General features: G+C 38.3%; 3 pseudogenes; all 3 read left to right on the forward strand.

The window, feature by feature from the left end:
- Window positions 1–10,672: 10,672 nt before the first annotated feature.
- LOC122146238 lies at window positions 10,673–16,112 on the forward strand (annotated as a pseudogene).
- A 10,834-nt stretch (window positions 16,113–26,946) lies between these two features.
- On the forward strand, window positions 26,947–34,929 carry LOC122146196 (annotated as a pseudogene).
- A 34,462-nt stretch (window positions 34,930–69,391) lies between these two features.
- LOC122146239 lies at window positions 69,392–71,355 on the forward strand (annotated as a pseudogene).
- The last annotated feature ends 734 nt before the right edge of the window (window positions 71,356–72,089 follow it).

Consider the following 72,089-nt stretch of genomic DNA (forward strand, 5'->3'; position numbering starts at 1 on the left):
ATATTGAGATCTACATTTATACATTCAGATTTTACATTTATGATATTCAGACTGTACTTCTATATATTCAGATTGACATTATATACTCAGATTTACATTTCATAAATTCAGATTACATTTATATATTCAGATGTACTTCTATATATTCAGATTGACATTTATATACTCAGATTTACATTCATAAATTCAGATTTACATTTGATATATTCAGATTTACATTATATATTCAGATTTACTTCTATATATTCAGATTTACATAATTATTTCCGCGTTTTGTGCCTCATATAATACATTAAAGTATTTATAATAAAACATATTAAAGTAATATTTCACACACATTACTGTTTTATTTTTGATCAAATAAAGTCATCAATGGTGGGAGACTTCTTTCAGAAACAATTGACCAAAAAATCATACCCAAAACACAATTCTTGAATGGTTTATTAGGTATTAAAATTAGGTACTCATCAAAAGGACACAGGTCAAGTAAACATTTGCTCCTGTTAAGAGAAGAGAATGATAAGAGAGAAGTGATTGTTTGTGTGTGTGTAGCGTGTGTGTGTGTGTGCAAACTATGTGACTAGACCACAGGTCTATGGTCACCCCAAATGTTTGTTCGGTTTCTTTCTCATCTGCTTTTAGAGATTAAACAAACGCTCAGACAGGCCAAGATGAATTTTGACACTTGCGGCTGTTAATTATGATGACTGCACTCGGTTTGCTAGGGGTGTGTAATTAGCAGTTTGTTCGGTGAATGGAAAGGCCTGCATTTTTTCTGTCGTCTGAAATGTGCTGAATGCTCTGAATGAATGTTTGATGAATATGGATGACAAAGACCGATATCACATCCTTTTGTCTTCCCCTTTTTTTTCAAAGATTTTTTTAAAATTCTCTGTCTGAATCCGAAGCTCTTCACTGCAAAGAAGCTTGGCTAGCTGTATTTAGTTAGCTCATATCGAGATTTAGGAGTAAATGTGCAGCGAGATGTAATGTCTAGAGATCAAACACATCTCTAACAGAGGAAAGATGGACTGTCTGATATCTTCATGCTCCCAGAGGGACTAAGTATATGTAGACAAACAACAACAAAAAATATATCTTGCATGGTGTGTTCTGCCAATCAATATAATCTAGAAGACAGCACAATTATAAACACATATAGTGGTGGAGTGATATCCCTTAGAGTTAGGAGAGTAATCTACACCAACTATCTACACCAATAAGTTTTATGATTTGAGGATCAAAACAATAATTATAGCCAACAAACTTCAAATAGCCACATAGGCCTATACTGCAAAATACAGTTTTACTTTAAAAATATATATATAATATATATTATATATATATATGTGTGTTGTGTGTGTGTGTGTGTGTGAGGAGTGCTGTGTGTGTGTGTGTGTGGGTACAACTATCAGACTATAATACCTGTCATATTTAGTTTTGGTTTTCCGGCAGTGGAGGTAAATAACAAATGATGCTGCTCTTTTTTCCTGTCATTACCTTGACAAAGCAGTGTGTCTCTGTTTTGGTTGCGTTGCTGTGTGCTGAAAACGCTGTAGGACTGCTTGCGCTTTTTAGCATTTTGCTCATGTTCAGATGAGGACAAATAATTTTTTTTGTTTCTATATTACACAACTATTTTAAACCAAGTTAATATTTTTCATTTTTCAAGACTTTATAGATATATTTTACTATTATGTGATATTATTATTTAAATAGCATAAAATAAATCATTTGACAAAGTAAGGATCCATCATTTTGTGAGAAACTTCATCCTCTTAATACTGGTTAACCAGAAGTGGAAGTTGGACATTATGCCAAGTATGGTAACCCAATACTCGGAAATTGGTGCCTCTGCATTTTGAACCCAAATCCAAGTGCACAACAACAGCATGTTGATGATATTCTTTCTGTGAACACACCGTGAACACACAACCCGGCAGTAGTGGGCAGCTATATCCAGCAACTTCGCGGGAATGCAAACTGGGGGTTCAGGTGCCTTTGCTTCAATGGCGCACTTCAGCCATGGGTATTGAGAGTGGAAGAGAGTCACTGTTCATTAACTCACTCCCACAAACTCTGTGCCAGCACCGAGGAACTCAAACCTGCGACCTTCGGGTTACAAGTCCAAATCTCTAACCATTAGGCCACAGCTGCCCCCTGAAGTGGCATGTTTCTGAAGATTGATCCGGTCATCCCTAACGCATACTCTCAGAATATCCTCCACAATAAAGGCTGAATCTGTCACTTCCTGTAAGTATGTGTGAATGCCGAGGAGCTGCACAGCATTAATGAAATCCAGTGTTTGATTAGTGTCTACAAGAACTATTCCTCTCTCTATTGGCCTGTCTCTGAACTCCTCTCAAATGCGAGCAAGCCCAGGTATCCTCTCATCCTCTCCTCCCTTCTCTGGCCTACAAAGCACAGCAGAATTAAACACCTTTGATTAGTGCACATCACTTTGAGTTAAATATAGCTGATCCAACATGTGTGAGGTGATAAAGTTGACAAACATAACCTGAGTTCTTGTCATTCCAAGCTCTGAGCACAACAATAGTGAAGGATCTCCAGATCTGAGGCTTTTATTCCAATTCTATTCCTTATTTTAACATATTGGGTCTTTCTCTAAAAGCCCCCTCTGTGTTTATCTACTTATCGCTGATGATCAGTAAAAGGTATAAAAGACAGTAGGATTGTGAGTCGAGCAGACATTATAGCACACAACCACTAACAAGCTGTTAGTTGATAGAGTGATGAACCTTTGAGTGATTTGAACATAAAGCCTTTCACTTTAGAGTCCAACAAAAGTAAATCAGGCCAATTTGGAATATTTAAAAAGCAGAAATGTGAAAGTTTAGTATTGTCTAAACTAAGGTGTTAAATTAATTCTTCTGTTAACCTGTGAATTATTTTAGCAGTAAGCTGTTTGACTCATTTCTAGTCATTCTTTGGGTGACAGGGTTTATGGCCATTAAGTTGTCATTGGCAACAAAAATTCGTAAAATTAAAACATTTAAAATTTATATTAACAGGCGGTTATTGTATAGTTTTTGTGGTGATCCTCATTTATGCCACAAAAAAGACTGTCAATGTAAACTTGCACTTAACCCCTGAAACATCCCTTTAACCATTAAAGTACACCACCTTGACCAAGCTGGACAGACATGGATGTGAAGTCTATGTTCAGCGAAAGACCCTTTACCCACCTACACCACCCACCACTGACTCAGCCGGTTTTGGCACGGCAAGTTACTCATCCCTTCTGTTCAAAAAAAACGATGCAAATCACAGTATGACTCTCTGTGGCTTTTTTAGATGAAAGATCAGTCTGAGAGATGTGAAAGAAAGGATCAGTAAGGCATTTTCTCACACTCAATCATGCAGCACTTGAGTATCGTGAGTCCAGACACAACAGTTTTTCTTTAAAAGATTTCATGACCTCTTCTCAGTCGCTCAAATGAGGCCTTCAGATGTCAATCAAGTATAAATGTATTCTTAAACAAGGATCACAGTTCAAATCTTTTCTGTTGATTCTGTTCTTCAGATTTTGTCGTTATTTGAGATGCTAAGAAGAAAAGGAGATAAAATCTACTAGGGAATTGCAGGGAACAGCTCACGCACAGAACATCCAAAACAAAGCAGGGTATAGTGCAGTACAACCTGGAACTAAGCAATACCTTTCTTTCAAACCGTCTGTGAAATCGCCTCTATGTACTCGCTATAAGAGAGCAGGAGGGAGGAGGGGCCTGGATAGACTGGGGGCAGAAGACGTAGAGCAGCGACAGTCATAGGTCAAATGTGACAGAGTATAGGGTGTACAAAACACTTTGTAGCAGACAAATAGCCATGGACATTAACTTTAATTCAACACCCAAATATATAATGAATGTAATTAACTGAACAAACGTTTAAAAGAAAAAAAAATCGATAAATTGCCAGATTGTTTCCATTATATTTTAACTTTTTTATTACCAGTTGTTGATACTAGTTCCTGCAGGTGTGACAAGTGCAAAAATTTCATGCAGTCTTTAAATTAACATGAGGCCATAAAAAACTAAGAATGCATGGCATGAATAATTATAAAATGTGGTCCAGAATCGTTTTAGCTGTATATGTATTGGACTGACTGTCACTGGGCTACGTCTAAACTATGTTACTAGACAACGAACACTCTGTACACGAAATTAGTTCATAATGTCCACCCTTGTGCATTAAGAAGCTGTTTCCATTTACGCACAGGTGTGTAAATAGTATTATCTACATGAACTGTTAAATTTGCCCCAAAACACTTTGTAATTGCATTTGACACTTCCATGGTGAAGGAACGGTAAGACTGCGCACTTACGGGTGCCATCGAAACGGGTGTACCTGATGGTTTCTGTCGAGGGGCAGAAGGGTTCGGCTTGGTGCTATTGCCAGCAGACCCGCTCATCCAACAGGAATCCTGGGGCGGGAGTGCTTGTAGTCCCCCTCAAGCCTTCGGCGCCCATCAGCATGAGGGAAGGAGGACTCCTGCATCAGCCCCCGAACCCGGGTAAAGAATCGGGATGTTCCGGGCGCGCATCCTAGACCCTGCAGGAGACGACCCGGTCCGTTGTGGATACCGCGCGGCTCCACTTTGCGGTCAGCTCACAGTTTGAACCCCCATATCCTTTAACGAAAACTACTAAACAATCTGCCTTACATCTGTCACAAAGAGGGGAAATCTATCGCGTACAATAACTTTGTAAGTCAGGTTTTGCTTGGAGATCAGATGAACCGGTGCGTAACGGCAGCGCTGGAGACCGGGAGCTTGACTGGGTGAGGCGACTGCGCACATGAGCTGTTGTGTGGACTCTGGCACCACGATCCTTGCTCTCTACATCTATATAACTGGCTTGTCTTAGCCTATAACAGCAGATGCCACGTAACGTCGGTGAGCATGAGTCTGGTAAGGAGGCTAAAACCCTACTAGTTTTTCTTTTTAGTAAAGATTCTATCCAGAGTGAAATGATCCCAGAAACAAACCAAATTTGATTTTGTAAGAAAGTTAGATTTCACAAGAAAAATATTAGTGACTGTGGAAGGTACTTACTGTTTCATAATTTTAACATAAAAATAAGATTTTTTTTTTTATTTAAGGTTCAATTACTTGACATCATTTTCTTAATCTGAATCTAAGTTATTTAAAAAAATATATTAAAATAATTGTCGTTTTACACTGTTCCGTGTTGATAGTGCATTACATTTGTCAAGGTGGTGTACAGTAACTGTAATTTTTTTAAGGAAAATGATGGCATCTAGGTTGTGAAAGAATTATCACTCAGAACAAAAAATATTTTCATTTAAAAACATTAATTTTACAGAAATTACAAATATTAAATATATCATACCTTGGAAACCATGTTTCTAATATAATAAAGTGACTATAGTATGAGTCCAGGCAAGTTGTTAGTACATTTTGCAATTATTAAAAAAATAAAAAATTTTTTTGACAAATGTGATTTTGTTTAGAACAATAACGACACTTGTTCTAAGTAGATTCCTCCTTTTTTCATTTCGGACATCATATTTGTTATTGATCATTAAATCAAAAAAACAGTATATAATGTGTATGTGCAAGAGTGTTTTACAGCATCTGACTATTTCTTTTAAAATTAATTTTTGTACAAATCAATGTGTTTGTGGTCAATAAGAATGAAAATAATAAACACGGGGAAATATATTTACTGTTATTTGTTCTCCATCATGGTAGACCATAAATTCATCACAGTATCTCCATTGAAACAACTTATAACAAGACAAACAACTGTGATGTACTTATGTTTGTGAGGCAATAAAATAAAGTTTCACAACTCACCATTGAGGTAGTTCAAAGTAAAAAAAAAATAATAATAATAATAAAAGAAAGAAAATAAAAAGAAAGGAATAAAAAAATACACATGGCAAGTTACTGTATATCTAACCTTCTTACATAAACACATTTTTCTAAAACTTGGTATCTCACGCCAGCTACAGACTCAAGATTCCCAAAAATGATATTCCAAAGGACGGCACTTTCAGGCTTTAAAGATATTAGTAGGCCATGGCTGTTATGCAAAATACTTATGTCCATCTATTTCATACAGTTTACCAAAATTAAATCAGGATTGCTTGCCATGTCTTGCATTGCTATAAATATGTACGAAATAAATAAAAGTCAGAAAATTGCGACATCTGCCGGTAAGTCTGAATTCTGCATCCACACAGGAGATGCCAAACGACTGCTCAGTGCTCACTTTGACACTTTCACTCCCTTCCTGTTCACGCAAACTTGGAAGATAACCACACCGTTCAACACCGAAGGTTCTAAATAATATTATGGTTCTAAATAATAGGCTAATTTCTGTTTCTGTTTCTATAATTTGTTTTTGTTTTCAGTTCGGTGTCAAAGTCATCCGTGTCATTTATTATTCATCTGTAAAATAATAATAATAATAAAATAATTAACTGCAATTATATATAAATAATTCCATAATATTATTAACCAAAAGTTTTTTCAAAGACAGGTGGCCTACTGTATTTCAAATTTACGGTTTATCAGTGCTGCTGTGCAAAGGCAAAAGGTTTTGTTTTTGGTCGAAAATTAGTTATTGATATTTTGGGGACATATTGAAGACCTCCTTTATCATGTGGATAAGTATTCGTGAGTCAGTTTCTCATGGGCGTGTCTAGAACATTTTAAATTGTCTGGGTCACTAAGTGAAGCCCGTTTTTAAAAATTAATACCACTTCCATCTATTACTATCATAGACAGTAAAAGAAACGGACACAGCGACCCCATTGGAACTCAATTGAGACAAGTGAAGCCCGTTTTTAGCGATTTTTAGCACTTCCGTTTCTGACGCGCAGACTCAGACTAAGCTTGATTACGTCAGCAACCTGTCTGACAGATGTAAATCTTCTAGTAGCTGTGCGTGCAAACTGCCATCGTTAATCTTGCAGAGACGGCGAGCTTGAGCGGGGAGTTCTTTGGCGTGAGTGAGCAGGAGTAAGTATTCTGATTAATTATTTTGTATAGAATTTTAAAATGTAACGCCAGTACGCCATATCTCTTGACGTCTCCCCGATTGCCTGCGAGCTTCTCCTCCTGTCTGTACGGTAATTTCTCTACTGTGCGACAGAGAGTCGAGTGGTTATGACGCAATCGTTAGCCTATTTTTACAAAAACTGTTTCGCGTGGAAAAAATAATAGTACCAAGCCATGTTTCAGAGGTTACAAAAAAGTTGACGAATGGCATGGATAACGGTAGCAGCAGTAAGGAGCCCAAGATTACCTTCGATAACACTCCACACGATGGTGTGTTCAAAACATTTTCGCAAAGGTAAGTTACAATTACTCTCTGTAAATGTTATGTTGTGGGCAAATAACCACGTTTTTTGTTTGACTTCAACCAGACCATTAGATTTGACGTTAGGCCACTGTTAACTGTTAAGTAGCATGAAATGGCTAGAAGATGAGCTTAAGTTAGCAACCGATATAAAGTTGGTTCGACGTTGGACATTCGATGTTAGACAGATATTCAGCCGCCAAAAAAATAAATAGATTATTAATGGTTGCGTATAACTGTATAAAAACGGTCTTATTTGGAAAGTATCAGAACGTGCAACTGAACACAGATTGCAGTTCAGTTTTTTTCATCTGCCTCGATGTGTTGCAACGCATTAACGCTATATCAGTGATGAGCTAGTGCCTAGGCTAGTTAGGGGTCGTCTACAAAGTACATGGAAAACTGAAAAATGGTCAATGACTCCGGATTATTTTGCATAGTTAAATAAAAGGAGAAACTATGCCCAAGGATATTTGAAAAGTACACACAAAATATCTAACTCATAACGCTCATTGTTCCACTTAATCATTAATTAAAATAAAATATCTGTAAAAAAAAAAAAAAAAATAGCAATAATAGTTACTGTAGTAGCTATATTATTAGGCATAGAAGCCACTGAAGGCACACCTTTCCGGAAGAAGAAAAAAAAACTCCTAAATGCATTTGGCCTAATCAATTTCTTTCTTTCTTTCTTTCTTTCTTTCTTTCTTTCTTTCTTTCTTTCTTTCTTTCTTTCTTTCTTTCTCTTTTATAATTGTATATGGCAAAAGACATGGTATTTAAACAATTAAACAGATATATTTTTTATTTACAATTAATTTCAAAGGGTGTATCTTGTTACTAGAGTAACATTTTGATGCTGGTTTAGCCACAAAACTACAGAAGACATGTTATGTAATTATTTATTACAGCAATAAATTAAACTTAACTGAACAGAAAGTGTTCTAAGGGGGTAGATTTGAAGTCTCCTCTTCTTTTACTAGATGATGAATAGGGAATAATAGTTTTCTTAAATCCATTGCATGCATTGTTGTATGTATGTTTTAGGCAGCGGCTGTAGTGATATCTAAGTAATGATTGAGGGTCTGTCCTATGTCAGGAATGGAAAAGCAGGTGCATATTTATTCTCTGGAAGCCAGGCTTAATATGTTTTATAATTGATTTTATCATCCAATAATCAAATTAATCAAGATTTTTACAGTTTGATGTTTTGTTCCTGTTCAGTTTTAGCTGTATAAAACTTGTAAACGCAATTGTGCCTAGACACATGAAGGTCAATAATACACAATGTATCTATTAACACATGAATAGTACTCATTTGAACTGCATTCTTAGTTTTAGTTTAAAATGTAACATTAAATCATAAGCAGAAGTTGGTCAACTCTAATGTTCTCTGATAACATATGCTCTGTTCCAGTGACTGGCTATGACTTAAACTTGGAGGGAGACTACATCACCTGTGTTTTATCTGTGTGTGTTTACAGGGGTGGTTTAGGAGTATGATGGTCATGTGATCATACCAAAGGAAACTCAACAGAGAATCAACATCTGGCCAGATGAGAAGTAACCACACAAAATGTATGACTCATCTACAACCCTTCAAAGTTGTCCAAGAATGTGAATTTATTGTGACGAAAGACAAAACTCAAAAAGAAATGTTAAAAATATTAGTGAATGTATAAATATAAAGTATATATATATATATAGTATATAAAACAGCTATACAAACTATAATATATAGTGAAGAGTACCTTTATATGTGCAGTCTACTGTGGAAACGAAATGAATCAGAATAAGCAAGTAAAAATACGATGTTAATTTAAGATGGTAAAATGAGTTCATTAAATGTTACAGGTAAAAGAAGTATTCTAAGAGAGTTTACATTTTTTTTATTTGATTTATTCCGGAGTCACATTTCTTAATTGTGGCCATTTTTATTTCAATTGTAAAATGAAATGAAAATAGATTTAATGATCCTAAAGGTTGGACATAATGGAGCACGGTCGTTCTATGAGAGTTTTAAGTTATTTATGCGGAGTCAGGGCTGTATTATTGGCCATTTAGTTCAATTGTTAAACTAGGAAGGAACATAGATTGTGATCCTAAAGGTTGGACACCGCCATGTTTGCGGCTGCATAGCGGGGCCCCTAGAGAGGACAGTGTCTGTCCACGGAAACAGCTGTTACCAGAACCTCAATTCCTCCCAATTGTGCATACGGAAGGAGGGACTGTACAGTCCGTATTCTCTTGGATGTGGTGGAGGATTATCGGGATTGAAGAAGTAACATGTATCAGCAGAGGCAGTCGAGAGCCTATTTCATCCCCTCATCTGCCAGGAAACAACGCCTTCCAATGCTGATGTGCCCAAAAAACCTTCAAACCTCCACACGACACATCACCATCTGATATGTTCTCTATTTATTACCTCCGGTACAACCTCAAAAGAAAGGTAGGCATCGTTCTAAATCGCCGTAAAACACATTACATTAGCTGATTTTTCATCTGACGTTTCCTGCAAAGTACCGATCAGTACTGAAGAAAGCGCTGTTAAAGTGATACATTCAGTACAAAAAACATCGGTGGTCATGTATAAATGAAATATTTAATGGATTGTTTATGTAGCATTAATTGTTTTTACGAGTGATTATAGAAGTACCCCTACATTCGTCTAAACCTTCATATACCTCTTTTATTAAAATATTAATTTGATGTGTGTGCAAAACAGGATCGCGTTGTATTTTGACCTTTGTACTAATTGTTTTGTTACGTACGAATGCCAGTTTGTGGAACTGGAACAAGACGTTGAAACATTTGTTAAAAGGACACAGTTTATACTAAGATACACTGAATCCTCAGTGGTGGATTAAAGGCCTGTGTCATATTACCAATGGCTGCCTGTGTGTCAGGTGCTGTTACATTAGTTTGCATGAGAATAGCTGATGTCTCTCACAAAAGGCTGGTACCAATCAGTACAGAGATAGTTACACCATAATGATTGTAGTTGCATAGTATTCAGGGTAACTAAAAGAACAGCATCCTTTTAACTGTATCCAAATAGCACGGTAGTTTCCATGCATATCTGAAAAACTAAGGTATTACTATTGCTAATTATGGGAAGTCCCTATACAAATAACTGACTTCTAATCTAGATTAGTTTGTAGGCTCAAAAAAACGCTGTCCGTTAAAACAGGTTTAAGGCAGAAATGCTGACTCGCTGGTTGTGTAACTTTCTTCAATGGAATCTATTCATTTCTCAGGCGAGTAAGTACTAAAGCTACTATACAATTCACATGTAAACTCGTCGGTTTTGGGCAGGGTCCCGAATGTCTCAGAAGATCAAAGCGGGTTCTGTGGTCGAGATGCAAGGAGATGAGATGACAGAGTTATATGGGAGCTCATTAAAGAGAAGCTCATTTTCCCTTATCTGGAGCTCGACCTGCTAACCCAGGTGTAGATTCAATGTGGGTGAGATTAAGTATGTGTGTCCCATTCACGTCGGCAGGTGCACAATTCTCTCATGTTTTTCTGATTTCCCCTCTTGGAATACTCAGATTTCAGAAGCCCTTCTGTTAATCTGATTTAATGTCAATTTGTTCGCTGCCAATTATTGTTTTTTTACAAACATTTGACATGGTAAACCATAACTCTAAAGTTAATGCCATATTATCATTGTTTGCACTGTGAAATCATTGTAAGTTCTCATTTGTAACCTCCTTTTAAAATCGTTTTTATTTCTCTATATTATAAAATATTTCATATTTAAATAATACATAAATATTTTTTAATTTATTTATTTAGTTTTCAGTATTAGTTTTCCGTTATTTTGATATTTATTACTAATATGAACTTACTTCAGATTTATTTTAGAGTGACTAATATTACTAGTGATATTCATGCCACTGAGCAGTTTACCTGCCAAGTTTTTACAAATATGTTCCTATTTGTAATTCTCAAAGCCAAAGGCAAATGTTATCATCCCATAAGTTAGCACTTTTATTACCTAACATCATTTTCTGTGCTTGAAATTGTTATAAAATTGTCAGCATCTGTACTTTGACTGTATAGGTTATAGTTTGATCTGAGTGGCTTTTTTAACTATAAAGACCTGTTTTTTGTTAAAAATAAAGTGAAGTATTCAGCATCGTTCATGAACTTGACCAAGAGGTTTAAAGAATAGTTGCAAAGGTGAAATGTCAGTGGGTTATCGGTCTGATAAGAGTATTATCAGTATGTGAGCAAACAAGGTGTCGTCACTTAAGGGGGATCTCTTGACGCCTGTCCGTTCAGTCACTACCACTGAACTTTGGAACGTTCTTTTGAGCTTGTATCGTAAGATTGTTTGCGTATGTTTACCCTGTCATTTAGTTGTATTGTTGAATGCGGGTCTATGCATCACAGGTTTTTCTTAATGGATTGAACAAGTCAATGTCACCCCCCCTAAAAAATGTATGTTAAGTTGTTGGAAGTCCTGTAGCGCCACCAAACAGTTTTTTTCTGAATCATTACCAGGGATTGAAAGAAAGTGTGTGAAAGAGGTCACAACATACTCAACACATAGAGAGGACACGGAAAAACAAGAAAAGGGGGGTATGGAACATTCCTCACCCTCACATTAGTGCTGTATTGTAGCTCTGGGGATGCTCTCCTCTGAAGTGTGTAGGTTAAGTGTGACACACTCTTCTTTCACTGGTGGTAGAGTCTCTGAGAGGAGGTTTTTCATCAAGTTCAGTCACGCATACCGCAGAACAGATGAGGCCTTTCATTTGCTTTTAGCATCTCAGAGCACGAGTGAATTTAAATCAGTTTGGAAGACTATTTGATGGTGCATGGCCTGGTTCGAAGACTTGAAGGCTTGTTTTTTGGTAAACTGGAAATCATCTACTGAATGTTATTTATTAACACATAACCACACAGACTCTGCGCATAAGAATTAGCAGAAATTGCTTTTATGGGATATGTTTAATTTTATGTATTTTTTTTCTGCCACCCACATGTTTTATTTATGTTCTTGATTGTAATCTCATTTTAAAACTCATTTTTGAAACAGCTCGAGTACTCTCAGCACTATCTCACCTGAAACACCCCTACTGCTAGAGATGCATTAAATTGGGATCAAAGTGACATTAAAACTTCTACAATCGTTGCAAAGTTTTCTGTTACAAATATTGCTCATTTCAGGAAACTCTATTTATCAAACAATTCAGAAAAAACGTAAAAAGGTTTCTACTTTTTCTACTTAAGAATATTTAAGCAGCACAGTTGTTTTCAATATTGATAGTAATAAGAAATGTTTCTTGAGCACCAAATCAGCATATTAGAATGATTTCTGAAGGTTCATGTGACACTGAAGACTGGAGGAATGGCTGCTGAAATTTCAGTTTTGTCATCACAGGAATAAATTATATATATAATGTATATGTATATGTATATGTATATGTATATGTATGTGATCTATTTCGGTTCACTAGAACCGTGTGACTATTTTGTGCTACATTTACATGGCAGTAGATTCCCATGACCTCATTTAGGGCGTGCCATGGCACGCCATCTGACTGCCTGGTAGCGCAGTGTAATGTAGTTCCAACATCACCAATTTTAAGCCAATTTTTATACACTTTTTTTTTTTTAAGAAACTTTATTTTTGTGGAAATTGTTATAGTAAAGTATTTTGTACAGTACGCTATAAAATGCATATTCTCCATTTCCATTTAATTGACACATCAATAATAGAAAATTTTCTACATAATAGACCTTTTAACCAAAAGTTTTTGTCCACTAAAAGGTAATTGCAAAAATAACAAGAAATGCAACAATGATCATTAAGATGTCCAATAACATCATGGAAGAATTCTCAAGGTTTCTTTTTTTTGCTCTCTGTGTGGTAGCTATGACCTGGGAATGGAGAACCGCGATGCCACGGAATGGGACAAGGTGACTATTGAGGCAGCGGAGGCTGTGAGATCACTACAATGTTGGCATCAAGTGTGCCACCATCACTCCTGAACGAGAAAGCGCTTGGATGGAGTTCAAACTCAAGAAGATGTGTTCGCTCTCCTAACGTAACAATCCGGAACATCCTTGGAGGAACTGTGGTTCCGAGAGTCTATTATCTGCAAAAACATTCCCCGCTTGGTTCCCCAGGCTGGATCAAGCCTATAATTATCGGCAGGCCCGCACATGGAGCCCAGGTAGGGAGCTCTACTCCATGCACATATTATAATTATCTGCAATTAAATCTAATTGTGAATTTGTTCTGGGATTTTTTTTGGTGGATCTTTTGGTGTTTTATCAAAGTTCACCTCATTATTATGAACTAATCATCATTTAATATTGGTGAAATTCATGTTTCAGGTAAAAGGTCTCCGGAGATACTCTGTTCTTTTCGATTTTAAACAGTAACAAGGCTACAGATTTCGTTGTTCCTGTGCCCTGGAACGGTGGAAATGACATACACACCTAAATGGAGGAGAGCCCCTCAAGTTTGTTGTCCTGACTTTGAAGGTATCTACATTGATTTAAAATTTCCATTAGAAGTAGTAAGTCATCCGGGATCGCATTTTATTTTATGAATACTGTGAATTATTTTCACACATTGTTTTTCGCCTGCTTCATAGTAGGGAAGTCTGAGATTTTGAATACAGCCCTTCTGTACGTCAGAAATGTCTCTGTATGGTGATGTCATCATAGTGGACTGTCACCTGTTTGATCATTGAGCATGTTTGTCTTGTCAGTGTTAACAGTATGAGGCCCACATGGCACTGTCCCTGGGACGCAAATAGTGAACAGATGAAATAGATTGTTGTGCAAAAGATTTTGATATTTGACTTGAAATTATTGGAATATAGCCTAGTTGTTTCTAAATATAATTGGCACAAGCATATCTGCTTTTTAGACCAGGTTTTCCTTGACACTATGTGTGAATTATGTAATGTTTAGGTACTGGTGGAGTTGCTCTGGGGATGTACAACACAGACAACTCAGCATGGACTTTGCTCATAGCTCTTTCCAGATGGGGTTGAACAAAGGCTGGCCAATGTACCTCAGCACCAAGAACACCATCTTGAAGAAATATGATGGCCGTTTCAAAGATATATTCCAGGAAATCTATGACAAGTGAGTCCTCAGTGAAATGGTTGCTTATGAACTGTCATTGAATAAATTTCCCCCAGTAAATCGATCTAGTTTACAGTGTTTTTTCTGACACTGTGTGTGTTTGCAGAGAGTACAAGGCTCAGTACGAGGCCAAAGGCATCTGGTATGAGCATCGGCTGATTGATGACATGGTGGCTCAGGTTATGAAGTCTGAAGGTGGATTTATCTGGGCCTGCAAGAACTATTATAGACACCCAAAAACACACTCTATATCACAGTGAGAAAAAATACAAAAAAATAATAACTGATAATTTTATTATTATTATTATTATTAATATTATCACAAACCAACAAATGCCGAAAAAGTTACCAGATACCAGAATGTTCAGAATTGTTCACCATTGAACATTAAAAAAAAAAATGAATGTACACTACCGTTCAAATGTTTGGGTCAGTAAGATTATTCATTGATTTTTTTAATTAATGCTTTTGTCCAGTATATTTACGATTTACATTTATGCATTTAGCAGACGCTTTTTATCCAAAGCGACTTGCATTGCATTCAGGCTAACATTTGTTTATTTTTATTTTTTACCTTAGATATATTACATACATACATATTAAAATAGAAAACATTTGTTTTAAATTGTAATATTTGACTTTGTGTTTTAATCGAATAAATGCAGCCTTGGTGAGCATTAGATACTTTATTTTATTTTAAACATTAAATCGTCTTACTAACTCCAATCTTTTGTTAATTTTTTTTTTTTAAGAAACTGTTAAAATTTGTGCATGTGTTTGTGGTGGCTTGGTGTGAAGCTGCTTTAAAACCTATCATGCATTTGCGTAATGACATTAGGCAGTAAAGGTATTGTGGAAAGTATCATGAAAAGGAATTTATAGTAAGTAAGCTCTCTGTTCTCTGTCTCTAGGTTATGGGTCATTTGGTATGATGACCATGTGCTTGTGTGTCCTGATGGGCGTACAGTAGAAGCTGAGGCAGCCCATGGCACCAGTTTACACGGCATTATCGCATGCACCAGCAGGGCAAAGAGACTCCACCAACCCTATTGGTGAGGAAAACAATACTTACTTTACTTCCACTCTTAATAAAATCCACAGATTATGCACACGAAACAGTTTTCATGATCACTTTTGTCCCATCAGCCTCTATCTTTGCATGGACACAGGGCTGCTGCACCGGGCGGAGCTGGATAATGAACGCAGAGCTGCGGGTGTTTGCTGAGGCACTGGAGGCTGTTTGTGTCGAGACCATTGAAGCTGGTTTCATGACCAAGGACCCCCTGGCCATCTGCATCAATGGCATGTCTAAGTACGTCCATTATCTACTCTGGGACACTATTTATTTAATGGGGATCAGTGGAGATATTTGGTTTTGAGTGGTGTTGGACTGCATAAATTCAGTCTTAAATGCTTGATATGGCATAAAAAAAACACTGAAAACTTGATTTTAAAAAATGCTCATTTTAAAGGATAGCAAAAAGACTTTATTAGCCTCTGTAAAGATATTTTAGATTTTATATATCAGTTTCTCTTTATTTATTCCTTTGCAGTGTCAAACGCTCTGATTACCTCAACACTTTTGAGTTCTTGGACAAGCTGGCCGAGAATCTGAAGATGACAGTTATCAAGTCATCCCCCAAACTGTAAAGCTGCTGGGCGTTGACGGGTGGTGTTTAACACACACACACACTGACTGCTCAGCCCTCAACCCACGTCAAGCTCGCAGACTCTGTTGTTTTAGTCTCATTTCCTGTCTAACTGGGACCAAAGACAGATAAATAATGGACTCCACCACTACAACCATTTCGGGGGAGCAGTGCACTTTCAACTGGAAGATAAGAAGGTGTTGGAAGGAAATGGGAAGGAGCTACTGTAACCCTTCATTATGCTTTTTAAAAACAAATTAGAAGCATTTATACTAGGTACTTTGATCACTGTTTATACATTTTAACATTGCAATGTTTTTTAATTATTCAATTATATCCCCTGTAGTGCAAACTATTTGTGTATTTTTGTGCTACTGCTATCTCTCAGGGTGCTTGAACACCTGTTGCCTTACTGTCTGAGTGTGTAGTTGTCTTGTCTTCGGCATCCACTCTTGAAGCCGTCCCAGGAACAGTGAGATTACAGTAGGTTTTTTTAACAATGTAAATTCCTGCTTTCACACTGAATACTGGCGTTAGTTCACACCGGTAGCAACATCCTGTCCATTGTTCACTCAGTACCACTGTCACTACATTACAAAATAAATTCCGTATATGGGTCTGTTTATGTCAGTCTGTGTGCTTATGTGATTAGGTCTTGTGTAATTATGACATCAGAATAAATGAGACTTTTTAAGAAGATATCTTCGTGTTTTTGTCACTGTCTGATCATGTTTTTTTCTTTGTTGTTGTTGTTGTTTTTTTTTTTTTAAGAAATTAATACTTTTATATTTGGGGGGGATGTGTTGAATTGATTAAAAGTGACAGAAAAGACCATTATGTTCCAAAGATGTCTATTTTAAATCATGCTGTTCTTTTTGAACTTTCAAATTTTCAAAGAACCTTGAATAAACTATTACAATTTCCACAAAAAATATTAAACCAGACAACCTTTTGCAACAATTGATAACATCACAATCACCAAATCAGCATCACAAGTTTCCACAAATTATTAAGCAGCAGGATTGTTTACAACATTGATGGAAATCAACAATCACCAAATCAGCATTAGAGTGATTTTTAAAGGATCATGAAAATCCAGCTTTTACCATCACAGAAATTAAATACATTTTTAAATATGTTAAAAAAAGAACGCAGTTATTTATAGTATCTTTGATTTTTAACCAATCCCAAACTTTGTAATGGTATGTACATTTGGACTACAAAACTTTAGCGACTTCATATTGTGGGTGTTTGTTCTCCAACTGCTCGATGTAATCATAAAGAGGTTCCGACACACTTCATTCACTAGTGGCAGCACAGTGACTTCTAGACGGACAGCATTTTAAACGGAGCCTAAATGTTTTTTAAATCGAACAACAGGATTTGTTTTAATTAATTCGCTTTTAATAGTATTATAGTATTATTTTATTGTTTTATTTTTATTATTATTAAGGGGGGACACTGCAGGCAAAAACAGTGTTTTTTCATGCACGTGTCAATATTTAGATTTTGGGCTTTTTGGCTTTTCATAAAGTGTTTTTTCAGACTTATGGAAAGAAAACATCCAAAGACACTGTTAAGTGTTTCTTTTATAGCAACTTTATCTATTTGTGTCAATAGATTTCAGATTACAAAAAAAAAAACTATTTTTAAAGGCGCCGTTTTTCTCAAATGAGTTTTTTCTTCTCCAACTCTGAGCCATATATCCCCCACTTCAGTGGCACTTACACACACCAAACTTTACATATTTTATTCCTGTCTATATTTCTGAAGTTTTTGCAGAGGGATTTGTTCATATATAATTTTCTTGATTATATACCACATTTTATTCCCCAAAAATTGGTGAAAATATATTGTTTTCTAGCTGTTCAAAGTTTTTTCTGAATTATGGAGTGACAAAAAGAGATACCCAGAATTCCTTCTGTAAAATCATTTGACTCTAATGTGTCAAAAAAATTAACAAGATTTTTGAAAACTGACGTCATCCTGTGTTTCAGATTTTTGTAACTAGAAATGTATGCAAATTAGCGCATATTTCGTTAAATAATGCCTCATTTGCATATTTAAATATAACATTTTAGAAACCTTGTAATACAAAAAATGTTTGCAATTATCAATGTAATCAATCAACTTGTGGTAAGTAAGGTGATATTCGTATTAGTTAATTTTTTTTCCCTATTCACCTGCAGTGTCTCGCCTTAAACATTAAATGTTTTCATGTTTTATTGGGAGAGTTTTTGAAATAAGTGTTTGAAGGGAAAATAAAATTAATTTCAAACAAGAAAAACTGTAAAATGTGTTTCACTTCATGCACATGAACAGGATGTGACGTCCACCAAGCGACCGGGAAATTATTAGAGTAGGTCTGGGCAGCACCAAATAGTCTGAACACAGATTGCTACCAAGTGTTCTTTACTTTATTAGATATCTGTGACAATGGTTAACCCGAGAGAGAGAGAGAGAGAGAGAGAGGAGTGGCCAGGACTGTCACCCCCTTGTGGCGTGGTAATTGGATTCTCCCTGTGTGAATGGACACTCATTCACGAGCTTTGTTAGTGTAAAGATTACTTATTGTGCCTGCAGTAAGTAAAGCCCTTATGAATATGAAATAGAGGCTAGCGGTGATTCCGACGTTAATGACGTAAAACAAGCACAAGCTGAGGTCAACTGAAGCACCGTAAAGGCCACTGCTTATCAAAACCCCGCCCCCAAAAGATTTCATTGGGCGAATTCAACTACGCATCACCTGTCAAGAAAAGTCCAGACTCTGGAGTTCAATTCAGAAAAATCAAGAATGGATTCTTTGGGAGATTTTCAGAAGTTTTCATGATTTATATTTGGATAATTCCCATATTTTAAACATTTTAATTTCAAAGAATAACTGTATATTCATGTTCAAAATAATATTGCTAATATAGAGTTTTTTTATAGATTTTATTTTTTAATGTGGATTTAGCTTACTTAATTTTCTTCATACATTTTTGGCTATTTTGTAATATATTTTACATGTATTTATAATTGTTTCAAAGTATAACTCCTTCCAAAAAAATAATTGTAATAATGAAATTATATACAAAAATAATTTTGTTTTTTTACAACCGATGGGGACAATGTTGAAAACATTTTCTCACATGTCACAAAAACAGTACAACATCAAAAACTGCATTATTTGCAGGCACCAAGCACAGCAGCATTGTCTGACCCTTCAGAGCCTTAGACGTTGAAATTAAAAAGTCATATGATGCGATTTGCATTTTTCATTTCTTTTTTGTAGTGGTTACAAGCAACTCTTATGTGCATAAAGACAGATCTGTAAGTTGGCAAAGACTAAAGTCTCAAACCGCAAAGAGATTATTCTTTATATAAAAGTAAGACTGGTCCACTGACTCCCTAAAGTACCTCGTTAAAACACGCCTCCCACATGTCTACGCAATGATGTGGGAAGATTTGACATACGCCGCCCAAATGTTGCAAGCAAAGAAAGAAGGCTGTAACTTTTATTGCTCGAAGTAGTATTGTTGTTGCTGCCATGTTATGAAAGCTAAACTACTTTGTTTGCCGTACAGAAAGATGACGCTATCGGCTGCGTATCCGTCATGCCTAGAGCTGATCTTTTGTGGCGTGGTCGCCTGAGGACATACATCAATTTCGCACTGTGGATCGGCCGGATCGGCTTTTCACCGTGGACGAAGCGGAGTCCCATGCCCAGGTGTCGTCACATGTGTCCTTCGGTCAAATCCGCCGGCTCGTGCCGTTCTCTAACCCACCGGCTGTTCCTCACTCAAGCCTGAAGTATGTGACGCTGTTTTCTGAATGTACAGACTAACCTGCAATGGTTCTGTGCTCAAATGCTGTTTCTATAAAGTTGGCGCCCCGGGCATAGAGGAGAAACATAATGTATATTAAGTGGTAAAATAAGCCTTAAACCGCATAAACACATTTCACTTACACCAAATACCACACATAATGTTCTTTTTTAGCAACGTCCATAATGGCCCCTTACTTAACAGATGAATGAGTTGAGATATGGCTTCGATGTTGTGTTCTTCTGTCTCTCTCTGTCCGTGAGAGTACACCTTACCTCTGTTGGGAACGCAGTGGTTTCCATGGGGACGCATAGCCACTCTACTCTTCAAAAGCGGGGCTGAACAGAGGCAGAGGGGCCCTTTGTGTTGGAGAGGAAAGCATGAACAACGCTGGGAAGATGAAAAGCCCTGCTATCCTTATGTCCAATCATAATTTTAGTCATCAGTATTGGAGACACAGAATCCAAACAGACACTGAAACACAAAAATAGAAAAGGAGAGGCTTGTGGTCCAAGATTTGAGCAAGAGATAGAGATGGGAGGCTGATATGAGGTAAATTCAAAAAGAGGATAAAGGATTAGTTGTGCTGTGGCTCAGGCTTTTTTTTCATGCTGATTATCTATTCTTTGTGCTGGTAGTTTGTGCTGAAATGATGGTTGCCCATTTCATCCAATTTTGAGAAAATTATGATGCATCAACTCTATTGTTCACACCAAAAAATAGCAACCTTGTTTATAAGGGCATACTTCTACTTTGTCTATTATTAGGGGTAGATGTGGGCTTTAGAAGGCTGATAGACTTGTTTTATTTTTTAAAATTTTGTTATTAATTAAAAGTATTATGTAAACATACTAAAGAATTACAAGTACAATCCATAACTACTTATACCATAGCAGACTTTAGGGGAAGTGCAACAATCAAAAAGCTTTTTGAAGAGCACAAGTCATACACATATGTTATGGTAAAGTAATGACTGTGTTAGGTAAAGCTCACCAGACCTGTTAATAAAGTAACTGTAGAAATACACTACCATTCAACCCCCCCCCCCCCAAGTTTTGGGGTCAGTACGAATGCTTATTTCTACCCATGCTCTGCATTTATTTGGGTCAGATATATTAAAACAGTAATAATGTAAATATTTATACAATTAAAATACTCTAAACATAACTTTTCTGTTTCTGTATTTTTTTTTTTTCCAGTCCCTATTTTTCCTGTCATGGCAAGCTGAAATTTCAGCATCATTACTCCAGTCTTCAGTGTCACATGGACCTTCAGAAATCATTCTAATATGCTGATTTGATGCTCAAGAAACCTTTTCTTACACGTTAGATGTTGAAAGATGTGAGACTGAAAGACATTTGGTTGAATGGTACTATTTTGTATCATTTACCATAATTTACCATCATTACCATCATGGGATACCCACTGCTTCGGGTGTGTGTTCATGGTGTGTGTCACAGTCACATCACATCTATGATAAAATTACTTAAATGTAGGCCAACAACATCCATTAAAAGATGTGATATGAAGTGGCACAAGCATATGAACCTGAATCACACATGAATCACATTTAAAAATACATTCATCATATATTATTTATATCAACCAGTTAGGTGGACTAGGCATGTAAATTTGCTGCCCATTTAACAAAGTTTTAGTAAGTTAATGAAGATAACTTCCTATCCACTACTAATGTGGATTAACATTCATACAGTTGTTGCTATTGGTCAAAGGTTCACAAGGTTAGCGTTTCAACACTGCTGTGTCCTTTTAAAAAATATTTTCTTCTCCCCCCTCTCAACATGTCACTTACAGCGGCCTGTCCAGTTGCAGACTCTCTTAATTGTCTCAGAACAACATAAAAAAGAAGATAAAAAAAGAAGGGGGAAAGAAACTCTGAGTTTTCTGGGGCAAATAAGCATTCAGCATGGGTTCAGATGGGGGTCTATGTAGGTCACGCACAATATGGCGCCTGCAAGTTTACAGCTGGTGCTCGTACCACCATTATCCCACAACAATATCGCAGAGAGGAACTTATTTGAGCCCATTAGCCCATGTCCCCTCCTCCTTCATTAACAAGCCTTTCTTTAAACGAGGGAGCCAAGACAATAAGCTCTCAGAAAGGGTAAAGCGGGGGGGAGAACAGGGGGACTGGAGGGGAGGTGGCAGGTCAGCCCGGAGTCCACGATAAAGTTACTGTGTTTCTGTCTGTGGCCTGAAAAAGACTTGAATAATGTTTTCTTTTTCTGTGGGGACCCGAACAATTTTAGATGCAGTCCCTGGCTTCAAGAACGGCAAGCTTTTGGGCTATCTTTTGCCACTCACACCAAACCTCTTGGCTTTATTATCGCACAAAGTGCTAATGTCGTTGACCACAATTTAAGAATGCATATAGATCTTTTCTGCAGTTAGACTTCTTCTTGTGTGAGAATTTGTAGGGCAGTTCTTTCAGGGCCCACGTGGGTTGCTAATGACTGTGATATATGTGCATTTTGTGTGGGATGTTGGTCTGTGTGTTTGTGAGAAGAAAGATTGAAAAAATATAATCTCTGCAGTAATGATTTTACAACACTCCTACACAGTAAATTATGTCTTATTCAGTATGTATCACTGCGTATGGATCATAAACAGTTTTCCCCCCATGCCATCTCCAGACTAAACACCTAACACACACAGTTACCACCGGTTTTCTGCGATTAATTTGTTAATAAGTAATTATTGCATCTCTCTCAATTATTATGTAAATGCATATGCCTCTTTTTATTTATACAGCTATATATACAGTAAATAATGTACAAATATGTATGGAAATCTCTGTTCCAGATGGTATATACCACATTTATATTATTATTTATTTGTTGTTTTTTCCTTAGTCTGACTTATTTAAATGTTCTTTCTGTTCTCATGTCATATCTATGTATGTATGATCCAAGAGCTCCTAAAAAAAAAAAATATATATATATATATATATATCTATATATATATATATATATATATATATATATATATATATATATTTTTTTTTTTTTTTTTTTTTTTTTTTTTTTTTTTTTTTTTTTTTTGTATGTTTGCACACACTTGGGAAATAAAGCCCATTCTGCTAATGGAGGCTTGGTGCCATGATGTCCAGGAAGCATATTTGGTTGATGGGCAATAGAACCAATGTTATTTTTGCAACCTTGAGATTTTGTTATGACTTTTAATACTCCTTTTATAGTCATTGTGTTAAGAAGAAGAAAAAAAAAACCTTATATTGCTTCACTTGAGTAGCCAATCTGAAATAACACTTGCCTTACAAAAAAGTGAATGCTGTTATGGTGTCATGTACTGTACAACACCATACTGAAATATATGTCCATGAATTTATGTAGTAGTCGAAGATACATTAAAGAATACCATGATACTATTTTGAATATATATGATTTTAATCATGACATTAAAAAATAAGTAGGCCTATGTGGAAAAATAACGGCAGTCGGAACCATTTATCGCAGGGCGTTGTTTCACACCTCGGTGAGCATCTTCGCCTGACGGAACTGAATGTTGCAGATTGGTAAACAGTGCGGGTGAGTCAGTTTCACATACAAATAACATATTATTTGCTCCTTTCTGCTATGACTCTTTATTGTAGTGATTCTCTGATTATAATCGATACATACACTTGTTATATTCGCTGTGAGTTAAACACAATCAGATGACACAAATGTCATTGGCAGATGATGTAGCTGAGTGCTAACTAGCTTCATGATGAAATTCATAGAAAGCAGCTGCTTGTAAATAAAACAACAGTCTCTGTGAGAAGAGGCGCAAACCTAGATATTAGGAGTTTGTTCATCGTCTTTTTTTATACGTATGTTCTTGTATATCTTGTAGCTTTGTTTGTGTGGGTGAACTGCCAGTCCCCCATCAACTTACTAAGTAAGATTATTCAGAATTCTTGTCGATTTAATGTTAAATGTTTTCTTGTGGTTTTAATTCGGTGAAGAACGTCTGGTGTGAACAGTCAGCATTAGATGGCTGAAGTAAGGTCTGTTTTTGTCAATCAAATGTCACATTTGTTTATATAGCTCTTTATAATACAAAAGATGTTTGTTTCAAAGCAGCGTCCCAGTAATAAAGAAGACAAATAACAGTGGTAATGTTTAAAAATGTATCAATTTTGAAATGAATTCAATTCACCTATATAAAGCAGCTCTACAAAAGGCAATATTGTTTCTTATTCAGCAGATACAGATGAATATTAATTATGAATTGTTCTTTTAAAACCCAAACTGAGCAAAGCCAAAGGCAACATTGGGCAAAGAACCAAAAAACCGTCCATCATGTGACAGCATTGAAGAAAAAAACAACACTTTTGTCTTACATCCACTAGCCAAAAATGCTTTTTCCATTGTATTATTTGAAGATGTTTATCATTAGCACCCTGAGAACCACATACAGTACTTTTACAGTGTAACAGGGTCAAAAGATAAGCAGTCTAGGTTACTGGCAGGGGGACTGGTCATGTGTTTGTCTCTCAGTCAGATCTATGATAATATGATTTCATGTTCCAGAATGATGACACACAAGTTTTTGCTCATCATAGTATAACCCTTATTCATTGTGGCAAAACCCTGAATATATTGTATAAAATGGCGTTTAAGAGTGTGCACATCTACTCTCTACTGTTTATATGTATTCTCACACATTACTTGCAGGTCAGAACTTTGCTTTGGTCACTGACTCAGTGTGGAGATTGATGTTTGCTGTGAGATGTTAAAAATAGAATGGTAGAGAAGGGCCTCCACATCTCTGTCTGAATAATTTGTCTAAGCAAAGGTGTGTGAACTGTGCACATCACCGGCTCAAGTTTTTACTGTAGCAGGTCTGGTCCTCAAGGCTGGCTGCTGCTCTAGACTACTTTTTTTTTTTGCTTGACTGTTTTAAAGGTATACATCAGACCCAAAAAGAAAAAAATCTCTGTTGTTTCATTTACTTTGATTGCCCATTGATTTTCTTGTTGGTCTTGCATTATCTTTCTTTCTTTCTTTCTTTCTCTTTCTTTTCTTTTTTTCGTTCTTTCTTTCTTTCTTTCTTTTTTTCTTTCTTTCTTTATTATTACTAACATTCTTTCTTCAGTTTTTTCCCATGGGTCTGGGGAGTCTCTGATCTGAGGTGATGTAATGGTCTTTTAATAATTGATGGTTTAAAGAAAGTGAAAGTGAAAGACCCAGAGTCGGAGTGCAGAGGAAATCAATGTTAGTGTGGGAGTGGAGGTAGACGTGTTTTATGGAGTAAAATGAGGAAAAATAAAAAGGACTGCGTGTTCATGAGAAATGAAAACAGAAAGAAAAAGAAGCCAGTACTCATGTTTTAAAACAGCAGAGAACCCCACCCCAGGCTAGAAACTGTCCAGTGAGGATGAACGGTTTTTGTCTGCGCAACGGCGACGGAGACTCTGGGACAATTAGGTAGGCAGTGCTGCTGAACAGATTTCAAAGCCACCAAGGTAAGTAGTGTGAAATTGAATGGTGGCTTACTATGATTATGCATGTGTTTGTAAAGCACAGGTCCCCAAATTTAGTTGAGTTCAGCTGCTTGACTCTCTGTATCTCTGTTCCAAATGATAGCTAGCTGCCTACCTCTATGGCATTTTTTGCCGTTGTTTCAGAAGCCACATACCAAAAGGAAGGCAGCCTTGTGGGCCATGATTCACACAGAATACATTTTGGTGTGAGATGCAGTGGACTAGAGGAAGAAACACAGGCTCTTGATTACTTGAGTTGTCTTTTTGACTTTACACAGAAGTTTATATATGCAAGATGCTGACCAAAAACAGCCAGATGTGATGCAACAGGGGAAAAAGTTGTCCATCTAGTGCGTTTACATTGGAAAATGCAAAGTGTGCCTGGTGAGGACACAAACCTCCTCCAAAATCCAATATGTAGGTACAACATTGGATAAGAATCGTACTTTGAACCTTTAAAAAAGGAAGTTCTTTATAGTTATAATTTGTGTAGTCCTGAATGTAATCTAGATGTACTACTTTTTGTCACGTGACCTGTCAGCGCAAGCTGTGTCACTTCACTGCCATTCACAACAACCTCCACTCCCCTGGCTTCATGGAATAGTAAAGTGGTCCACTGGATGTGCATTTTGAAATCTCAGGAGAAAGTAATGGGTAGTCCAGAGTTTTTTGGTCTATTTGTTTTTTTTTTTTCATCTATGTAAAATATTGTGAATTTGTACACAGAGTGTGTTGACTTTGTAGGAGCATTCAAAAGTCAGTCATTTAGGCTCTTCTGTTTCATTTAGGATGCCACCTTAGCAGGCAACTGTCTATGGGGTAGAAGTAAACAGCAAGGAATCTTAACTAGATTTCTAGATTTTCTATTAGAATAAAGCAACCATGAGCTTGAAACGTTGCTTGTTTTTATTGTCTATTTGGGGCTTAACTGTTGTACAAATTACTACTATTGTTCATACTTTTTGCTCAAAGCTCATAATACTAGAGCATGCATCAGACTGTCCATGGAGTTAAGTTACTGCTGTATTTGCTGACCGTCATGTGCTTTTTTTGTTTCCCTCTCTCTTTGTTTGTCTAAATTCAGGATGTCGGGTCCTGGGGAAGGACGTCCTGGTGGTGCCACATTGCATTTATCACTCTCTGAATTACTGCCTTACAGACTGCAGTGATTTAATTGAGACACTCGTCTGAATGAGGGGACACTTGTTCTAGACAGCACTGTTTGTACTCCCCATTACCCCAGTGAGTGCTGATACTGATAGCTGGCATGGCTGTCAGTTCTCATTAGGTTCTTGATTAACAACATTGACTCATAAAGGGACAGTCCTGGAAGGGGTTCAGGCCTTTGTGGACCATATCTTTTTTGACACAGTTCTTTTTGGGTTCAGACAGCAGATGTTTTCGTCTTTGGTGCCCTCAGGCACTTGCGAATCCTGCCGTGTCTACCCTCACACACGTAAGGAGATCGGTCCCGTCCGCTCCACCCCCCTGCTTCCTCTGTGTCGCCCACAAACTGTCAAGGGATGGAGAGGGTCTGGAGGTTTGAGGACATAAGCCCCGCCCTCGAGGCCACTGAGGGACTACTTTGCACTGCATCGATGACAATCAAGGATATGGCCAGGTACGTCCGCCCAAGCCATAAAGAGGGCCTCCACCTTGGACAATTTTGTGTTAAACTCCCAAGTGGGGTGTGGGGGCTCCTGACAGGAAAGCAATCTGAGAGGGGGGGGGGGAGATATCACCAAGACGTATGGCCTGGGCAGAGCAGACATCTTTCACCGGTTGCTTGGCCTGCGACATGGAAGAAGGAACCCGGGCAGATCCACCCAACGGCTTGGGCAAGCTCATGCAAAGAAGGAAACAAACTCTACCACCAATACATGCAGACGGTGGCTTCAAACGTGGCCACAAACCGCTCCCGTTCAGACGTCAACAACCGCTTTTACACCGAATAATGGCATGCCTGCCATTGAACAAAAAATACACTCAAGAACATGGCAATGAATGACCACAGAGATGATGTAAGAATTAAACTAAAATTTATTGTCTTTATTCATCATTCATATATTTATTTTGAATTATTGTGTGGTGCGAGGTTCAAACAAGTTCAAATCAATCCTCATTCAAAACCAGGTGTTTCACTTACAAGAGTCTGTCCACACTGAAAGGGAAGTGCAGAGGGTGATGCCACAAACAATCACAACCACAGAGCTTGATTGATAACTTTAATAGCGCAAACAGTGCCATCCAGTTTTTTCGCGGCCTTGGTTGGTTGCTGTTTTCCCCCGAAATATTTTTCCAATTCATTCATCTGTTATAAACCATGAGGTGAATACATATATACAGTACAGGTCAAAATACATATAAACAATAGTGTATATCTATATTAATATAGATATTATAATATATATAATATATATATATATATAATATATATGGTGATATATAGATATATATTATATATATTTGATCTATATATATCTATATATAACAGGTATACATGTATACAATGTAACAGTCAGGTCCAACAGTTTGTGAAAGAAGTTGGCTTCTGCTCATTCAAGCCTGCATTTATTTGATCAAAAATACAGAAAAAAAAAATTAATATTGTGATCTATTATTCAATTTAAAATAATTGTTTTTAAATTATATATACTTTTAAATTATAATTTATTTCTGTGATTGCCAAAGCTGAATTTTTAGGATCATTAATCACACCTGATCCTTTAGAAATCATTCTAATATGATGATTCATTATCAAAGTTGGAAACAGTTTTCTGGTGCTAACCATCTCATTTTTTATCAGAACATGGTGATTACTTTTTTAGGTACTTTGATGAATAAAAAGTCAAAAAAAAAGGATAGGGATGCTTGTTTAAAATATAAATATTTTTGTAATAACAATATTAACAACGTACCTGGTCAGTAATTTGGGGTTCAGTAATTTTTTTTTTTCTTTCTTTTTTTTTAAATAAAATCAATACTTTTATTATTCAATCAAGGAGTGTGTTAAATTGATAAAAATGATAGTAAAGAAAAGATATTATTAGAATATATATTATTAGATTTTTTTTTTTTTTTTTTATTTGAATAAATGCAGTTCTTTTTAACCTTTTATTCATCAATATATTAGACAGCAGAACTGTTTCCAAACACTTCATAATAAATCAGAATATTAGAATGATTTTTCTGAAATGATCATGTGATAGACTGGAGATGTTACATGTGACACTGAAGGCTGGAGTAAATGATGCTGAAACAATCAGCTTTGCATCACAGGAATCAATTATTTTTTTTAAAGGTATATTCAAATAGCAAACTATTAGATTTAAGTTGTAATAATATTTCACAATATGACTGTTTTTTTCTCGTATTTTTGATCAAATACATGCGAGGCTTGATGAGGCAGAAGAACCGTCTGTCAAAAACATTAAAATAGAGTAAGTGTTCCAAACTTTTGGACCTGTACGGTATTATGTGTGGTGATATAGATATGTAGTAATATATATATATATCTATACCCACACACATTTAAAATTTTAATATGATTATAATCATTCACTATCACACATATCAGTGGTGTGCAGTAGTGTTCTGAAATGAGGAGGCAAAGTCCTCAAATTTGGTATTTTTGTTTTTGTTTTTAATGAAATATAAATTCATGCCGCAGTCACATTTTCTTTGTTAAATGAAACATGACTTTCCACTCTTAGAAAAAGAAAGAAAGAAAGAAAGAAACAATGTAATCAAATATTTTGTTTATTAAAGCCAAGTATGTATCTCATCACGTTAGCATTTTAACATTATATGTCCAAACTAATAACTCAAAAGCAGTACAATTTAAACTATATATTTTATTTGTGAACTTATGTTCAGCTGTTCTTTAAATCGTTAACTTTTTAACTAATTTTGAATTTTTCGGATCATCAGTCCTCAAAGCTCTGGTAAATATTGGTCACAGCACAGAGATTTGCTTTAAATTACCCAAGCTGATTGCTCCCTAAAAACTCCCCCTGATCATGTTTTTAGGTCATTTCAAGTCTTATTTGACGTAACAAAGTGGTTATATCTAAGTGTGTGACTTGTTTACTAAATTTTTTAAATTAGTCATGCCATTAACACCATTATATGGCATGTATTTATTGCATTGAACCAATCAGATGAGTTTTTTGCCTACTTATGGTTTGGCCTGTTTGTTTTTGTGTTGTTTTTGTCTGAAAGGCTTTATTTAGATACAAGGTCATCCCGAACAAGAACAGTAAAGACACAGCGCAATATTATGATGAATATGGTTTGCTATGATTTAATACAATATAACACATTATTCACCAATACACAATGCACCACCTGCACTGTTTTAACAGCTTTTATTTCCAGTGTAGACTGGTGTATAATTCTGTAATAAACTCCTTTTGAAAAGGCTGATTGATTTTCGACATCCAGTAAATCAGTACTAGGTTTTGCAAAATGGCAGTGTGATGCCAATCCTCTTGACTGTCCTTGCATCGGTGTTAAAAAAACTAAATGGGGCAAATTGTTAATTACACAAAAAATGTGTCAAAGGGAGCAACTGGAAATAGAAGTAAGTTCCACGCTCGAATGCCCACCGTTTCAATGAGTGACTGAGATTGAATCCTAGGTGACATTAAGGTATTGGCAACCCACCCAGTGTCTAATGCTGATAGATCTACTGATTAAGACTGGAGAAAACCCCTACACACCTCGCTTGCACAGGTCTCAGTGTTGTGGTTAATGCTTGACCTTGGTTGTCTGTAAAGGTTTTTTTCATTACAAGCATCAATTTCAATATAGACTGCTTTGTTGTGTGCTTTATTCCTTCAACATCCTTGATTTTTAAACTCATAGACTGGCCTTAGATTCACCTTTAATTTGAAATGGTAGTTTTCTTTAAAAATTAAATTACACCTTTTTAAAACTCTTTTTTACCCTTTTTGCATTTAAAGTTGTTCTCTTTTGTAATTGGACTCTAATACTAACGTTCAAAAGTTTGGGTTCATAAGATTTTATATAATATAAAAGCTTACTGACCCCAAACTTTTGAACGTATTCATTTATCTTTAATCAACTTTAATTACAATTACATTTCAATTAGTGAATCATTCATTCATTAATTATATTAATTAAATTGGGGGGGAATGTCAATTTGTAATTAATTAAAGGTGATTAAAGATAAATGAATAAAAAAATAAATCTAAAGAAGATAATACATTCATAATTGGACAAACGATCTCTATCTCTATTTGATTCTGGTTCTTTCTAAGCAGCATAGTTAGAATGATTAATATGAAGGTTCATGTGAACTGAAAATTCAGCTTTGTGCCCATCAGAGGGTATATTAATTTTAAAATTTTAAAATAACTTAAATTTTTTAAAAAAATTTAAAATAGTTTATTTTAAATTGTAGTAATATTTCATAATCTTATATGTTTTAGATCAAATAATGCAGCATTGGTAATCAAAGAGACTTTTACAAAGCGCCAAACATTTGAACCGGTAGTGTAATTTCAGTCGCTGGCCTTCTAAATGGATTAGGAATATTGATTAGTACCAATATGAAGTCAGTGTGTGTCAAATTAATATTTATTTCAGTTTGGTCTCTGACAATCATGCAACAACAAGTTACTAGTTGTCTTTCATTGAAGTGGAAAGTGGGGTAGAGGGTTATACTCAGCTTTTCAGCTGTGTTTAATCATGATGTCATGTTTATGATGGACCTCTTCCATGGAGTCTGCTTTCTTTGATTACAGTAAGCCGAATTGAGTCATGCCTACTTATTTGCATGTTTATTGGACCTCAAGCGCAGTACAATTTTCATAGTTTCGTTGAATACAGTGATAGCAGGTCTTTAAATTGGATTTTACAACTGCAATGCGTAACTGCATCTCCCTGAAGAAAATTGCAGGGTTTTATGGGCTAAAAGGATTAAGGAGCAAATCAAGGTTGCTTGATTGTCCTAGGTCTGTTTTTTGTCCAAACTAGAAACGAACTAACCACCATGCAGGTATACTTTTTGATATTTATTTTATTTTTATTTGTTATGTTAGTTTAGGAGAGCAATGGCATAACTGAATTTTTCAGCAGCCATTACTTTGAAATATGTCAAGAAAAATGTCTTATTATTGTCAGTGTTTGAGGTAGTGGGGTGGTATTAAGGCGTTGGTTTTTTCAATTCCAGTCCTCCACGGCCCTCCCCCCCAGTTCTGCATATTTTTTGCACGTCTCTCCTTGTTGAACACACTACCTGATTCAGATAATCAGCCTCGTTAGAAGTGAGCTCCGTGCATGAACTGTGTTCCCAATGACATGGTTCCGCTTACACAGTGTTCATTGCCTTCCCTACTCCCTGAGCAGGCGGAACTCTGGTGTGGAAGTTTATACCCTCACTGGCTGTTTCGTAAAACATTAATTCATAGATTTGTGCTTGCGCAAGCCGTCGTTCACAGACAGACAAATGTGACATCCTATACATCTGTTAAAAATATACAATTTAAATTGCACGTCCTCGCTCACCGTCATGGCACTTGAATGGAACCTAATCACTTGCTTTGAACGTGGAATCATGGAGGCCAATATCCTGTGATGTCCACTTCCCATGCAACTTACATTCGATAGAACAAACATCTGAAAGCCATAAATAAACATACACAATGTGCAGAGCAGGGGGCGCGATTACTGCAATTGAGAACCGCGGGATTATGGGATCCAAAGTATTGTCATGCAGAATAAGCATTAATCTTTGCTTTATAAGTACTTATACCCACCATATGTTAAGTATAGAAGCATGCTAATAAGCAACTAGTTCGGTAATAGTGAGAACTGGTTCCCTTAACTAAAGTTGACTCCCTTCATTGGAGCCGAATCAGGTTATTGATATGCATTTGAATAAAATTATTACTTCCTTAAAAAATAAAAATAAAAAAATGCTAGCATTATTTTAGAACTTGTTTGCTTATAGAGTATATATAAATAACGTTCGAAGCAAACTCTAATAGTTTGGGTCGTAAAATGTCCAGAATTACTTGGGCTGTCACTCAACTAACGCAGTCTGGCTCCCTGGTTGGCATTTGTTTGCCTTTTCAACTTGCCTGCGCAGAGTTTTTCCCTCGTCCCCCATCCATAACCTGGTCGCACCTCGTAAGACGGGTTTTTATTTGTGCACCCCTGATCCCTGTCTCAAATGGGTCTGTTTAGGGGGTCACTTGCATCAATGAAAGGTCGTTTAGAACATTATCAGTCTCTGCAGGCAGACTGGCCTTCCACCAGCTCTCCTAATTGGTTCAGTCACAGCACGCCATCACGGCCCTCTCGTCTGCCGTGAAATTAGTAAGTGGACTCTTTCCATAGCTGCAAGCTATGCACCTTTGAATGTTCAAGGCAAGCCCCCAAAACCTCCACAACGGTGCTCCATAGTGGCAGAGCACATCATTGTTTGTAGGCTTTTAACGGCTACCCAAATGAACCCAACCCTCTTATCTCACAGCTTATCAGCACCAAGAGGGATGGGATTGCCGTTTAGTACGAATGTATATGAAGGTGGCTGTTGTTGCTGGTAACATTAGAGATAAAGAACTTAAGAAAAAACAATACAGGGGCCATTTGCTTTAATTTACTCGCCTCAACTGCGCCCTCTGTCTGTTTTCATCATGGGGTCGTGCCAGCTGGACCAGATGCCCAGAGGCACCCAGCCTGTTCCCGAGGGCTGAGAGGAAAACACGGGCAGTGTTCAGCCAAGGAAGTGTAAGGAGGAGTGTGATTGTGGACCAAGAGAGGAAAGGAGAGTAACTGAGGATTAAAGTGACAGAAATGGACAGAGAAGATGGAGGACTGAAAAGGAGTGCCAAAGGTTAGGGGTCACTTTTTTGCCGTTCTGTTTGCACAGCAAGTCAACACCTGACCCCCAATAATATTTCTTGCCTGAGCTTTGAGGTGGGAAGGGAATAAACCTTTGTATCACCTAACACAATAGCATCCATCATAAATGATTGTGAACCATCTCTCACGGCAGGGCTCCAGACGTAACATAGTGGCAAGCACGTTCTTATTAATTACCATTGTGAGATATATAAAGCTTTGTGGGACAAAAGGATTTCACCGACAGTATATTTTTACACTCTAAATTTTTCCTCACACAACATTTGGTCAATTTGTATATATATTTTTTTGTTTTGTTTTTTTTTTATTTTTAATATTTTTTAAGTTTTTTGCTACAGTCCTCTGATAAATGTAATCTGGAAAAATTACATTTTTATTTCCAGTCACTCTGAGAAATATAATAATCAAAACAATCGCTTTTAATTTTATTCTGTACTATGCGTCTCATTATGTATAGTGTTTTTTTTCTTGTTCTTTCTTTTTTTTTCTTTTTTTCTTTTTTTTTGTTGGTTAAATTGGCTAACAAATAATCAATTCAATTATTTATCACTAAAGGCCCCTCTTGAGAATGTAATCCGCAGAGACCATTGGTGTACTTCACAATAGTGTGGCATTCCATTCCCTCCAGCATAAAAGGAAAAGTCAATCAAATAATTATAAGTCTGATCAGGACTGCCTCACCTTAGTACTTACTGTTGCAAAATAATGCCTCAAACCTAACTCAAAAGTCCTGTTTTGTATTGTACAATTCACCAGTTCTTGAAAAAAGTACTTGTCCCACACGATTTTTGTTTAACAATTCTCCCATGCAATTTCAGTTCTTGTTTTGTGCCATTAGCTTCGGCGGGGTGTAAGTAATCTAGTAATCAATTTTACAGTTATTTCATTCATTTAAAACTTTTTTTCTTTTATTTGTAGTATGTATATTTATTGGCATTTACAGGTGCTCTTTCTGACATGTATTTCTAGCTCATAAGGAATCAGCCCGAGCCTGGTGAAGCAAGGGACACCTCTGGAGCAGAGAGAGGGTCCTGGGGACCGCTGGAACCTCCCTTCTTGGTGTATCGTACACCCGGTGCGGCTGCGTCTTCTTACAGCTTGGACAGCAGCGCCAACTCCAGCAGCTATTTGCAGCCCTCTCGCTGGTCCCACTGCCAAGAGAGTCCCACCACAGCCCCAGCCAGCAGGATGGACGTTTAACTGACTGCAGCTGGGTCTTCCTTCCACATCACTCGTGTGCAGTTACGGCGCATCCTGGCCAGTGGGAGCCACTGGAGTGGCGTGAGACTCCTCTGGGAACGGCGATCTTGGCCTGCCCGTCCCACCAATTCTAAAGGGGAGCTCTCTGGGGGGGTGCTTTGGGGGCTGGGGTCTGCTAGGTGGCGGCTTCTAGGGCGGTGGGTGGGGTGGCCCTGCCAACTCCCTGCCCCTCACCAACCCCATCCAGATGCGTGTGACGTCGTCCCAGTTACCCATCGAACCCTGGTAACGATTCCCCCGGCCCTAACCACTGTGTCCGGCAAACCTGTGCTGAATGTTGTCTTAAAGCTGGCCTTCTCACGCAACTCACCACCGACCTCAACAACTTGAGGGGCCTTCACGGTTTGTACTGATGGCCGCACAGGATTATGCAAGCCGTTCCGACAGAGTGAGAAGGCCCAGTGTCCCGGCGACGTGTTCATTTACCCAACCCGCTGGACCTCCACTTCGGGCTGTGACAGCGTGGATTATCAAGACTAGAAACCACTCTCCCGTTCCAGGTGGTCGTCCCTGATGATTTTCTGTGCTTGCGGGCAGAGTGATCCGTGCCCAGGAAAAAAATAAAAAAAACTTGGTTGTAGGGCATTGCACCACGTCATTTACAGCTTCATTCGCCACAGTGTGAGAATAAACCATTTTGTGATTATGAGTAATCCAGTCCCAATTGAGCGAACGCCACTTGTAGGCCCAGAGAACTAAACTTCGAGTCTGTCAAACACTAGCTTTCTAAAAGCATTCATTACCTGTCTGGCATGTGGAAAAGGGTCTCGAAACTGTTCCAGCGCTTCTGCAATTGCATGGTGACCACCCTTTTTACAATGGCACTTTCAAACATTTACCTAAATTAGAAGAGGTTTTTTTGGATTTGGTTCCTCATCAGTTAAATTTTGTCAGTTGAGACCGTTTTTTATTACTTCACTGTTTATTGTGTGAATTCTTTATTTATCTTATGGTGATGAGTTGACGCTTTTTAATTTTAAAAACAAAAAAAATTATTTTTTAAATTTTTGTTTTTATAAAAATTAATTTTCTCAATTAACATCACATTGGGCCCGCCTGTACAACGATCTCTATTTTATTCATTATATTATAAACCTCCTGATCAATAAATCCACGTGTTCACACAGACAAACATTTTTGAGATTCATGCCTCTCTACCAGTGTAAAACAATCAATGGTGTCATTGTTCTTAACTGTTTCTGTTGAAATGTTGCATTTTAGCGTGCAGTCTCTTTTTCCCTCTCTGATCTGTGATCTGGTTTGACATCACTGGTTTTTAAAGGCTGTGCCAGCTTATATTGACACCTTAACTTTGAGCTTTGCCTTTTGAAAAGGCCACGTCTGTCAAACTGCAACTTTTCTACATGAGTCAAATGATTCAACAAGCTCACTCACCCCCAAGAAATAAAATTTCCACTCACTAAAGAATTTTTTCAAACCAAAGGTCACATTTTTCAACACATGTCACATGATGGTGAATCGCTCAAGCAAACAAGCAACCTTATACAAAGCCAACCCTCAACCATAGGTCTGTAATTTGTCACACACAAACATCATCTCCCCATTGCAAAAAAACTGTGTGAATTATGTAGAAATTGATGTCTGTGGCTTTGCTGTGGTGACCCTTCAAATGCCAGTAGGTATCTGAGCCCTTATAGTAATGCCAGTTTTGAGTATATCAGGATAAGTCTATCACTTTCTTTCTCTGGTGTGAAATTTCCACCCTTTAAGTGGCTATGAATGAAATGGTTTCCCACCTGGCTGTAACAACCAGCTTTTTAATGCAGGATATTTGAAAGCCTCACTGAACAATGACAGCAGGCACCTGACAATAATTGGCCCATATAAAGCGGGGAAAAAAAATCCCCTTTTAGAATCAAAGGCTCCCTGGATGCTGCGATCTGTGCGAAGCTAATTGTTTTGATTCTGGTTCGGGGCCCCACGAAAGAGATTTTTTGGGAATGGGACGTGTTGCCTAAAAAAGAAACAAAACACTGGGTACATCCCTCTGCTCGGCACTCTGGCACCGCCTCTCTCTCTCTCTCTCTCTCTCTCCTCTCTAATTTTTATTACCCAAAACTTACACTTTTGCAACTCTTTCATTTAATCACCCCCCAAAACAGATGACAAAAAAGAGTTTAATTTTCTCACTTCTATGTTGATCAGTGCTAATATTGCTTTTAATAAAACATTTATAGGTTGCATGTAATGTTTGAGCGTACTTTTACGATGTAGACAGTAATGAGTGCTTCTAAGGTAGACTAGGACATTAATTAGCCCCATCATTTTTTCTTTTCTTTTTCTTTGCTTTTAAATAAGACCGTATATTAGTGGTAATCTCCTCGCAGGATGCATCTTTCTTTCTCCGACCCTAACCCACATCCAAAAATTGCACAAAAAGAAACAAACTGTGATTGGTAATTTTACTTTCAGAGAACAATCCAATCAGCCATCAGAACATGTTGGGGACCTGTGCCTTAAAACATCTAAGCACTTAAGGAAATGTGACTGAGACATAGACTCCTGTGTTCTAGTTGTGTTTTCCATTCTGCTAGTTGATTTCTAAAAATCAAAAGATATGCCTTGTGTTTATGTGCTTTTAAGAGTAGACTGGGTCCCTAAAGTGGTGTAAGAGAGGGCCCTGTGGTGTGGTTCAAGAGTGTATTGTGAGAGTAGTAAAAGTTATTAAGGAAGAGATGGCCAAATATTTTCCTTTCTTATATTTGATCTGGTTTATTAATTTTTTCATGTTTTTAATTGGGATGGGTTGGTTTGGTTCGTTGATTTGAACTGGATCCTAGTTGTCCATTCAACTCTAGATCACTCTCCCCATCAAAACATTGCTGATCAAACACTTAATGAGCAAACTTTATTCAAATCAATTAGGGGGCCGACAGAATAACAGAACCTTTGTTGGGTAAGAGGGTCATGCATGCCATCCTTTCAAAGCAGAAGAAGAGTCCATCCTCTTCTGTTCCTTCCTCTCCTCAAGCACAACACCACATACACCGCTATTTTCAATTTTCTCAAGCCAAATCACATAGTTTGCCTGAACCCACTTGGGCTTGGTTTTATTTTTTTTTCCACACCAACTTCCACTAAGGTACCCTGTAGAGCAGTACAGGACAGCAATCAAGAATGGGAAGATCCAGCTGTAGGTGGGAAAAGAGGGAGTGTAAGGTCATTTGGAGTCCAAGGGACTGCTGTTTACATCAAAAAGATGGTCATGCCTTTGTCTCAAGCAAAAACACACTTGTGAACGACACTTACGCAACGCACAACCTTATGCCATCTTTTTTTTTTTTATTTTTTGTGGAAGTCAGCTTGAATAGGGGGACATCAAAGCTGGGGCCTTGTCCGTCTTTCACCGCTAATGGGAAACCACAAAGCCCCACCCTGGGGTCCCTTGTGCCGTGGAATCTCAACGGGATGCTTGAAAGTCGGGCGCGAGTTTGTAGCCTTTGCAGCAAAGAAAACAAGAAAAAGCTTCTCGCACTGAAGAACCGAAACAAACCGCCTACAGAGTCGTGGAAACGTCTATTCGCGCTAGAAAACGCATTGTTGCAAGGTTCACCCTCAGAGTGCCCCCACTTCAACCTTTCTTTTTCCTCTGCAAATAGTTGCCGTTTTTTAAAAACAAAAAACGAGGGCAGGGTACTGCTGAAAATGAAAGAATGTTGAATCTTGTGGACAGTTATGGAGTGAACACATCAAACGTGCCTCTTGTTGGCACAAACCCTTCTGTCTTTTTTCCCCCACATTCCCCGTTGGCCCCACTTTTTTTGATGAAGGAACATGGGCCGTTGCCGTTACCCGTTCCACTTATGCTTGTCTATGAATACTGGGAAATGTTGAGAACCGATATTCAATTGTAATTGAATTGACTTCACACATGTTCACTGGCAAAGCTGTTTCTTTGTTGCTTTTCCAACCCGCTAGAAAATCGAGGCTTCAGTTGGCTCCAAGTGCTCAGGGCATCACTGTAACCCCTCAGCTAGGGGATATTTTTCTGTGCTGTCTTTCTGGGCTGTGATGTGCAAACTTTCCACAACCGTGTGTGTTTGAATGTAATGTGGGAAACGTCAAACTCAATTGCGGCCTGTGCTTTACTGGCACAGGCTCTGATGTTCACAATACACAGAGCCTAGCGGCCAACTTTGCCTCCCTCCCATAATTAACATGCTATCTGGCCACTGTCCAGAAGCTCTGGTAGCCCAATAAGTCTTTGATGGAATTGTAACAAGAAGTTGCTATCAAAGTTCATTCAGATAGATCTTTGGTGAAATGTGGTCTCTTTTCGTACATAATTGTTAATAATTGTTTTGGTACTATATTTTACATGCAATTAAAACATGCATTTACATACATTAAAGTTCAGTTTTAAGTTGGACTAATTTTTGATAATGTCACATTAATGATTTCAAAAGTGATATTTGGGGCAGAAGTTGGTCCTGACCGAGACCTAGCCTTACAATGTCATTTGCTTTCAGTTATTTTGCATGTTTTTAAAACAAGTCCATTATGTTGCTCTATATTGCAAAATGGTTTTTTTATCATGTTATTATACTAATGTCTTGTCATACCATAAACAGGTTTGTAAGCGCAAATAGTTTCACTGTTTTTACCACAGCTTTAATATTTTTCTAGTTATTTTACCTACAGTGGAGAATCGGAAGTCTCACATATTCACCGAAAATGTCTTACTTCTTCAGCATTGCAAAGTAGCATGGATACATCTGACTACAATTGGCTCTGAAAGAGTGATTATGCACAGTGTTTTATTTAGTCCTTTAAAATCAGTTTTGTGTTATGTTTAATTGGACAGACCGATGAAGACATCTACTAACTCGAATTTGAATGTTGTTGTCCATATATTCTCATTTTTATTCCAGAGCTGAGCATGTGACCATATGTGAGCTGTTTCGTTGCTTGATTCTCTGGTGATGTTATACAGAAACTATGCTTTGGAAGCCGGTTTTTTGAATGCAAACAAACACATTGCCCATCAAGTTTTTGAGTCACTGTCACTGTTTTCTCCTTCTTCACCTTTAATTTTTGTTGCAAAATTTTGTGTTTTTGCCTTTTGCTGAAAAGCACGGCCCTCACAGGCTCTCTCTCTTAAATAACAAGTCTCTGTAGCATGAGCGCTATAACACAATTTTACTATGTTTGGAAAAGGGTGGTTATTGTCGGGTTTACACTCATCTGCATGTATGCTGATTTACACGGCAGCTCTGACAGCCCGACACCCTGCTGCATTGTCCGTGGGTTCATGGCCGCACATATCAGGCACCCCATGCAGCTGTGTCATGGAGGGGACACCACACTCTGACTTTTTATAGTCCTGGGGTCCCTTCCCCTAAAAACCTCACGTTTACATTGGCAGAGAGCCCAGTGCAGAGCATGAGTTAGCTGCCCTGAGCCCTCAGCTTAGAACAACCCATTAACGTATTGGTTTTGGAAATGCGGATAGAGTTGATTCTTGACTTGTTCGTTTTCTTTGTTCGCATAAATGGGGTCTCCTTTAAATTTTCTTAGGGCAATGAAATAAATAACACAAGACTCTTCATTTTTCAAAAAAATAACATTTATCAAGTCATCCAAAAAATCTAAATATGACACAGTTCTCCTTTAAATTTTCTTAGGGCAGTGTCTCCTTGTAAATGTTTTACTTCGGGCTAGTGCAACAGTTTGCAGGGCAATGCATAATGTTAATGTCATCATCAAATTTATAGTTAGATTTCTTTAAAAAAAAACAGTCCAATCTTACCAACCGCAAACATTTAGAAAGGTAGTTTACATATTACTGTTTCATTTTTTTATTCTTATTTTTATTCTATATATTTAAAAATACAGGTCCTTCTCAAAAATTACGCATATTGTGTGATCAAAGTTCATTATTTTTACCCCTTAATGCTAAATGATAAAATTTAACTTTCATATATTTTAGATTCATTGGCACACCACACTGAAATATTGCAGGTCTTTTATTGTTTTTAATACTGATGATTTTGGGGGCATACATCTCACTGAAAACCCAAAATTTCGATCTCAAAAAATTTAGCATAATATAAGTCATACCGAACCAACAAATACCAAGAAAAAAAACGATGTATAATATTAAAAGAAAAATCCCTAACAACAAAAAAAGTCAATCCTTCAAAGAATTAATGTTCAGTTATGCACTCAATACTTTGGTTCGGGAATCCTTTTTGCAGAAAATGACTGCTTTCAATGCGGCGTGGCATGGAGGCAATCAGGCCTGTTGCCACTGCCTTGAGGTGTTATGGAGGCCCCACGGATGCGTTCGATATGCGGCCTTAAGCCTCTCCAGAGTGTTGGGTGGGTTCTTGCGTCTCTCTAACTTCCTCTTCACAATATCCCGACAGATTCTCTATGGGGTTCAGGTCAGGAGAGATTGGCAGGCCAATTGAGCAACAGTAATACCATGGTCAGTAAAAACGTAGCCAAGAACCATGTTATCGCAGGGGTGTTTGGCTACTGTGTAGCAGTTGCCAGGTCGTGCTGAAAAACGAAATCTTCATCTCCAGTAAAGCTTGTTTTCAGCAGATGGAAGCGATGAAGTGCTCTTCTCCATCCTCTCCTGATAGCTAGCTGCATTGACCCTGCCCTTGATAAAGACATCAGTGGACCAACCTACCAGCAGCTGATGCATGTTGCAGGCGCTACCTCCAGACCATATCACTGACTCGTGTGTAGCTTGGACAAAACTGGACTTTTTCAGCGCATTTTGGCATTTTCTTCTTCTTTCTTCCCCGTTCCTTCCTCCAGACTCTGGCACCGTGTTGATTTCTGTAATGCACAGTGGGGCAAAATTTGCTTTCATCCTAAAAAAGTATCTTTGGAGGACCACTGAGGCAACAGTCCATGTGCTAAGCTTCTCTGATAGCCCGGTTCAGGCGCTTGCTGGCCGCTCGTGTTCTGGTTCAAAATAGCGACACCGCCTTGTGCACGTTGGCTCTGGATAGTTTCTTCTGCCAGAACTCAGGCTCCACTGCTCTTTCCTCCCTCAGCAGGTCCCCAAGGTCTGGAAATACGGATCTTCTTCTGCCACAATCGGTCCTCAAGGGTTTCCGGTCACCTTCTTTCTCGTTGTGCAGCGTTTTTTTGGCCACAACTTTTTCCTTCCGCACCAGACTTCCCCCACTGAGTTGGCCGTTGATACAGACTCATGGGAACAGCTTAGCCTATTCGTTCCTGAAATTTCTTTTTCTGGTGTCTTACCCTACTTCGCTTGAGGGTGTTCAATGATGGGCCTTCTTGGACGTAGGCAGTCAGTCAGTATCCAGTCCTTTATTACCATGAATTGGCGGTTTTGGAGTAATGAAGCCATGCGTGGGATGTTTTTAAAAGCCTCAGGCCATTCTTTTGCTTGGCAGCGTGTTTAGAGTTTAATTAGTTGATATCAGCATGATTAGGTTAATAGTCTCGTTTAGAGAACCTTTTCATGATTATGCTAATTTTTTTGAGATAGGAATTTTGGGGTTCTTTCATGAGCTGTATGCCAAAATCCCTCAGTATTACAAACAATAAAAGAACGCTGAAATTATTTCAGTTGGTGGTGGCAATGAACTCTAAAATATATCTTTTTTCGAATGTCTAGTTTATAATCTTTTAATTACATTAGCACTTATGGAGGAAATAATGAACTGTTAATCACAATATGCTAATTTTTTGAGACAGTGACCTGTATATGTTTATATTTACACTTTAAAATTATTAAATATTTTAACACATTGGCACTGGTAAATTCACTGATACAGTCATTTATATATCACAGCACTTAGTCTGTGTCAAGCAGGTCTGAATTGGAATATAAACATTAGTTCAGTTTATGGTGAATTACTCCTCCATTTAGTTTTTTTTTTTCGTGTGGTTTCCAGCCCCAACAGTATGTTAACCCATTCACCTGTAATTTGTGATGGAAAGAGCAGTGTGAACATCCCTCTGCTCAACCCTCCTTTTGAACTGCCACAAGTGAAAGAAGCACTACATGAATAGAATGTATACGGCTGAGTAAATGAGGCCAGAATCTAACTGTTTAAAAATCTGATGGTAAATTATGTACGTTGTGCTTACATTCAGGGATGCAGGTACATCATCACTGTTTTCCCTGCTTGGCCCTTTTCAGCCAGCTAACAATGCATCAAAAATAGACCTATACAGCATTGCCTGTAAACACTTGTAATCAGTGTTCCCCCTTTACAATATTGTAGTGATAACATTCTGCGTCCCTTCTTCTGGAAGACTTGTTTTTCTGATTTGGTTTTTTGTCCTCTCTATCCTGCTTCCCACTCACTCTGTCCACATTTGCTTTCTTCTTCTTCAGCTATGAAGTGTATAGCTGATGCTACGCTCCACCGAAAAGATTGTACTTGTCTATATCTGTCTGTACCTGTTCCATTCATTCTTTTTTTTTCTTTGAACGTCCACACTGTCCCGGATCTGGTTCTCCCAGATGGTTAGGATAAGGGACACCTGCCATGTTCACAATCACCTGTTTTGGTTCCTTTGGGATAAACCTTTTGCTGTGCTGGAGTGCCGTCTGAATCTGTTTGAAGACAACTTGAATCAATGACTTACAAGACAAAGCAATGCACTTTCAGGAGATATCTTGTATTAAATGTGCTCAGGATTTGTGGCTTCTCTCTACTAAGACTGGACAGGTAAAAACACCTTTTTTTTTTAGTTTGGGTTTTTATCATTGACTCGCTGCCTTTTGAACGCCCCTGGATATCCGCGCCTGCCCGTTTTGAAACTCTATGGTCCCCCTGGATCATTAGTGGATATTTATATCTGTGTTTAGCCAGGGTTGTATCGTAAACCTTGACACATCAGTACACAACCCAAACAGACTTATTACCTTAATGGTTGTCAAATTTTAACAGGGTCATGCCCTCAACAGTAGAGTAACGTGTTGTCTTTAACCCCCAGAGGTTAAGTCCTGTCCTGCAGGTTTGATTTGTGTGTTGTTTGCGGTTCTTCCTTTCTATTGTTGCTTGTTTTTTTGCCACATTTGAGGATGTCAGAGGCCAGTGGGTCTGTCACGTGCGATAGGGTGAGGGGGGGCCAAAGTTTTGTCTCTTACAAGCGGCTGGTATTAACGGCCCAAGTTGTCACCAGGAGCAACCTCTCTACCTCATACCTGTCTCGTCTGCTGCAGGCAACTGGGGACAGACTAACAAGACATAAGGTATGTGTACAGACCTATAAAACCATATCTTCAGTATCGTTAATAATTCTGGTGTCTGTACGTTTTTGCCATCAACCAAACAAGCAAACAAGCAGACAGTGATTATATTAAAACACTGTTTTTTGTGGCTCAGGAGGTGTCAAAGCAAGCAAAAGAGAGTTTTCTGGAGTTTGTTTACGAGAGCCCCTGTATAGATGTCGCAGCAGTTGAACCCGTGTCTGTATGAGCATTGTGGCGGCTCTGGGGGCCGTTCTCAAACTGAGACAGCAGCTCCAGTCTCTCAGGGCTTACCTCTTCAGCTGTCGGGCCACAGTGGCAGAAGACCTCCGCCGCAGGTGAGCGATGCCAAAGAGCAGGCACAGGAAAGGCAGGGTTAGTGAAACTGATCTCAAATTGGACCAATATATAAGTGAGTGTTTTTCTGCACCTATTTAAAAAGGGGTTACGTAACTAGAATCAAATAGTGATAATGAATTAAAATCTACTATGGCTTATTATTGTGACATTTATATATTAAAGCACTAATAAAGTATGAATTTTTAGATGCTATTTCAAGGAATGCATTTGGTTGCTGGGAGTAAGAGCCTTATGCAGATCTTTAGTGGATTCCTAAGGGCCAGGTTTCAGCAGGGATGTGAAGAGCTGTGTTTTATTATTATTGCGAAAAGGTTTCGGCACTAAAAGGAAGGCTTGTCTATGTGATGAATGCTTCATCTCTTACCAGGGTCAGTGTGGAGACCACGAGATTGTGCTAGGAGGCCATAAAATTCATCATCACCAACGCATGAGAGACGAAAGTCTTGTACAGCTCTGTGATGGAAAGATCACATAATGAAAGCTACCACCAGCTTTTCCCCCAAAAATGGTTCTCACCTCTTTTTTATATTGAGAAGTTAATTATCAATAACAGGACAACTGTTTACTTAATTTTATAGTTAAGTTGAATTGTTTATATTTAGATTCTTAAACAGGGATAGCTTCGCACAATGTATCACTACCCTCATGTCATTCTAACCTGTATTTTACAATCTTTAGAACATGCTCTGTAAATGTTTATTTTTATCAAAATGAAAAAAAAAAATCAGCAGTCTATGATGAATAGAAAGTATCATGGTTTCCACAAAAATTTAAACAACACAACATTTATGATAATAATATATATTTTTTAATATTACTGTATTTACTGCATTTTGTATCTAAAACTAGAGTTTATTTCTCCTAGTGTCCATGAAACACATCTTTGGATTGACAGTTCTTTTTGTGGTAAAATAATTTCCATCTTTTTCTATTGAAATAAAGTACGGCATGACCAAAAACGTTCAAATAAAAGAAAACTTCAGATGTTGACTTAATGGTGTTGGCTAATGGCATTCTTAGGGGCTACATGTTCAGAACTCTGTTTGTTGTTTTGAATCACTGAATTATTAAATGGGGCCAAGTACCCTTTCCTATGTATTGAGCTCCTTTTGAACTCCATGGTGACGGAGAAGCGGGATGACCGCTTTGAAGTCCAGACCATGAGGGCTCTAGCAAAAGCCAAACCTCAGTTTGAACTGAAAATCCTAGTCCGATGGTTTAACTCTCTTGGAGCGGGTCCCAGCTGCCTACGAGTGGTGACTTTATCTGGCCGCTGTGTTTACACTTGTGTGCACAGCCGGTGACCACCTAAGCAGGGAGGCAGAAGTGTTTATGTCCAGTCTATTAGCAGGCATCAAGCTAATGCAGTCTAATGCCCCATCGCTTTTTTTTCCAAACAGTGTATGGCTTGATGAGATAAGCGTTGGCCTAAAATATTAGCCTTATGTCATTCATACTGCACACCGGGACGGCTCATCATGTGATTGTGAAGAGTCCCACGCGTTTTTACACAATCCATCAAGGAGAGTGGGGCTGTCACAGTCCACACCGTTGAGCCTGATCTAATGCGCCTCACTGATCCACACACACGCTTACTACCTTTTGTCTGTACCTTTTATGAGTTTTCCCTCATGTCTGGAATTGGGAAATGAGAACCAGTTTTGAAATTGGATGTAAGTCCATTTTCTCAAGAACTTTATGAGGGCCAGATCTTTTTAGTGACCCAAAACCACCAGGAAGCCAGTGTAGTTTCAGCTGGATTCCAAAATGACTGCCTCTTATGTATGATCTTTTAGTGAATCAAACACACTTTGTGTTTTGTAGTGTTTAAGACATGTGACACACAAAGGCATAGTTCGCCCCCCCAAAAAAGTAAATTCTGTCATTTACTCACCCTCAAGTTGTTCCAAAACTGTATGAATTTCTGAATAAATTAATGAATATGAAATTTACACTAACGTTCAAAAGATTGTTGTTGGTAATGTCTTAATGTAGTGTTGTCAAAAGTACTGATGTCTGTACTGAAATTTTTAAAAAATGTGGAGATACCAGCATTTCCCACTAGCTTTTTGGAGCTGTTGTGCGCGGTTCGTAGAAACAAGCTCTGATTGGCCATTGTGTTCACTCGCTCAACAGATATGTCTGTGATTGGCTACAATGATCATTGCTAAATGCTCTTCGCCGAGCGATTTTAAAGCCATTTTAAAGTCTCATAAAGATTTTAAAGTCTTAATATATCTGCCCATAGACAGATCCGCTGATAGACGCTCAAAATGACAGTGGGAAATGCTGTTATCGCCATCACATTTTGAAAATTTCAGTACCGACATCTGTACTTTTTGACAACATCATCTTAAAGTCTTATAAAGTAAAGTCTTAAAACTTACTCAGGATGCATTTATTTGATCAAAAATTTTAAATAATGTGAAATGTGTTGGCAAAGGTGAATTTCAGGCTGCCATTACTCTAGTCTTCGGTGTCAAATTATCCGAAATCATTCTAATGTACTGATTAGAGTGAGTCTGTTTACTTAAATATGGTACCTTCAAACTTTTTTTCTTTGTCTGCTTTTGACCAATCACAGACTGCAACATATCTTATAGTTTATCTGCCTTAAAAGAGTATTTATCCACAGGCGGTTGAGAGAAAAGAGCAAAATTAACATATGTGACCCTGGACCACAAAACCAGTCTTAAGTCGCTGGGGGATATTTTAAGCAATAGACAAAAATACATTGTATGGGTCAAAATGATTGATTTTTCTTTAATGCCAAAATCTTAGATAGTAAGAAATATCGGTTTCATGAAGATATTTTGTAAATGTCCTACCGTAAATCTACAAAACCTAATTTTTGTTGAATAAATGCAATTCAAGAACTGCATATTTGGAAAGGTTTTAAAAAGGTGATTTTTTTCTCATAGTTGGGGTTTGATGTTTTTTTTTTTTTTTTGCACCCTCAGCTTCAAGACATTCAAATAGTTGTAATGCTTTCTCTCCGGTAACCACCATGTTGTCCTATCCTAACAAACCATCGTCAAAATGAAAGTCTTTTTTAGTATCAGCTCTTTCAGAGGAGACGTATTATCAAATATCAATTTCGAGGGGGGAACGAAAGAATGGACTCCCTCGATGACAGGGGTTTGTGGGGTCGCAGGGTACATTATAGTAGTCTTGCTGATGGGCTGGCTCAACCCTCTGATTACTGGTGGCCAGATTTGGGTGCTCTTTGGTTGTTCAACAAACAAGCCCATTCCATATCGCCTGGTATCCCACCACTTTAAAAACTTAATATGTATTTAGCCCTGAGAAAGGACAAAGAGACAGATATGGAGAAGGAGACTCTTTCCTGAGCAATGAGCAGATGATAATTTATGCCTTGATGAGATAGAAAGCAGAAAGATGTCTCAATAACCATGAAGCAAATGAAATTACGAACACCCAGAGAGACCCAGGTTTCTTTTCACACACCGTCCTGACTTGACAAGCTTTACAAAAGGCTGGCAAATCAGCGTAACAACACATCCGGCAAGGGGATTAAGTTAGATTTCATCTTGTCATACAGAAGATAGCACATTATACCAATGGAATTCCTGTCAGTGCAGTTTCTTTTTCTTTGTCAGCCTTCTTAAGATGTTCAGTAATACCATCACTTGTTATATCAGATTTGTGGGTATGAAGAGCTTTGAGCTCTTCACACAGTCGCTTTCGAAGTAGACCGCAAAATGGCTGTCAGGTGTGATCTGTAAACATTAAAATAAAGAATTAATTTTTTTTTTTTGATTACTTAATAGTCCCCTGTTAATAATTTTTTAAGAACTTTGAATTAAATATGGGGGGTATGGGGGGGTTCAGTTCCATTGCTGAATAGAGATAATTTTGATAATAAATATGTTTAAAAAGACGGACAGGAAAAGACCATGTTTACTAGATTGTTTGTGTTCACAAAAAAAATTAAAAAATAAAAAATAAATGTTAATGAGAATAATTTGTTTGGGAATCGAATCTACTCGTCATGCTGAATGATTTTGTTCAACTAAAAACAACCAACTCAAAGATTTTGTTTGGGAATTTGGGTGATTTTGAATCTCTAAAAAAAAGACTTTTACAAGTAATTTGTTCAGCAGTCAAACGACTACGCTGTTCAAATGTACACTTTGCACTATAGATTTAGTAGTGATGTTTCCTTTTTTTCATTAATGAGTTGAAAGAACACATACAAATGATCTGACCCGTCTGAGAACAGTACAACATGATCAAGACAGCACATTTCCACTCATTTTGGGTTTTAAAACACTGGCATATGATTTCTTAAACCCTCAAACAACACATGACAGTTCTTTGATAAAGTATCATTTTTGACGTGCCTTACGTCAAAAACGCAACAAAGAAGTCTTTCATCAACTCTATATTTGTACTACTGACACCTGCTGCAACTCTTGTCTATTGACCCGTACGCCTTTCCATAAACAAATGAAATAGAGAGTTCATCCTCAGCTGTAGTAACATCCCACCCCCTGCCTCCATGACTCAGTTTAGACTTAGATTCAGTAGGGGTCGTCGTAATGATGGCTTGGACCTAATGAGGCCCTGAGGGAGGAGCTGTGAATTGGGCTGTTTGGAGAACCGCCATGCTTCGCTTCAACCAGTAATGAGATTATGGCAGTGAATGAGAAAAAAGGAGCTCCACCACAATCCTCAAAGCTGAAAACTGAGGTGATGTCCAAATACCCCACACATGCATTTGTGTCCACATGCATCAACACAAACTTTTTTAAATCATATGTGACTTTGTATACATAAAGATAATAGCTACATTTACTCCTAAATGCCCTCATTATAGCCACACACGCAACTACCCAGCAATCCTTTCCTCCCATGTCATAATGCCATAAAAATTCCCGCTCTCCTCTCGCCTGTGTTTTAGCTGTGGTTGGTGGCCTGTAAGCCTGTCTCTTATTGCCAGCATCTGTCGTGACGGCCTGCTAATGATGGGACCCAAGCCACTGAGGAAGCGGAGCGGGGATGAACTGTTAATGGGCAGGAGTAAAGATTCACACTGGTTTCCAGTGCCCAGATCTACTTAATCAAACCCATTTTCCAGTCTTGAAAAAAGACTGAATCCTGTTGTTGAGTATTATTCAGGCTATTCAGCGATAGTGTGTCTATGTTCTAGTAGCATTGTGTATGAATGAATTGATTTTTTGCACCTTAAATTTATTAGAAGGAATCCGTGTGTTCTGTTTGCTTAAGTTGTCAGTGGATATTATGGACTAACTATTCAATGTGGTGAAAGATGATGATATCTCTCAGTTTTTCATTTGTTTGCTTCTCGTAACCGCATATTCTCTCTTTCTCCTTATCTCACAGTGTGCCTGTCGGCTTTCCCAGTCCCCTCTTTTCTGGATAATTCCGTGGGCCCTTGATTTGTAATGTGAGCAGGCGTGGGTGAATGAGAGAGGGAAAAGAGCGAGTGTAGGCTCATGGGAGGAGAGAGGTGAAGAGGGCCATAATAGCCAGCCAGATGGAGAGAGAGAGACAGAGCCGCCCCACTCACCATAATAAGCGGGGTAGTGCTTTTAAAATGCCTATTTACAGCCTTTTCTTCCCAATTCAAATTGAATTAACCCCTATTTTCCAAGCAATTTGGTCCCATGTTGTCAGTGGTTACAGAGACGGGATGGACAGGATACTAGCGTTCCACCTGAAATAGATGTGTGCAGGCTAATGCAGTTATTTTTCCTAACAGATATTGTGCAGGCTGCTGAGTTATGACTTGAGGTAACATTCATATGTTATTTCACCCGGAGGTGATTTATTTTTTGTATATTCTTGCTGTTTTTGGCAGGATCTTTCCGAGAGAATACCTGTTACAAGCATGTGCATCCTCTACTCAAATGGCAGATCTGGCAGCAGGTCTAGTTTTTATCTCTTTCCTGTATTAACCTCTCAGTTTGTATTTAAAGCACATATTATAGGTAGGCTCACACAGCATTTGGTTTTTCATTGGCTATGTGAGATAATCTACGAAATTCTTGCAGACTGACATGACAGTAAAACACTAGTAACATGTTTTAGAAAGAACACTCAGATTGAGCTGATCCTGCGAGTCCGCAAAACCTAACAAAGATTTCATAAATGGGGACATGTATCATGTGTAGAATGTTGGAAGGATTTTCAGACTCCTGTCAGCACATAACAGTTGCTCCAAAAAGTATTAAAATTGAATGTCAGGCCTTTTTTTCTTTTTTTGCACTAATGTATGAAGTCAGTTCTCGTTTAATTTTCACATCACACAAGTGTCCTAGCATAGTTACCACAGATATGGCATCACTGTACTATGACTATGATCCAATAACTATATTTTTTCTCTGCATGTTTAAAGGATTAGTTCACTTCCAGAATTAAAAAATTTCTGATAATTTATGTTCATGTCTTTTCTTTTCGTCAGTCGCAAAAAAATTACATTTTTGAGGAAAACCATTCCAGGATTTTCTCCGTCCTCTCGTAATGCTGATGTTCAGAGAGTCACTGTAGATCTATGGTGCAAGCCTCTGTGTCAATGACAACACTAACTTTCTAGCTTTTTTCACTTAGTGTTGTTTGAATACCATCTATATTATGTTTATTAGGGTTCCTGCAGGTCTTAAAAAGTCTTTTTTTTTTCCCTTCACAAAATTAAGGCCTTAAAAGATTTTAATCTAAGCAAGGAAGTCTTACAATTCATAAAGGCATTGCATTACATGTTGCATGCACTGCAAAAGAATGATTTTGTCAGCATTTTTGTCTTGTTTTCCAATACAAATATCTAAAAAAACAATCTTTAAATCAAGATGCATTTACTTGATTTCAGAGTGAAGATGTGAATTGTTTTGTGGAGAAAATAAGTGACTTAAAACAGGAACAAGCCATCTGTCGATGACGTATCTGATTTAAGTTGATTTCTCTCTGAGCCGAATTGGCAGATATTTGTCCTTTTTGTAAATCATAAATTCACTTTATTTTGAGATTCACTTTCCCAGAAAAACATCTTAATTTAAGATTTAATATTTAGGACATTTGCACATCCAAAACAAGACAAAAATACTTTTTTGTGCAGTGTGATTAGAAGGTAACATTCAAAGTTTTTTGTATTGGAGATTGGTTGGAAGTGGTGGTGCTGGCCAAGTACACATCATTGTGTTCTCTTAGACATTTATATTTAGAAAAAATATTTGACATTGTGTTCCCTTTAAATTTATTCCTTAAATTTTTCTTTTAATTTTGTCTTAAGAAATCTTAATTTTAACTTTCATTAAACTTGCAGAAACCCTGGTGAACAGCTCGTAATTTGATAGATTTTTAGTAATTTGTTCTTGTTTTTGGCTTATTTGATTGAAACTGTGTTTTCTCTTCTCACAGTCATCGGTAAAAATGTTAAATTGAACTAAAATTAAGAAATGTACATGCTTGAATTGAACTTAAATTTTGTGAAAAAATAATTATTCCTATTAAATAAAAATATCGCAAACAGTTGCTCTCATCTCTATTTCATCTCCTCTCGCTTTCCTCATTTCTGCACCCCGCTTCTCTATAAGCCCCCTGTTACCGTGCATGAGAATTTTTGTCATTTCTGATCTGTTTTCTTAGGAATGACCCTTGCCCTTATTTTCTGTTGCTCTCAAGGAACATCTATTCTCCTGCGCCTGTCACATCCCCTCTCCCTTCTGTCTCCTGGTGGGAGGCTGGGGCCCCTATTCCACCCCTTGTCCCCCCACCCACTAACTAATTACTGAGCCATTCAGAAGCAACAGGCAGAAAAACAAAGCGTGACAGTCCCTGCCTCTGCTTCTATCCATTCTATTCTTACCCAGCATCCCAGGGTCTTTTACATTCTATATGTCAAATTACAGTTAAAAGTCTTTTTTATTTCATTATAATAGCTAAGATTATTTATTTGTTCATTTCGTGCCAGGTCTATGTTGTAAATTATTTAATTACTCTATTTTAATTCATTTTGATATCATAGAATGTATAAATAGTTGTTATTTTTATAGTGCATTTTTTATTATTTTTGCCACAAAACAAAGCAGGCCTCTTTAAAACCTCAAGACCTCTATGTAGGACCAGATCTCTTACATAGGGTTTCTTCCTCCAGTATTCTCTCTCCTTTTCCCAGGGGGCTCTGATGAACAGTCTTGCTCAGTATTGGCTCTGTGCATTCTTAACTAATACGCCTGAGTACAGTGTTACACAACACAGTCGCGGATGCCAAAAAAATTCTGTTGTATTGTTTATTTTAAATCAGAATTATCTTTGTCACAATACTTTGTCTCTTACTGTACTGTCATTACGTTGTCCCTCTTCTCGTGTACTTTCTTATACATGGCATTCACCGCAAGGCCTATTATGGCTGTCTCCCCCCACTGCCTCTGTAAGGCCCAAAATGTTGAGGCATTTAAAGAACATTCACGTCACATTACTTTCCTCTTTCAGCTTCTTAATTGGCTTAACCTTATAATGAGTCCATTTTCTTTTAGTGTGTTGGGGGCTACTTAATGCGCGGTTTCCCTCCTCCGCACGCCTGTGAATGCTCGCCCTCCGCTTGTCGAGGTCACTGAATGCTGAACTATCTCCAGCAAGTCTCGCAAACACTATAGACTAAAAAAGGCAAAAACAAATGCCTCTCTCCATTTAGTTTGCAACCAACTTAGCACAGAGTTTTGGGCAGTCCTCTCTTTTTTTTTTTAAATGACCCCTTGACCATATTGTGTTGTTGCGTAAGACCTTGCCCAGATAAGCACACTTTGTTTATGCCACAGCCTTTTGTTTGATATCTCCATCTGAAATAGTAAGAAAAGTTTTAACTTAGTGGCACTAAGACAGGGACAGTGAAGTTACGATTGCAATAAATGCTAATTGTATGTTAATGGTGTTTGTAGCTCTGAAGGCAACAGCGTTGGTCTTGCCAACAATATGCACTTGATTGTAGAACACAACCAGACGATCAACGGTCAGTGTTAGTGACAAATATATCGGAATCTGAAGGAATTCTTCCCTCACCGAGAGAAACTACAGCTTTTCATATAGTATCGCAAAAAACTCATCCATGCTTTCAAATTATTTCCTACATGGCACCTTTTCTGCTGTGACCAAAACATTCACATGGTCCACAATATATTTTGAAACAACTTAATGATATTTCTGCTATAGTGTTCTCCTAGTGCCCACTTCTTACGATACCTGGCAGACGCGGCTCCTCTCACTTCCTTTTCCTCGGCACCATCTGGTTGTAATCCTGTTTTGTGCAAGGCCCTGGCAGGAGGGTGTATCCAAACATAGCTCACACTCTTTTTATCTGTCTACTCTGGGCCCGTTTCATCTGCCGGTTATAATGGAGCAGGAGCGAGGACACACATTAGGGCCCGGGGTTGAGGAGTGCGGATGAAGCAGTAGGACTCTAATAGCTGTGGTTTTAGGGGATTAAGGCAGCTACACGACAAAGTCAGATGCAAGACAGGGAGGCAAGAAGGTTGGGGGATTTGAGGGGGGGAGGGTTGATTTGGCAGATTTGTCACACCCATGTTTCCACACAAGTAGCCCATAATTTTAAGTATAAGAAATATAATGCCAGCTCACATAGAAACTACAATCCAAATGACTAGTGAAAGATATCCCCCTATACCATGCGACAAAAACATCACCCTCATAATACAAATAATAACAAAGCCCCCTAACACCCAAAACGCTGTATACCCATTTTCAAAACACAAGAATATACAATGATCACAACAAACTGACTCATCTTTAAAACCAGTATTGTTCAAATTTAAGCTTAAACTCGTGGGGCAAAAGGAAAATACAATTATGAGACAATGCAGTAAAAAATCAAGGAATGCAAAAAGTTTGTGCAGCTATCTATTGAAGTGAACTCCCTTATAAATGTAAAATTTTCTAAGTTGAGGTGATCACTGCTGCACAAACGAAACTATTTGAATTACTCTGTAAACTCATTTAAATCAGTTGAAACTTGTCTAGCATTTCATGTCATAAATTCACACTTTCACTATTTTGTCATTTAAACTCTCTTCAACAGCCCTCTAGCTGCTTCACAGATCCCTCCCCATCAAGCCTGGTGCACAGCGTAACTCACTGTTTCTGTTCACCGTGCCTGCTAAATTACTGTGAATGTTTAATGTACTTCGACTAATTACTTACGCCTCACCCCTCTGCCAGCATTGGTATCAAGGGGAGTATATATCACTTTAAGCACAAGGAACGGCAAGTGTGCTCACCCGCACCTGCCTTGATTTGGTGCGTTGCAAGCGTTTCCTTAATGTCTTGCTATATTACATCCTCCACATGGGAAAAGGCAGGGTATTGCCTTCAGGCTTCTGTCAGGCCAGTCAGGAGAAAAAACGGGGGTATCTGGACCTGAAAGTTACTTGATGGATGGATGTGTTAAGGGCTCTCCTTGGTACCACTTCAGATCTACTGAGAAAGTCTGGCCAACAGCATCACCTCTATGTTCATTGGTGCAATGATCAGTGACTGCTTTAATGGGTCTTTCTTGCCGTGGCCCTTGAGCTCCTTTTGGCTTGTACAGTGCTTTTGTGGAATGTGAAGAATCTTTTTCTTATTCGTTATTATTTTATTGTATACTATCTTATTTTTTAGATCTTTTTTTCTTTAAATGAATGCTAGAGAAGCTACCTTTAAACTGGCACTAATGTGAAAAATAAAGATTGATGAATGATGATTTTATTATTATTATTATTATTTATTATTATTATTATTATTATTTGTGAGCATGGATAGGGCTGGGGTGTTGTGGCATAATAAAAACTAAATGTTTTAGGACTTTTGCCGATTTTGTCTTAGAGTACAAGTCCATTTGTACCCATTTTTCTTCCCATGTACTAAAATTATGTGATAATTTACAAATGGCAAAGAAGATGTAGCACTTTTTGGTGAAACAGCCCATCATATATAGCCTTACAAACCAAGTTTAAGTAACTAAACATGATCCGGCAACTTTGTCCATGGCTGTAGATTCTAGATTCCCTGTTCCCACAAAAAAAAAACTTCCCCTTTTCAACCCATTCTCCCTGTTCATGGTGTGTATGTGTGTGCACGTCTTTCGTGGGAGACCACGGTGGTCCTTCCTTTCTTTCTTTTCCCCCGAGCCCTCACATCCCACCCTCCCAAGCTCTCTTCTCTGCTCCACTGTCCCCTCTTCTCCTCCTCCATTCTTTGGCTGGCTCCTTGTGGAAGGGCTGAAGAATGCTGGCAGGCCCTTAATTGGTGTGCTGCAGTGCTGCCAGGTGTATCCACTTGTCTCTGCCCCCTTGGTGAATATGCACTGGAGGTCTAGGCCCCTTCCCCTGTCTCATTCAGCTGCCCACAATACGCCTTCTTCAGCACCCCGCTTTCAAAGACCAAGCCGATTTTTAACTACTCTGGCCGATAAATGGCATTCACATATTATTTTTGCAGACAGTCTCCCAAAGAAATTACCCCACCCTAGAGCCGAAGCCCACCCCCCACTCTCTTAAGCATTCATTAGTTTTCATGTGGATTCCTGATGTGATGTCTTTGTTTTTCTTTTCTGGACGTCCATTGTAACATGTTCTTAAGTGACCAGTCCAGTATTTTCAGATACACCTCTAACTTTTAACAGGAGGATTACTGTCCATTTGATAATGGAATTATTATTTTTTTTTAATTTTTGCATTGACATTTTGAACCCGTTCCTCTCTCATAGCTGTTGAACACATTTGGTGAAGCCCATTTGCTATCTGAATTGCGTAGGTCACGTTTTACACTTCCCTAGGTTCCTCCTCCACGCTTTTCCGTCCCATTTCTCATCATGTTTAAAGCTTCTAAGTTGGCCTGCAAAGAATCTGCACCTGCAAAATGTTCCCAGAAAGTTCCACAGACCTCAAACTATCATCTTTCACAAAGTTCTACACATCCTCTGTTCCTTCGCATGTTTGGCTATGAATGTTTTGGTGAATTTACATCAGCCTTCTACTACAAATAAAAGTGTGGAATTCTGTTTAACACATTTTGCTATATTTAAATGCATTCTGCAGTATTTTGAAAATCTTTAGGGATGGGCAATATACCAGTAGAAATGTGTCAGTCAGTAGATATTTTAAGCTATTGCATTTATCACAGCAGGGCTCCAGACTGCACCAAAAACAGTCGCAGTGGCTCCTTAAGTGATTTTTTTATTTAATTTTTTGTATGGAGTCCTCCACAGTTATCCTCATGTGATGTTGCAGTGCTGCAGCCTCATGAACATTTTAGTTTAAATGTTCATGTGATTTTAAACCATTCAATCGATTTAAAATTTCCAACCACTGTAAGAGGCAAAAGAAACTCAGTTTGCTGTCTGATGTACATGTGTGCACAAAAGGCATCCAGTCATACAGAGCAGCTTTATGTACTAAATTTCTGTAGTATTTATTGTTAGTTAGACCTCTCTGAAAAATTTAAAGCACTCTTTATATAGTTTGTATCTTTGTACTGTTGAATGTATTTGTACAATTGCTTTAATTAGTTTCTTTGTTCTTATTTTTATTACTGACTATTGACTTGTCTTCTATAAACTTGATGAATTTTTATATTATTTAGGCAAGTGTTTGTTGTGGGTATCAATATTGTGACATTTCAATGGTATCTAAAATGCTTGCGCTGTAACAACCTTATTTCCTGCAGAAATAAACTATATTGTGATGTATAGTTCTCGTGGAACACAGTGACTCATGTTTTAATCATATCACCCACCTCTACATTCCACTCTTGTGATGTCTTTCTCTTTCTTGCAGGTCATCGATGGAAAGCTTGCTCCCTTCTCTCTAAGGTGATTAAGTTGCCAGCTCCAGGGCTAAACGCTGTAGTCTGTGCCGGGAGGAGGGCTTAATCTGTGAGCTGGCCACACTGGACCCAGGTCATCTATCCCCTTTTTTCCAGGAAAATGACACCAAAAGGTGAGAAACTGTAGCCACTGTTTCACCTCTAAAGGTCTCAGTTCTTTAAGGTATATGAAAGAAGAAGATACAATGGTCAAGTACAGTAACTTAATTTACCGAGCCAGTTTTGCCCTTTTTTTTTGTTTGTTTGTACTATTATAGGTTTTTAGTGGATTGTGAAGTCACTTTCACTCTAAGGAAAGGTTGTCCTAGCAAGAGAACTCACAGGTGTACATCAAAGATTTTCTTTATCACTGATGATGATGATGGTATTGGTAGATACCACAGCGTCTGTACACTTTAAGTGCCAAGTTGTCTGTAAAAAATAGACCGCAGCTCATTTCTGAGGATTGTCCAGCCCCTGTCTCGTGTTAGACACACCCAGCGGGCGGTGGATTGAGGTGTGATTGTGCAGTGATAGCCCACCCTGTGTAAGGGGACAGTTAATCCCTCGAGGCATCTCAGCTTTTTTACCCCGCATGCTGTTTGTTGTCCGCTTATGGCCTGCAGCTGATAAACCTCTCCTCTGGTCTTCCATAGCATCAGTGTGACTAGAATCTCTCGGACTCTCCAGCGAAGTGGAGTGCCGTTCCCAGAACAGATGCTGCTGTTTAAACAGAGCTACTACAACGGCAACATTTGATAAAGCCTAAGTGATGATTGGTTCAGTACTGCTACAGTTAAAGATGTACATCTTTGCCGAAATGCAATTTTTACCTTAACCCTTTCATATTTTATTCTGTTCTAAGTGATTGTCTGGTCTGAAAAAGACACCTTGTCTACATTGTTTCATCGTGAAAAAATCTTTTGTAAAACAATTTGTAAAAAATCTATACATATTATACATAATATAAGTTTTAATTAAGAATGCATATAAAGTGTATATATATGTGTATATATACACCCAAATATATTTGCACAATGTAGCAAAGGACTGACATGCATGAAGACATTAATTACATGTAATTATATAAATCAAATTGCTCTGCATACCTGTTAGTGGATATCGATTCACTGGAGATCCTTTCAGGGTCTGTCCAGGCGGGTTTGAACGTGTCTGTTAGTACAGCTGGATCCAGGTGTTGCACTAACATGCTTCAGTGTTTAGGTTTTATCCAGAATTGTATGGGTGTGTTGTGGGCACTTCATGTTTTAATCAGTAACAGTACAGGCTCATTAGGGCACAAGCGTGCGGTGGTCATAGGAGTCACGAAGTGTGGTTCACACTCCACCATAAATCCATAAATTTCCACAAACCACCACAACACCTCTCTGAGGAGCAAGTACACCATAGTCTCTTATGGCTTTGGATCCTTACTGACTTCGGAAAGAACTATTTATTTTAGAGGACCAATTTTGTTCAAATAGACATCCTGTCAACTAGTATTATCTTGTTAGAACGCTTTAGGTTTTATTCATGTTGGGCATGCATTCAAATTTGTATAAGCATTTTCAGCTCTGGACGTTCTGTTTAATTGTTTAGTTCTCTATAAAGAGGAAATCTACTAAGAGATTTTTAAAAGGTTAATCAAAAAACAATTCTTTTAATGCTTTTCGTGCAAAGCATAGACCACTTTCAGGAAATAGACCACCAGTATTTCTTCTTCTGGTTTAAGTATGGCAATAACCTCTTGGCCAACAGTGATCCTAGGTTTTAGTCCCTTGGTTTGCAGCCCACAAACTTTAACCACTGGCGCTTACTACCACCAAGCGATGGTGCACCAGAAACAAGTTGTTTCTTTTTAGATGACATGAGGAACCCATTGAGCTCCTAATTGTTCTAGTAAAAGGATATATTATATATATAAACTTAAAAACTTAATTTAACTGTAACTAACCTCGTTCTCACCGTCCGTGAATATAGCCGAGGTAGCGGCGCATGCCATTAAATCATAAACCAAACAAACACATACCATATCTATTTGGTTGCCATATTTGTACTCTGAATGTCATTAGATCTTCTTGTCTTCCAAACCTAATGATTGCATATAAACGTGATTCTTCATGAGTGAAAAGCAAAAGACCATAAAAATTATGTATGTTTGTATATAAAGCAAAATGTAACCTTTGGTCCATTTTAATACTTTTTATTTTTAGTTAGGAAATTTTTCAATTAACCACCGATTACAATGAAACTAATCTTAATATCCAGCAGATAGGGCAAAGACTTTTCCACAGCACTGTTTGAAGTGAGTGTCAGTGGATGTTTGGATAAAAACCAGCAGTGCTCTTCTATGTTCTAAATGCAGGTCTGCGAGGGCTTGCGGTGCGGGTCTTTTTCCCTGACCGCCAGGTGCCGGTATGGCATGAGCCCAGCCTCTGCCCGCGATGTGTGCACAGAGAACGGCACAAGACGTCGGCGTCATTCCTGGAACGAGGCACGGCCCTCACGACAAGCCCTATGAGAGTGCTGGACGCTTGAGCTGGGACACCTGATACCGGTTTATCGAGAGCGGTGCCGGCATACGGGACTAATAAAAAAGTCCAAGTGCTGCTGCATCCAACAAGGACAAGATTCCATGCTCCCTTGGTTGAAGTGCTCCGTGAAAACCAAGAAACAGTGGCATTTTTATTTTTTTGTTCTCCCTCACCTGAGAGAGATGGGCACAGAGACAATAATTCAGCTCCCGAAGAGCAGAGTCTTCATAATGATACCAATTTACCCTTTCCTTTCATCTACCAAATGACAGCCAGGGCCAACTGACAAATACAGGCAAAGTACGCTCACACACTTGCACATAAACACACTCTTACCGACAGATGTAAAATAATGCACTTTCTGGCAGACTCACAATCCAAGAGCGATGATTCAAACCAATTTCTGGACACAAATAGAGCTTCTAATCCATTAATGGTTCAGTGAAAATGAGCGCTGCAAGATTCGGTTTCCCTTCACGCAGTAGTTAACCTACAATGCTGAAGACCCTTGATCTCGAGCGCGTGAAGACTGAACATAAAGATAAACATCCTTAGAACAAAAATAGCTTTTTTTGGGTTCACATGTTTGCATTTTTGCACTTCACATTTATGATTTGTCCCTAAATTTCTGTTTTTGTTTTTTTCTTATAACAAGTTCATTGCACTTTCAGTCACAGCATCTTACTCCTCAGCTTTCAGCTTTGGTTTGCATTGTACTGTGAAGAAGGATCGATGTCTTGTCCCATCCACCTGAGCTGGAGTTTAAAAAGTTTGACTGTTTATCAACACTCAATGGCTCTGCCTATAAGCAGCTGAACCACGTTGTTCTTGCTAACCGCCTGCTCCATGATTACAAACTACCCTGGGCCACCAAGCCCCGAAATTACAGTCTAGAGTTCCAGGGCTTTGTTTAGCATTCATACGTCTTTTTAACAAGAAACGTAAAGAACCCGCTGTGGACCAGCTCATAATTTCAGGTCCATCTAACCTCTGCTTCATGGATCCCCTCTCGCTGCCTCTCTGCGTTCATATTATGTATTCTCTTGCTACTTGAACTTAGTATTTGGCAATAAATCGCGTGGTTTTACTATTCGCTGCCTTATTGTGACCTCGCCATTCTTTGGCAGACCTGTCTTTCCTCCGTTTGACAATATGTGCACAGTGCTCAAAAACAAAAAAAACATCCCATCGTTCGGGATAATTTTAAACGTAGCGATGCCTGACTGACAATTTTTGAATCCTTCAAATCCTGAATATACACTATTCATCTATATTTCCCCACTTTTCTTTTGCTTCTTCAGTTTTTTTATCCCCTTCTAGAGACGCATACAGAAAATAGCACGTGCGGCATCTCTTTCTATCTCTGCCTGGACACCTAACCAGCCAAACAGCAAACCCAGATATAAATCAAATTCAGCTTTACGGATATTAAAACAACATAGCAGAATCTACCATGCCCACATTCATTAAAACTAGTTACTGGTCCTACTGGACTTACGCTTGCATGTTTCGACACTGCCCCGAGGAGCCCGTACTGCTGAGATCTTACATCTTGACTCGCCCGACAGTGTCACTTATTGAACTCCTCTGCTTTTTTTGTTTTTGTTTTAGCATGGGTTTAGCCGTCAACATTACATATCATTTGAACCACATGTTACATTTGTGTTTTATGAGAAAACATGTGTTAATTTCCATTGGAGCTTATGTTTTGCATCCAAGCAGTTTACTTCTGAATGAGATTCTGTCTTAGTTTACGTATGGTTGGTGTGTGATAGGACAATGTAGATGGATTGATGATCGTAGTTAGCTGTTTCAGGATATTTTGGTTTTCTATTTATTGAATCGCCCTGTGTCTTTTTGCCTGCCTTAAACTTAAAGCCATGCATCGGCCCTGTTGATGTTCTTCAGTTTAGACAGAGCTAAAAGTCACTCGAAAAATGTTTCAGTATTTATTAAACTAATCAGAATATCATGACTATAGAATATATTATAATAATTGTTTTTGTAAGGCGAAGACCTTTACTTACCTTAAGCGAATTACCCCCAGCAATCTGACGATCTTGGTTTTCCCATAAAAAGAACTCATCATTTTTACCATTTTAAGCTTGAACTGAGCTAAATGCCACCATGGCGTTTACATGATACTATAAGATGTAATGGTTTTTTTTGGCTCTTGGCGAAAGGTTCGATGATAATTCATGTTGACAATTGCATTATCCGCACTGTTCTTTAAATCAGGGATTCTTACCACACTGAATAATGGGCATGGTAGGTGGACAAAACAAAAGCGGAACTCAGTGGATGTACTTCGAATGGATATCTTTGTTCTTTCGGTACACAGAGTCTTTTATTACAGTCTTTTATTTTTCATATTCTGCTTGACTGGTGTAATGGAAGTTTCTGGAGTATCTGCCATCATGTTATGTTCTCAGTTGTATATTTACATAGCAGGTCCAGTTTTCTTTCCAAAGTATTTATTGTGTATTATATTCTTTACTGTAATTTTCTATATCAGTTTTCTCGGAGTTATCCCCTGTGCTTCCTTGTATTCTGGACAAACTCTTCATTACTCAGGACGACCTCTTATAGCAACTACAAATATTTGTGTTATCAGTATCAGGTTGTGTCGGGTTCCTTCCAGTTTTTCTCTTTTATTTCCTTTTTTTTTACCACTGGTGCCAATAAAGTAAATTGCTTAATTACATATCTCCGCTTTTATGCTTGAACACTAATTTGTCGTCATCTGAAATAAATTTTTGGATTTTTTTTGTACAAGGATTTAGCCTCTCACAGATTATATTTCTTGCGTCAGAATCCAAGGTGGCAGCAGTGGAATGAATGCATCATGGCTGCTGGCTGTGGTTGTCAGCGTGTTCCCTTCTTGGGTCGTCCCGCCAGTGGCCACCGGAGTAGGCTCCAAGCATTTGACTCACGAGCTAATCCCAAAATTAAAAGCCACATGGTTGTATCTGGTTCTTTCTGGAGTTTTAACCAATAACCACTGGACCTGTTTGAGACCACAGTAAAAGGCTTCTAATTTTTTTCGCACAGTGGTAGCTGAACCATATAAACATTTGAAATTCCAGTCTAGTGATATCATGATTCTATTGAGACCAGTTACCATGGAGGTATTTTTCTTAATCTCTTTAAGGCATTTTAAATATTTGTCCAACCTATCCAGGGTCTCAACAATAAGGATCGGTCCGCCTGGCCCAGGGCCAGTGCTGAGTGAGTGAAGTCTTGAGGGCGCCAGTTTGACACTGAAAATATCACATTTTTTTTTTTTTATTGAACTTATACATCCACATCATTTTATGCCTTGCTTGCCCAAATGTCTTCGTTTTTTAAGACGTCTTCTACTACTTTTTTTGCAAATTCCTGCTGATTGTCAGTGTTAATGTTCTTTAGCCCGGCATCAATATAAAATGCGGTTTTTAAAAAATGTGCAAAAAACCGACTTTGCTGATTTGTCTTAAAAGTAAGAATGTTGTCATACAACACGACTCATTTTTCGTGTGTTGATTTTTCTTTTAAGTAAAAGAAATGAAGAAATCGTATAATTTTAGCTACGAAAAACTATAGTAAAGAAAAATGCCTACACAGGTGGAGACAAATATTTGACTCAGCCAACGTAGACACTGGAAACGTGCACATGTTCTACATTCCCAAACAACAAAAACATTTAATAAAATGCTATAAAATTATATCGTCCATTCTTAATTGTTTTGAGCGAAAGACTATCATCTTTCTTGTCATTTGCTGGATTCCTGTTGAATATTTTATAAAACTCGTAGTTTGGACATTTCCCACTTTTAATTTTTTATATATTTTCATTGTAAATTTAACATTTAAAATTTTTCAAATTTAATGTAAGCATTTTTTCAATATTCACATTTTTTTATTCAAGCCTAAATAATTTCACACAATTACCTGTTACATATACATACAGACATCCACTTAATACATACATACTGTCGCGATATGCATATGGTCTCAGTGGACACCTGTGTGTGGCTGTTTGGGGTAACATATTTATGTTCCACACCATATATTCAGTTTTCATCACCTTACCATGCTACATGAAAAATGGACCAGACTTGTTTAATTTTTTTTTCAGAATCTTGAGTGGTGTCTCAGTTAAGCTAATGGCGGCCACCCCCAAGACGCTTCCGGCCTTCCTCCCTGGTTTACCTTTTTCAACACTTCCCTCATGTTTTTTCCTCTCCTCCCCCAGTTTTTTTTTTTTCACCCCTTTTTTTTTTCTCCCCTCTTGGGGGTTGAAAGAAAACAGCAAGTTTGTCCTGGCCTTAGAGAGCTCTAAAGCCTTTCTCTGACAGAGTAATCCACCAGGATCCAGCCCCTGGCTGATGGGCCAGAAAACATGCCAAGTCTTTACCTTTTTTTGTGTGTGTGTTTTAGTGTGAATAAAACGTTCACTAACTCTTAAAGCTGGTTTTCGAGCCCTGGGCCTTAAAATGGCGTCCTACTGATCCATTACTCCATTATGCTGAAGATGCCGTTTATTTTTTTCCAGATGGGTGTTTTTCACACATATCTGGACTTGTTGACATCCTTTTTTGTGGAACGAGCCGGGATTTTTTTTTTTTTTGTGTGTGTGTGTTGTGGGTGTGTGTGTAGTGTGTGATGTTGTGTGGTGTTTTTTTGTGTTTTTTTTTTGGTGTGTGTGTGTGTGTGTGTGTGTTTTGTGTGTTTCAAGAGGATTGTTTTTAGGCGATATGCCCCCTGTGATTTTTCATAACCACAATGAACAATAGATGAATTATGGTAAAGTTGTAACTAAGAAAGACAAACAACACTTTAGATGCCTTGACTATCAAAGCGAATTTTTATCATCTTTTTATTTTTGGTCAAAATATAAATCATAATTGTCCGCAATGAATATGTCCAATCAGCCTAGACGAACTGAACAGTCCGACCTTCTTGTTCCATCATCCTCAACAGTACAAGTCTCCTGCACTACATGTCACTAAAGTCACCTTTATACCTAACATGAACTGGCTGTAGGGTGTGGGAGTGTATATTTGGTAGTTGCACTATGCTTATGAGGATAGCTGTTGTTTTAAAGCAGGGCCGTGTGAATGTGTATGTGAGCTGTGTGTGCATGGTCTGATTCATTTGCCCTGTGATTTGTATTGAGGAGTGGGGGAAAACTTGAACCTGAGTGTTGTGTCCTAGTTGCTTAATTGTCGTCGCCAATTTAGTGCATTGTTTGGAAAGCCACAATGGCTCCACTGTAGCGAGGGGGAACGTATCCCCTTTGTGCTTCTCCCAGTGGCCCACAGGCCAGTCAAGACTCATTTAGAGAACTGACAACAAGGGGCCAGAAATACCATCAGAAAAAGACAACAAAAAGGCGGTTTAAGGAGAAAAAGACGACGACCAGCAGAATGGAGGCAGGAGGGGTGGAGACAATAGTGACATGGGGTGGAGCATCAGGGTCCAGTTTTTTGTGAAAAGGGTTAGAATGTCTGATTCAACTCCTCTTTCAAGTTCCCTAACTGTCCACCGCCGCCACACAAAGACAAAAACCACTGAGCAATAAACAAGCCTGGACTTCAGTTGTCATTTTCTCAAGTTCTGTTCTTTTTTTATTTTTGTATGTTTGGGATCTTTTCATAACATAGTTATGTAACACACCACATTTTGTCCTTACATATTGATGCTTAGTAATCAAGCTATATTTTATGTGATTTGCATTTTTTAGTGCTGTACAAAACAGTACATTGTGAGTTTCATACAAATTAAATGGACACTGAAGCAAACAAATAAAAAAATAAAAAACTTCCTATTGGTTTATATATATATATATAATATCTATATAGAGCCAAAGCTATGCTATATATATAATATATCATATATAATATATATATCATATATATATAAATAACGTTAAATACGTTTTAGGTTTTTTATGTAAATATGTAAAAAATACTAGAGCGCAAAAGTTTGTGGATGGTACGTGTTTTGAAAAAAGCCTTCTGCTCATGCTTTTCTCACCAACTACAAAGGCTGCCATTTATTTGATGGAAAAATACAAAGAAAAAAAAAACGGTAATATAATGAAAATAGTATTGCACATCTCAGAATAACTGTTTTCTCATATTGTAACATATTTTTCAAATGTAATTTATTCCTGTGATGACCAAAAGCAGAATTTTCAGTCTTCAGTGTCACATGATCCTTCAGAAATCATTTGCTAATATGCTGATTTTGGTGCGTCAAAATTTTTTTTCTCATTATTATTAATGCTGAAGACTTTATTATTAATGCTAATATTTTTGTGGAAACCATGATCATTTTTCAGGATTCTTTCATGAATAGAATGTTCAACAGCATTTATTTATATGTATTTATTTTATTAATTTTTTTTGTAAAATTATAAAAATCGTTTACCGGTTATACGCACTTCTTTTTTTTTTGAACTGGTGCAGTTTTACACTGGTACTGTGGTCATGTTGTGGCCATTTTGCTGTTAAAAAAAGCTGTACCAGTTCCATATCCTATCACTGTACTTCAACAAAAATACAACAAAAGCACTCCATATCCATATCATCTTCTCGTGACAGAGACAGGAAAGCAAAATGCAGATGAGAAAAGGTCAATTTGGTGAGATTGCATCACATTGGCTTTTGTGTATGAATTGTCCGTCAACTCGCACAGACATGGAGAGTCGATTATCAGATAAAAGCATTTGCCCAAACACAGGGTTCAGGCATGTAATAAAGAGAGGTGGGCGTGGAAAAGAGAAAAAGAGGAAAAACACCAACCCACCATGGATATTTATCATACCCAGGAGACAATCACAAAATAAACACAGACGGCTAGTGTGCACCACACCGTCATCACGGCTTCAACGTCATTTGATGTTGACAACGCTCTAAACTGCTCAACTTACAGAAAATCCCAAGCTGACTTATCTAGAGCATGACTGAGACGATTTTTAAGTCAGGTTATATTCCTCCCGTATCACTATTTCAACAAAACTAGCTAACGTACTTTAGAGACAAGTATGCATACCAGCAGTTTCCCTTGCAAGGCCTAACATAAGCATGGACACAGTAATACAGAAAGGAAGTCATCGGGCTCATGTGACTCCTTAAGGTGGGGTTTTGGAGTTAATGTGTGACCAATACGCATAGGTAACTCTATCAAAAAGGTGCACAAAATGGGCTGGAAAGATTGATTCGGTTTACCATAGCATTTAAGACACAATCAAACCATCTCGAGCGTTTCAAGCAAAAACAATGCAATCAGCCATTGGTGGCCTCTTCTGTCTCAGTGATTGATTCCTAAGCAAGTCTGTGGCAGGTAGAGTTTCTGTTTCCCTTTTCGTCTTCTTAAAGACTTTCTGTGCGCTGATGTCATCTAAGTGTTAATCGAGCATTAGAAACTACCAGACGGAGACGCAGTCGGATGGGTCACTTGCACTTTTAAACACACATATACTGGCACACACCCTGTGAGACCTTTGGACTTTTAGAAAGCATAGACAGCTGTGAGATTACGGAATACTGAGAGAGAGAAAAGAGAGCCCACTCTACTGAGAAGAATTCCTAAACATGCTTCCTATCTGAGTAAGTGGAACGGAGGAGTTTGCTAGCACCAGTGCAGACGTGTAGGGAAATGGGGGGCAATCATTTGTCCACACTTCTCTCTCTCTCAATAGCACAATAATTTAACTGTACTTTAATCAGTATTATATACTATACTGTACATACAGTGGTTCCAAGAGAGGTAGTAACTTTATTTTTGCAATGACTTTTAACCAGCTGTTCACAAGTGATTTCTAGAGGATGTGTGATGTCATTTTTCCCTCGAGTTCTATACCTTATATATATTCATTTTTATTTCATTTATTCATTATTCATATTCATTTATTCATTTTAAGTTAAGCTAATAATGTTATTTTATTATGATTTTATTCTAGTATTAATTATAGGCTCTAAATTTATATTTTCAGTTTTAATTTTAATATTAGTTTAAGTTTTAGTGATTTTGTTATGTGCTTTCTTTTTTATATTTTTATTTAACTTTGTTTTTATTTTAGTAATTTTAGTATGTCAACAAACTTTTTTTTTTTCAGACAACATATATAATTTTTTTGTTTTCAATATTTCTAATAAGTAATAATTCTATTTTATTTCAGAAAATGATTTGTATTGGTTGTATTTCTTTAGTATTTAGGATAAGTTAAACAATAACAACACTAATATGGCAAAAGTCTTTACGTCATTCACAGAATCATGGAAGCCCAAATCAGTCATTCAGATTTACAGCTGTAGGTTCAGTGCTTTACACAAAACAGGACAAAAAACAAACATCGCCTTATATTGGACTCGTTTTAATTTGGTTATGATTCCAAACATCACAAATATGCAAAACAACTTCTGAACACTGACCTAGAGATAGCGTTCTAGTGTGCACTAGCAGTTCACAAAACAGAGTATCAGTGTGGCAAGGTGCTCCTCTCTGTTTCTGTCTTTGTCTCGTCGAGGCGTGGAGTGATTAAGCTTGCGTTAGGAGTCATTATCTGAGTGTTTGCACAGCTCCGTCTGTCCTGAATGGGCCCAGTGGGTAAACACAAACGTAATACAGGATACACTTGCACAAGAGACTCAGGCCTTTTCATAGATCAAACACACAGACGCGCACACATCACCAGTGCCATCTTCCCGGTATTTTTAAACAAACATAAATTAACGTTTTGTTGATCTGTTAAGCCATTGTTCTGGCTGCCTTACCAGTTTTAACTATCACATTTTCTATTCAATTTAGGGTGGAAACCATGACATTGCTCAGGTCTCATTAAATGATTAAAAGCTTAATTTCCACACAATGATATGAATGATGACACCTGACACAAAACCATAGAAATAAGATGTAGATAGATAGATAGATAGATAGATAGATAGATAGATAGATAGATAGATAGATAGCTAGCTAGATAGATAGATAGAGCAGTTTTTTTCCACACAGATGACTGTCAGTGGCCCCTGGTGATAAAGGGGCTGGGGCCTGAAAGTTGTGGGCGTGTCATTGCGGGTGGAGTATTTTCACTCACCAGAACCTCTACGGAGTGAGTAATTACTGGCTCCGCAGCCAACCGAGGGAACACACGCTCTGCCACACAGAAAAATACGTTCTCAGCAAATTAGTGGAAGAGTCTGGCGTGGAATGGGGATTTTATACATGTTAAAGTGCGTGAAAGGACTTCCAATGGACAGCTGGGAAACACACTGAAGGGAATGGCAGGAAGCACCTGAACCCTGTTGCTCTGAGCACTAATTTTTCGAAAGGCTGAAATGTATTTATTTTTATTATTCACCCTTATTATATTTTAAGAAGGAATTTATTTTTGGATTTTCGTCAGATTTCGTTTTCCTCATAGTTTTCTTCTCAATTTTTCGGCCGTCTTTTTGTTGTTGTGAATGCGCCGGATTGCATTCATCGGATGCATTCACCTGCCATGTGGAATTAAAAGCAGATCAGAAAGAAAACCGACGCTTAAAATGTTACTTTGTTACAAAGTATCTGCGGGAAAATGAACTTTCGACCTTAACACGGTTTTACTTGGTGAATGATTGACCATTTTAGTCCACGGATGCGCGTGCTTTTCCATGGTACGTTCTGACGCTCAAAATTCTATGTTTTATGATTTTTCTGTAGAGGATTATTAAGCTGTTGTTTGATTTAACTGTAGGTCGTTCTCTTACTCTTTCAGCCCGTGTTAAGGATCGTGGTCTGTATGAAATGCACTCACACAGTTGGAAGAAGTGTGTGCTCGGGATCTGGAATGAAACTCACTGTGATTTACAACCTTGTGGACTGTGGACATGCTGCTGGAGCATTAAGGTTTCCTTTTGGGATTTCTTCTTTCCGAAACGCAGCAATAAATTAAAAAAAAGAAAGGAAGGAAGGGGGGAAAACCTGAGCCGAGAAAATACTCAAGAATTGAAATTCATAATTTTTCAGTATGAGGGAACCTGCAGATAAGCATCATTTCACCATGGAGACCTCAGGAATGCACTGGTCGGATTTTGGCTGCACGTTCTGCTGCTGTTGCAACTGTCTGGACTTGGCGACGCTGCCTCTAAGGATATAGTGTGTGAGCCAATCACTGTACCGATGTGCAAAGGGATCGGATACAATCACACTTACATGCCGCAACCAGTTCAATCATGACACCCAGGATGACAGTCGGCTTGGAAGTGCATCAGTTTTGGCCACTTGTCCGGATCCGTTGCTCCCCCAGACTTGCTTTCTCTTCCTGTGCAGTTCATGTACACCCCCATCTGTCTCCAGGACTACAAAAAACCTCTGCCACCTTGCAGGTCCGTGTGCGGAGAGGGCTAAGAGGGGTTGCTCCCCCCTCATGATCCAGTATGGGTTTGAGGGCCGGAGCGGATGAGTTGCGAGCAGCTGCCCATGCTGGGTGACACCGATCGGCTTTGTATGGACAGGAACAGCAGTGAGACCACAACTCTGTCACCTCCTTTCCCCAAACCCACTCCCAAGGGAACGCCACGACATCGAGCCACTGCAAAAATCTGCTCCGCCGCAGAATGTGTGAGCGTGAGTGCCGTTGTCGAAACCCCCTAGTGACAATTCAAAAGGATGCACATCCTCTCCATAACCGGGTACATACTGGCTCTCTACCCAATTGTGCTTTGCCTTGCCACCAACCCTACTTTCCCTGGATGAGCGTACCATTTACAACCTTCTGGATTGGCCTGTGGTCCTAGCGCGTGGCTGTGCTTTGTCCTCGACACTCACCACGTGGCCACTTTCCTCATCGACATGGAGCGTTTCCAATATCCAGAACGGGCCGATTATCTTCCTGGCTGCTTGTTATATATGTTTGTGGTCGCTGGGTACATTGGTGCGACTACTGCGTTGCGGGCCGAATGAAGCGGGTAGCTTGCGAGGGCTACGGTGCCAAACCAACAACAACATCCTCTATGACACCCACAGGTCCAGCCCTTGCACGCTAGTTTTCCTGTCATATATTTCTTTGGAATGGCCAGCTCCATCTGTGTGGGGTGGTGCTTTCCTTCACCTGGTTCCTGGCAGCAGGAATGAAATGGGGGGGAACGAGCGGCCATTGCGGGTTACTCGCAGTACGTTCCCCTTCCACCTTGCTGCTTAGGCTCGTCCCTAGTGTCAAGTCACATCGCTGTCCTGGCTTTGAGTTCGGTGGATGGAGACCCCGTGGCTGGGATCTGTTATGTCGGAAACCAGAGTTTGGAGAGCCTACGTGGCTTCGTATTGGCACCGCTGGTCGTCTACCTCTTCACTGGCTCCCTCTTCCTTCTCGGCCGGATTTGTTTCACTCTTCCGGATCCGTGAGAGTCATTAAACAGGGCGAGGGGGCACCAAGACAGACCAAGCTGGAGAAGTTAATGATTCCGGATTGGACTCTTCACTGTCCTGTACACCGTGCCCCGCAACTATTGTGGTGGCTTGCTAGTGGTATGAGCAACATTACAGGCCAGGTTGGGAGCGGGCCTTGGCCTGTTTCTGCCCGTCGGAGCGCCAGCGGCTCGGCATGGGGCCGGGACTATGCCGTCTTCATGCTGAAATACTTCATGTGTCTTGTAGTAGTAGGCATTACCTCAGGGGTTTGGATTTGGTCTGGGTAAGACTCTGGAGTCCTGGAGACGCTTTGTGGCACAGGTACCTCCCCTGTAGGACCGGAAGCCACCTGTATCAGGCTCATCCATGTACAGTGAGGCGAGTACCTCTCTCACAGGCCCGAGTCTGGAAACAGTACCCACTGGGACCTAATCACAAATCAAGCACCCTCATCACACGTCTGAAACATTTGGCCCAGGAAAGCCATGGTCGGTATAAACCATTACAAACTGTCAAACGACGTGATGCATGAAGTGTGGATAAACATGACTCTGAATGAGCCAGGTGTACTGTTCGACCTGATTGGAAGGAACAAATTTATTATGACAGGATTTTTACAGGGCTATTGGTTGTTTAATTGTATTAAAAAACTTCTCTATTCCACTGATCTAATTTACAGAGCAGTGAACATGTTGATACTTTGTATAGGAAAAGATCATTTGTCTGCCTTTAAAAATTGTTTTGCAAGCAGCATTTGTGTTTGTTTTTCTGGACCACGAATGATGGAAAAGAAAAAAAGCTCTAAGATGGTTAATACTTGATATGAGTCAAGATAATTGAGGGGTTTGTGGAGATATTTTATTTATTTGTGTGTTCTTGTAAATATGCTATTCAAAAACCTTGGTGATTCTCTCAGATAACAGTCGCTTGGAAGTGTTTGTGAACTTTATCAGTTTTTATAGGATCATTTTAAGTACAGTCTCCAGTCTTCTAATTACAAATGTGTTTACGGTTAGGAGGTGCTTTCATGCGTTCTCTGTAAAAAAAAAAATTATACTGTGGCAAGTGGAGGAAGAAAAGGGGGGGGGGCCCCCCCAAGGTTTTCTAGTGAAGAAGCAGTTCAGTCACCTAAAAAGTTGTTGCAGGCAGCGCTGCACAGGTTAATTGCTCACCGAATGTCTCTCAGTGTCCTTCAACA

The sequence above is a fragment of the Cyprinus carpio genome, chromosome A9, assembly GCF_018340385.1.
Source record: "Cyprinus carpio isolate SPL01 chromosome A9, ASM1834038v1, whole genome shotgun sequence".
NCBI classification, from domain to species: Eukaryota; Metazoa; Chordata; class Actinopteri; order Cypriniformes; family Cyprinidae; genus Cyprinus; species Cyprinus carpio.